We start from the raw sequence: 70599 nt of genomic DNA on the forward strand, positions 1-70599 counted from the left end.
GCATTAAAAATAAATAACCTCAGAATCCCTCACAGACGTCTAATATGATAACGAGTGCGGCGTACTGGACGATGGAGAAGTTGATATTTATCTTAAGCGAATCCGCTCGTCGGCCGCAATAGCAGCGACGGCCGGAAGCTTTAGAAGATGGCGGGAAACCACGAAGCAGAAGCAGCCCTAGAAGTGATTGGAGGAAATATTAGTAGCGGGAGAAGCTGCGATTGGTCGGAGTACGGAGTAGAGGTCGTTTCGTTGAGAGCCAAGGAGGCGCGTGACATGTTATAAGCGAATATTCATTGGCTTATAAAATAATTGGGCGGGAATTGTCCCGCTGAAGCGATGGTGATTGGTGAGGGTGGTTAGACGGTGTTCGGTTGAGCGTTTACCTCACGCTGTGCGCTCCCAAGAGCTACGTGTCTGCCATGTTTTCTGTTCGCGCTGGACTGGGGGAACTCCCGCTTACTGCTCTATTTCCCCGTCAGTTTCCGATATGAATTACTGCTGCGTGGTGATAATGAGTAGAGTGTCAGGAGTATAATTATCAGATCAGTTCTACCATTTATATCCGCTGTGCAAATATATTTTATTGTCAATTTATTTATAAGGGGAATTCCCATGGAAGTAATATTTTACTCCTTCAGCATAGTGCTCCAGTGCTGTATGTCAGAGTAATAACCCCCCCAGCACTGTATATCAGAGTAATAACCCCCCAGTGCTGTATATCAGAGTAATAACCCCCCAGTGCTGTATATTAGAGTAATAACCCCCCAGTGCTGTATATTAGAGTAATAACCCCCCAGCGCTGTATATCAGAGTAATAACCCCCCCAGCACTGTATATCAGAGTAATAACCCCCCAGTGCTGTATATCAGAGTAATAACCCCCCAGTGCTGTATATTAGAGTAATAACCCCCCAGCGCTGTATATCAGAGTAATAACCCCCCAGTGCTGTATATCAGAGTAATACCCCCCCAGCACTGTATATCAGAGTAATAACCCCCCCAGCACTGTATATCAGAGTAATAACCCCCCAGTGCTGTATATAAGAGTAATAACCCCCCAGTGCTGTATATTAGAGTAATAACCCCCAGCACTGTATATCAGAGTAATAACACCCCAGTGCTGTATATCAGAGTAATAACCCCCCAGTGCTGTATATCAGAGTAATAACCCCCAGTGCTGTATATCAGAGTAATAACCCCCCAGCGCTGTATATCAGAGTAATAACCCCCCAGTGCTGTATATCAGAGTAATACCCCCCAGCACTGTATATCAGAGTAATACCCCCCAGCACTGTATATCAGAGTAATAACCCCCCCAGCACTGTATATCAGAGTAATAACCCCCCAGTGCTGTATATAAGAGTAATAACCCCCCAGTGCTGTATATTAGAGTAATAACCCCCAGCACTGTATATCAGAGTAATAACCCCCCAGTGCTGTATATCAGAGTAATAACCCCCCAGTGCTGTATGTTAGAGTAATAATCCCCAGCACTGTATATCAGAGTAATAACCCCCCAGTGCTGTATATCAGAGTAATAACCACCTAGCACTGTATATCAGAGTAATAACCCCCCAGCGCTGTATATCAGAGTAATAACCCCCAGCACTGTATATCAGAGTAATAACCCCCAGCACTGTATATTACAGTAATAACCCCCCCAGTGCTGCATATAAGAGTAATAACCCCCAGCACTGTATGTTAAAGTAAAAATCCCCAGTGCTGTATATCAGAGTAATAACCCCCCAGCGCTGTATATCAGAGTAATAACCCCCAGCACTGTATATCAGAGTAATAACCCCCAGCACTGTATATTACAGTAATAACCCCCCCAGTGCTGCATATAAGAGTAATAACCCCCAGCACTGTATGTTAAAGTAAAAATCCCCAGCGCTGTATATTACTGTAATAAACCCCAGTGCTGTATATTACAGTAATAAGTTATAACCCCCCCTCGCTATGTACATTAGAGTAATAACCCCCAGCACTGTATATTAAATAACCCCCCCATGCTGTATATTAGAGTAATGACCCCCAGTCCTGCCCTCTGCAGGCAGTGCAGGCTGTTGATAGATCGAGATAATATCGCACTCTTTATTCTGGTTTTATACATTTAGGTTGGTTATTTTCTTTCCTTTCCAGTTTATTTCTGGGGGTAATGATCGGCAGAAACATTCGGCAGCCACATGTGGTGCAGATCCGATACACCCACTTCGGATTTAACAGGTAATTGTGTTTATTTTGATGTAAAAGTGCAAAAAATATTCACGCATAGGATTTTACAATGCTGTGATAATGCCACACTTTTTGGATACATCCTTCTTTAGTTCAATTCCAGAAAGATATTGCCGCACAATTCAGATTTATTATTTTTGTTTTCAATTAATTTCTGCATTAACTCATTATATTTTACCCACATTTCCTGGAAGTTGAACAGATTCTCAGCAGAAGTGGTAGAGGCTAATTCAGTGAGGTCAGGCATATGGCTCCTGAATGTAAGAATGAAAGTATCTCCTATTTGGTTGTTAAATCTTTAATTAATCCATTCATGAAAACACCCCAAAAAAAAAAAAAAAGCCAGTTCCACCCTGAGAAATGTAAGAAGCCAAGAAGAGCTGCCATTCTCTCGGATGATTCTGTCCCTTTTAATCTAGAGCTTTGTCACCCGGCACATGCCGACGACACGCTGCGGGGAGGAGATTCCTTTATTGAAAAATCCCTTGTTATCTTCATCCATGTGTTAATATCGCTTTGTAGTTTACGTGACTAGTGGGAGCAGACGGGTGATAGGGGAGACAGTATCTTGGCCTGCAGAGCTAACACTCTAAGCACTGCACACTAAAACAGAGAGGGGAATTTGCCCCATAGCCCCCTCCTGTCTGTGTGGCCCTGCGGTGGGAGGGACAGACTCCGTGCCCCATAGCCCCCTCCTGTCTGTGTGGCCCTGCGGTGGGAGGGACAGACCTTCACACGATGAAGAATGCATTTGGTTTTCAACTTATTTTTATAGACATTATTGTGACTAAACTCAATGAAACCTTGGATCTTATTAGTTATTGTATTTTTGCCACAATTGGGTTGATTTGGCTCGTAGAAGATGTTGGTAAATTACCCTGATATCTGTGATCATTTTCTTGCTGCAATTATTCTAGCTTTTGTGGTTAAACATGTATATTTTGCCATTAGGAGATGGACCTCATGCTGGCCCCACAGACACTAAACGCCACTTCCAACCAAACTCATGAAGTGTATCAGTTCTCCGTCTCTGACAGATATCCCACCTACGCTGACTACAAGCCTGTGGGGAGGGAACTCATACCTGTCCCCAAAGGAATCCTCTACCTCCTCATGGCTGCCTTGGCTGTAGTTGCTGCCGCATATGCCATAGTGGGACACCTCATCAAGGATTTGGCCCACGACATTGCAGGTGAAGGAGTTCTTGATGTGTAACATGAACTGAAGATGCATATGCAAGTTTCAAACATTAGATTAGGATGCTTGTAACCCCCCCCCCCCCCATGCAAATGTTCTGAAAAACCACAGCGCTGCAGGAGACCTGGATCCTGCTCTCTGGCAGCCGGTGAAAAAAGTTCACATGTGAAATAATTTACTAGTAAAATGTTTTCCCTATAGGAGAGTCTTTTATTCAGGCTTCTGCTTTTTAATATTCAAATTTTGGGGTGTCGTCTTATAATCAATCATTTTTGCGACTAGTTAACTACACCTTTAATGTAAATATTAGAAAATCCCCACAAAACTAAAGAAAAAATACATATATGAATAGTGAGTTTGTATGCATACATAAATATATACACATTATATAGATATATAATATCAACAACAAGGGACTTCTCAATTTCTTCTCAAAATCTTCTCAATTTCTAAGTATTGACTTTCTAGACCCAAGAATAACCGATTTACAAACATTGGGTCTATCCAAAATAGAAACAGGATAATTCCTGCGCACACAAGTCAAAAAGCAGGCTTGTCAGTATATTTAAAAATCTTTAATATTTATTCTTCTTCTAAAACACAGAAATGCAGCTCAACACACGATGCTAAGCAGAGAAAAGATCTCTTGCTATCCACGACTTAATCATAGTCTCTTTTAACTATACTGACCCGGCCTGCTTTTATTTTGTGTCTATCTTGTTTCTATTTTCTATTGGACTGATCTTATGGATTGAGAAGCCATTCCTACGATCCTGTATACTGGGGTGAGTCACATATACATTATACTTTTCTTGGAAATCACAAAAATTTCTGGCTGTAACATAATTTGCAGAAGGGTTTTCTAACGATTAATTAGCCTTTAAACTTGGATCAGCCATTGGAACATAGGAGTGATGGGAGTGATAAAGGGCCATTGGAACACAGGAGTGATGGGAGTGATAAAGGGCCATTGGAACACAGGAGTGATGGGAGTGATAAAGGGTCGTTGGAACACAGGAGTGATGGGAGTGATAAAGGGCCATTGGAACACAGGAGTGATGGGAGTGATAAAGGGCCATTGGAGCACAGGAGTGATGGGAGTGATTAAGGGCCATTGGAGCACAGGAGTGATGGGAGTGATTAAGGGCCATTGGAACACAGGAGTGATGGGAGTGATAAAGGGCCATTGGAACACAGGAGTGATAAAGGGCCATTGGAACACAAGAGTGATGGGAGTGATAAAGGGCCATTGGAACACAAGAGTGATGGGAGTGATAAAGGGCCATTGGAACACAGGAGTGATGGGAGTGATAAAAGGCCATTGGAACACAGGAGTGATGGGAGTGATAAAGGGCCATTGGAACACAGGAGTGATGGGAGTGATAAAAGGCCATTGGAACACAGGAGTGATGGGAGTGATAAAGAGCCTCTGTACGCCTATGAAGAGATTCCATTAAAAAATCATCCGTTTCCAGCTACAATAGTCATTTACAACTTTAACCCTGTCTGTGCTGGATTTTTGATCCATTTCATGTTATTTTTTGGACAAAATGTGCTTTTCTTTCAAAAACAAGGACATTTCTTATTGACCCTAAACTTTTGAACATAAGTGCATGCGTGAATGCATTATACTGATGATAATAATAATACTGATTATTAATAGTCTGGATTTTTGTTATTTTGCAAAATCAGAAAGTGCCAGCGTGGCAGGGGTTATTTGTGCTAAGAGACTTTCTCTATTGTCTTTGGGTTTTATGGCTGCAGAATTGTGTTGATCTTTTTGTTTCTAAACCTTATCTACAGTGAAGTAGGAATTCTGCATGTATGTATGTATAATATATAATAATATATAGTAAATATATATATAAATAATATGCTCCTCATAGCCTAACTCGTAGTGATTTTTGACACGTCGCAGACTGCATCCTGGGTCCGCAGAGAGAAGCAAAGCACCGCAGCGTTAACATATCCGAGGAAACTCTCCTTCCAGCTGCTGTTGATTAAAGGAACGTTCAGAGCCCAGGCGAGCGAAGCCAGGCGTACTTTCTGCCGTCATCGCACAACAGAGACGCAAAAAGCCCGCTGCCAGGGATGGGAGACGCTGCGGCCGCGTGTGATTTAAGAATTTGAAAATGTTTGAAAAGTACTTTCTTTATAAAAGGAGCCACATTTCAAAGGGACAGATTACTCGCCAGCAAAGAATGCATGTTAATTTACCCTGTAAGTCCTGGAGGAGACATGCACACGGGTAGTGTCCTTAGACCCCCTGCAACACACACGTGAGCCGGCTCTGTAGCACGCTGGTGGCGAGTATACTGCGCGCGCACGCTGTTCTGACACTTATTAAAGCGATAGCGCTTGTAAAGCCGCCACGTTTGCTGGTCTGTAAACAACGACCGTGGCTCACCCTGTAGTCTTGCAGTGGGAGTTATGACCAACCGGCGCAGCAGTATACATTTAACATACATGTACGAAAGGACACGCTAACACAGGCGGTACTGTACAGGCCGCACACTTCAACACGTGTGCCTTAGCAGTATTACAAACTAAAGAAACACCTATAATAAGGTTTATAAGATATTTTACAATCAAGTCTCCAAAAACTCTCTAACCAATCCAATAATTCTTTACACGCAGTAACGAGGCTCAGTATAACCATAAACATGAAATATGTTACCTGTCCTGATGCGTTACTCCCCGCTCTCTATGCACCCGCGGCATGTTTATCAAACTCTCTACATCCCGTTATTCCTACCAGTGAGTATTTAGTGAATTGTGGAAATCCTACATATAAAATAAACACTAGCACCCAGCTTTCTTTTTTTTCTCCCCAGCGTTGCCTTGTCTGGTAAAAGTATCCGTCGTACCAACTGCAGCGGACGCCAGTCACGGCGAGCATCAAGCCACAAGCTGCGTTACATTTTTTGTGACAATATGCAGCTTCTAATATGTAAATATTTCCGTGTTTCAGCTGCGTCACGTTTGACGCGATCGGTTCCGCGTTCCAGACTACAAGAGGTTCTAGATCACGGGAACTCGCTTAACAGATAGAGGATCGCAGGTCAGAACTCACATGAAAACACTTCTAAAAGGTACTGTTTGCGAGACTTTCTGTGACAAATACTACATTCCCTATAACCGCAGGAAAATAACAAAAGCATACAAAGCATGGGGGGGGGTTTGCTCTTTAATGTCCCGAGATGAAAATTTGCCACAGTTGGTTTGGCAGACATGCGCGGCATCACAGCCAGCGTAAAATAATTACAAAAAGGACATCCGCTTTATTTCACTCATGTAATAAATGCCTTTCCAAACTAAGAATAGAAATTTCCTTTTATAAAGCAGGAGAAACCTCATACAACCCCCCGCGCTGCAGCAGTGGACTACAACTCCCACAATGCTCAGCTGCTCCAGAGATTACGTGCCTGCCCCGGAGAACTAGGTTTTCCATTAAATATTCTGAAAGTTGTTCAGTAAACATTTTTTAAACGTTTTTTTTTGTTTTTTTTAAACCACGTGACAGTAGAGATTATCTGCCGCTCTCTGCCACGTGCGGATACTTCTGAGACTAAAAATAATTCCTTCTTTCCATAAATTTGGAACTTTTGATTTATCAAAAAAGCAACCATAAAAAAATATTTATACAGAGGGATAATCATACGGATCGCGAGAACAGGGAAGCCGCTGATTTTAATGTAGAAACAGGATTATATGAATTTTAATGCATTTAGTTGGGGGGGGGGGATTCTGCAGAAATAGAGAACAATCCTTTAAAGGGACAGCCATCATATGCATTAAAGTGGATTTGGTGGCCGTAGCATTGCTTTTAATCACTGAAGAAAGCTGCATAATTCTGAAGAGCCCCGACGACTTTTCATCACGCAGCTCACAATGCCGAGACACAGGAGAAAGAAGAAGAAAAAGATGATGACAGATCCTGTTTACAGTTTCTAAATTCTGGGTGTAAATAAATATTTAATGAACTCGCTGCTCGGCCAACGCGCTCCCACAAAGACGGAGAGACCGCAGTGGGCCACGTCTCTGCTCTCTAGGAATCCAGACGACAGACCGGGCTGTCATAAACCATCTGTAAATTCACTTTGTGGCCGACGAGCTCTCGGATGTTATTGATTCCGTATTTAATCATCGTCGGCCTTTAAAAGAGAAAAAAAAAAAATGCGCATGTATACATCAATACGTACTATTTACCCTCAGCAGTCATCTGTATAACAAAGAATCACATGCGTAGGTCGCCGCTACCAAACTAGAATGATTCCGCCCCGCATTCTATAATAAAATACTAACTTAATATATGAAAAGTACAGTTATAAAAACCTGACAAGCCAACGGGTCCGGACCATTCCCAAATATTACTATTACAGTGAAGTGAAAAGGGTTAAAATTACATCGACGACCACTTTTTGCCATCTTTAACGCATGGAATCTTGGGGACGAACCATCGCGCGTAACACAAACAGAGAGGAAGCGCTCACCTTTCTAATGAAAGCCCCCAGGCGATGACGGACACTCCCTCAGGGAGACCCATCGGTAACAACATCTCCGGGCGGAAAACTCCAGAATTACCCACTTCCACCCATTTCTTCAAACCTGGAAGAAATGTCAAATTCGGAATTACAGAGGTTAATCGGCAGCGGGCAGCCATCTTGGTTTTCCAGTCACCTTGTGCGAGGCGGCTTTTGCGATAGCAGTAACTGTGATGTCAACGAAACCTCATTATATTTGATTAATACCAACATAAAAAAAATGATTGAGTTAGAACAGACTGGATGCTTTAAAAGGAGAGCTTTGTGACCTATTTATATCTTATTTATTTTTTCCTGCAACCCCGAGGTGCCTCGTGCTTCCACTTGGTTGAAAATTGTGACCACGGTGCTCCAAAATGTAGGGCCACAGCGGGTACCATGTCCTCCATCTATGCCTTCCAGGGCCTGCAGCCCCCTACAAAGGGATATGCAGCCCTATCCTCCCATCCAAAGTCTTAGGAGGGCCGGATCGTACAGGGTCCCCCGCGAAGAGGTACCCAACACTGAAGTCTTTAAGGGAGGGATGGCGGCCGAGATGCTCAACCATCCCTCCCATCAAAAAAAGGGGTTCCACATGTACAAAAAAACAACCAAAAACATGAGTGCCAGTTCTGGCCCCAGCCCACGGCTGGCATCATAACAATTCTTCTCCAACCATCTGCCACAGGCTAGGGCAATTTAAGAGATGAGTGCACACAAAAGAAATGGTGCACTGGAGTGCTGTACAGCGCTCTCACCGGCACAGCATGCGGTGACCGCGCTCTCACCGGCACAGCATGCGGTGACCGCGCTCTCACCGGCACAGCATGCGGTGACCGCGCTCTCACCGGCACAGCATGCGGTGACCGCGCTCTCACCGGCACAGCATGCGGTGACCGCGCTCTCACCGGCACAGCATGCGGTGACCCCCGAAACACAACGGTGCTAGCGCCCTGGCGCACCAAACCAGGGGCTCTTCAAAGAAGAAGGGGGTAACTCTTTGTTACAGAGAAAGATGTCTGGTAGATGAGTAAACTCTTTGCACTTTCATTTATTAACCCATTTCCTGCCGCTTCTACGCACATCATTGTGACTTTTAGGGCTCTACAGCCCTGCGATATCCTCGTACCCAGCACATAGAAGATTCAGGGGAGGAAAAAAAGGAACAGAGCTAACCGAGTACAAAGGAGGCGCGCACAAAACAACGGCACTTGGGAGGTGTGGATGTCGAAATCACTGACCTTCGTGGTAGCTGAACACCTCCATGCTCGGTTCTGTGTACGGATTATACGCAGGTTTGAAACGGAGTTTAGTAATTCCTAGAAAACAATCACGAAGAGAACGTTTAGTTACGTGTCTGCAGAATATTTCAACACAAAGTGTGCGCCAGATCCTGGAACCCAAAAGGGGGACGGTTCCCATCGCGGCCTCCGCGTGCATTTATCAAACTATCTAGAGCCTGAGCTTTCCATCCTCATCACGCCGATCGCTTTGGAGAGACTTCGGATAAAACGAAGCCGGGATTGGTGACAGCCTGTGACCAAAGACACCCCTTCCATTCTCCTTAACCCCTTTACAAAAGCTGCCCGGACCAACAATAAGGTAGAGATAACTTAATGGGGAGGAAAAACCATGCAGATCCTGAGAAAGTTGTATCTTTTTATTTTTAATTTTTATTTTATTACATAGGTTTATTTAGTGTACAGAACCTTATTGTTGGTTGAGATTTGTTAGAAACGGATGTTGGTAGTGAGAAGGTTACAGAGGGCAGATATCATGCAAAGAAATCAATCTACAGACGGCTCAGGTTTCGGGGATGACTGAACACAACCATTTTATTTTGGAGTGAAGAAGAGAAAGGTGAATGTTTTACAGGACAGATGAAAGAAGAGTCTATGGGTGGAACTCACCAAGTTTTGTGAAAAATTCCTTAAGAACACCCATGAGGTTTCCGAGCGTTAACCCGTAATCCGCCACGACGCCTTCAATCTGATGGAACTCTGCTAAATGCGTAGCGTCCAGAGTCTCGTTTCTAAACACTCGGTCGATGGAGAAATACTTCACGGGGGTGAACTGCTCCTGCGGGACAGAGAACGAGAACAAAGCGACTTTTAGCTATAAAGTATGCAGGCTGCAGGCATGCGGGTAGAACATCGCAGTCATTTACCTGCTGGGCGAGTTTGTACAGCATCCGAGCGCTCACAGCCGTAGTGTGAGTCCGCAGGATATTCTTCTGGGCTTCAGTGATACTCCAATCATACTTATACCTGCGGAGCCAGCAACAGAGATAAAATTAACTAATAATACCAAGACGGGAGTCTGTCCCTCCCCCCACAGGGTGACACAGACAGGAGGGGGCTATGGGGCACGGAGTCTGTTCCTCCCACCACAGGGCGACAGACAGGAGGGGGCTATGGGGCACGGAGTCTGTTCCTCCCACCACAGGGCGACAGACAGGAGGGGGCTATGGGGCACGGAGTCTGTCCCTCCCACCGCAGGGTGACAGACAGGAGGGGGCTATGGGGCACGGAGTCTGCTCCTCCCACCACAGGGCGACAGACAGGAGGGGGCTATGGGGCACGGAGTCTGTCCCTCCCACCGCAGGGTGACAGACAGGAGGGGGCTATGGGGCACGGAGTCTGTCCCTCCCACCGCAGGGTGACACAGACAGGAGGGGGCTATGGGGCACGGAGTCTGTCCCTCCCACCGCAGGGTGACACAGACAGGAGGGGGCTATGGGGCACGGAGTCTGTCCCTCCCACAGCAGGGTGACAGACGGGAGGGGGCTATGGGACACGGAGTCTGTCCCTCCCACCGCAGGGTGACAGACGGGAGAGGGCTATGGGGCACGGAGTCTGTCCCTCCCACCGCAGGGTGACACAGACAGGAGGGGGCTATGGGGCACGGAGTCTGTCCCTCCCACCGCAGGGTGACAGACGGGAGGGGGCTATGGGGCACGGAGTCTGTCCCTCCCACAGCAGGGTGACAGACAGGAGGGGGCTATGGGGCACGAGTCTGTCCCTCCTCCCGCAGGGTGACACAGACAGGAGGGGGCTATGGGGCACGGAGTCTCCCGCAGAAAATACTTTACAGAAATCGTACCCTTGGGATCCGTATCCGCCTTCTGAATGAACCTTCTTCACTCTCTCTAGATAATCCATGGGGAATTCAGTAGCAAACTCTGGATCTGAAAGGCAAAACCACCTCTGCTATAAATACTAATAATGTTAGCGAAGGGTCACAAGTAATCCTGTTGAGGGGCTCTTTCACTGGATTTATCAGACGTTCGCTCTCTCTGCGGGGAGCAGGTAACGCGCAAGAGACTGACCCTGCAAGAAGAAGGTGTCGTGCTGATCTCTTGCTGGGTGCTGCTGGGGCTGAAATAAGGCATCGAAGTTCCAGAAGGAGCTCTCTATGAAGTTATTGGTCGGCATCTCGGTAAATCTGGCACACGGGGGATATTTATTATTATTATGTTAAGTAATAACCTCGTTTCACAGAGACCCAGCAGACACAGAATCGATCTGTTCACGTTTACTCACCCCATCTCCAGGAAAATCTGCCTGAACTGGGTTCGGACCTTCATGAGAGGGTGAAGGTGTCCACACTCCGGCATCACCCCCAAAGAGTTAAAATTATACGATTTAAACGTCTTCTCTCTCCAAGAACCACTGTAGCCATCAACAGAGAAAATGAGAAAAAAAACCCCAAAAAACAGATAAGGGAGAAATTCTGTTAATCGCGGGACGGGGCACGTCCAGGAGAGAGGTGTTGCTCTTAAAAGTGTTCAAAGGGGAGAGAACATTTATGGAACCTCCATTAAAGAGGTGGCTGGAAATCATGTGGACCACCCGATACAGAGATAACGTAGAGCAGTGCCCCCTGCTGGCTGCCAAGCAGAGGCCGCAGAATAAGGGAGACTCGGTCGAGGATTTACCCCCCCCACACCAACAGCGTCCCACGCACAGGCGGATACGATCAGAATGGTGACAGCCCGGCGGACATGCGCACCCCACCTTTACCTGGCAATCATCTCTGGGGTGAGATCGGTCTCCTGTTTGCTTACACTGGTGCTGAAACCGCTGCCCTTTCTCACCCAGTAGGTTTTAACCGTCCTGTAAGAGACAAAAAACCCAGAATCAGCTCTAGACAGCACAGACCCCAAAAGGGGAAGAATACGCATGATGGGAGTTAAAATTCAACAGCTGGAGCGGTACCAAAAAACTACTCTCTCCTATATACACAGCCATTTTAATAGAAAATAGATACGTCATCGTCACGTGGGCTACTGGCATTCCATCATGAGACTGAATTAACCCCCGTGTATGTATGTATGTATGTATGTATGTATGTATGTATGTATGTATGTATGTATGTATGTATATATATATATATATATATATATATATATATATATATATATATATATATATATAGTCACAGGTATACAGAGGAGTATAAATAGTCGTCACACACACACTGCCCTCTAGTGCAGAGATTGAGAAGTGCAGATATACTCAGCACTGTTACCGAAACTCCATCTGGTAACATTTTGTGTCGGTGCCTGAAGCGAGGTCCCGTTCTTGTAAGAGCTATAACATTATAATCATATCTTGCGCCATGTACGGGGGTTAAAGGTCACACTCCCCCGTTTCCAGGATAAGTGTGGTCGCCACTCACACTTCATTGAGAAGTTTCCTCTTTTTCAGCTCATTTTTGTCCTTTTCATTCACACTCTCAGCCTTTCCCTGGAGCACAAGCTGGAGCCGCTCCTTCACCGTGTCCTCGATCGAATCCACCTAAACACATGGATCAAGTAGAGAAAGCTGAAGTACTCAAGGGCATCCCCTGCTTTACAACAGGTAGGTTCGTCAAAAAGTCACCTGTGCTCATGCAAGAACACACCTAAAACATGACACAGGAGCATCCTGGCCCTGAATACTGCATGTCGTCACCCTTCTAATTTATATGTAGATCAGAGAGAACTGAGGTACCCGGGGAGAGGAAGAAGGAACGTGTGCACGTCAAGCAGGAGCGAAGGAGAAATGAAAAAGATGTGAAGACGTGCCATTTACTGGGCAGCAGAACTACAATCCCCACAATCCTCCAGGGGGGCGTAATAGCTGGAGGCTACCGATTGGCTGATTCTGGCTCAGAGAAGTTTGAGAGACAACGGAATATATCACAGACAGGAGAGAGTAGAGAGACTGGCGGCTATCTGGCGCTCACCGCTCGGAAGATGCGCGGACCCCCTTCTGCTGACTTGTCCAGCTTGATCCAGCGGTTGGACATCGCCTTGCTGAAGCCGACCTTGGCTATGGACAATTTCTGGAGAACAGAGCAGACATCAGGGTTACGTACGGTTCAAAGATAGAAAAAGCAATCACCATAGCAACAAACTGTCCGATCATACTTTACATTTGTTTGGGTCGTTCTGCCGTTACAAAAGTCCAAACATCAAAAAAACTACTACTTTAGTGAATAGACCCCGTCTGCACTTATTCACATATGTATAGAGGAGTGATAATAACATGACACTGGAGGGTTAAATGCGGTGAGGCCTCAGAGGTCTCCTGTGTTCAGATGCTGTCTTCGAGCTGTACGCGCCACCGTGTGCCATCAGCAGCTGCCGAGGAGTATCCGCGTCCTACGTTTCGATATAGGGTGTTGGAACGCCCATGTAATCGGCTGTGAGGTCGCGCTGTACCGGTTGCCCCCGTGACCATCCACGCACCGGCACAATTAATACGTTGGGGTAAAACATAACATAAAAGCCTAACCTTAAGTAGAAGCTGCAGCTATCCATCTTTGCTGTGGTCCTATGATTCTTGCCGCTGATTAGCCAGCATGACAAACAGCTGGAGGGCAGCAAAGGGCAGAATGCATACGGGGGTATTTTGCAGAGCCTTCTTATGCATTCGCAAAGGGGACCCCACATAGATGTAGACTGCATGACGACTGGAGGGTCCCTTTAAGGAGCCAAACGAACCACCCTCTGCCAGCGGCAAACCGGGGGAAGCCAGCCTGGCCCACATTCAGTAACCATCATTCCTACACACCGTTCATTCCTCGCTTAAGAAGCAATCATGGAGCAAACTTCTAAATGTGGAGCTGTTACTATAGAAACCAACAGAGCTGACATTTTCTTGCCCCCAGACTGACCATGAGCTCGCTCTGCGCCATCCCCTCCTCGGGCAGCTTGTGAAATACTCTGGCTTCATGACTCCCTTCCCGGGCGATCTCTTCCCCCTCCGACGTTAACTCCCAACGTTTGCTGGACCTCTGCTCGGCCTCGATGATCTAAATGGGGATAAACGAGAAGAAATGCAATAATCAGCAATATCACAAACTACGACTGGCAATCCCATCAATTCTGCACTACCTCTTCCTACATCTACAAAACCCACAACCAGCATTAAAACACATAATGGAAATACATTTTTATTTACTGAGAGGGTAGTAGATAACTGGAACAGCCTTCCGACTGTATCTATAACATACTGTCACTGACAGTGCCCTTATAACCTTTTATTCTCTGTAATGTTTTACACGGTGCCATCTCTACCGGCAGTCGCTGCGGGCAGACACGGTATTGCATCATTCTGAGCCCGTAAATCCTCTCACCTCTCCCAGGGACTGCAAGCTCTTGACGGCGCCCACCACCTGCTGGTGATCCACCCCCAGGCCGGCCGCCAGCTCCAGGCTGTCCAGGCCCCCGCACTCCGCATCCTGCAGCTTCTGTAGCAGTAACTCTGACACCGGGTTATCCGCCATGCTGCCGGCTTCCGTAACGCGCATGCGCCAGCCTCCTTGCGTTTACCGTTTAGACGCAGTCGGGAGGAGCCGGACTACAGCTACTATGATGCCCTACTGTGCCAAAGATAGGCCGAGAATCTTGGGAATTGTAGTTTAAGTGGAAATCTGAAACTACGGTGTCTCGCAGGGTCAGGCTGCCCTATTGCTTGCGTCAAACCATGTGAGTCTTCCATCTGTGCGGTTTATCGGAGGGCTGTGGTTTAAAAACGATTTTTCGTCTTGCACGTTTCTGCCCTTTTATGTGTTTTAGTAAAGATCTGAGAGGAGGGATGTGAGAACAGGAGCTCATCATCTAAAACTACAGTCAGAGTCTCAGATGTCAGGATTTGTCACTTTACTGAGAGGGCGGTAGATGAGTGGAGCGGCTTACCAGTAGAAGCGGTAGAGGCTAATACGGTGAGGGATATTAAACATGCATGGGACAGGCGTACGGCTCCTGAATCTAAGACTGATTAAGGATTTACAGCAGTTGAAACAGGCGACTAGACGGCTGAATGGGGCCGATCAGCCGGAGAATTCTGTTTCTATATGGCTTTGTTAAAAAAAAAATAACACATATGGGATAAAAAAACCAAACAGGGCAGGTTCTGATCTTGCAGGTTCTGATCTTGCAGGTTCTGATGCCAACTCCACCAAAAGGTCATCCAGCTCTATAAATATCAAGATGGCTACATGCGTCCTTAATAAAGACTGTGTGGTTCTGCGCGCCCCTCTCCCTTTTTTGGCGTCTCTGAGATCCGAATGTTGATTTGTGATGAAAGTTTTTCTGTGTTTGATTGAGAATGGGGGTGGCCATCTTTGTGTTTTCTATTCGTGGTATTTTCTATATTTACCAACCTGTCTGGCCTTTTATAGATTTTTCTTTTTACTGAGCGGGTGGTAGATAAATGGAACGGCCTCCCAGCAGAAGCGGTAGAGTTGAGACCTCAAACTGATTAAGGTCTGAGCATTTAGAGCAGGAATAACGGGCGATTACACGGCCGAATGCGTCTGATCTGCCGGCAGATTCCATGTTTCTGTATCATGTTAACATACGTGATCTAATATGGCAGTGGGGGAGGGGGCTTCTTGCTGCCGTACGGTTTTCAGGTCAATTATAACTCTATGGATGCTGTTCTGAAGCAAACTTTCCAGTATCCATACTTGCCAACAGTTCTAAATGGATTGGGACTGAAGATGGATTAACATACCTGGGGGGGTTATTAAGGGGGCAACTGCCCCTGGGTTGCTCTTATTTAAAGGTCTGGGTTTGACTTGCAGTTCCGCATACATCCACCAGGGTGTCGGACTCTATTGGACTCTATTGGACTTTTACTGTATCCCTGTCCACTCGGCCCGCGCCCCCCTTCGGTGTTATTCCTGCCCCCCCCCCCCCCCCCAGGATTCTATGTATTCTGTGTTATATGTTATACAGATGCTGCCGCTGTGTGTGCTCGCTGAAGCTGCTGATGTGTTCTGCGCTGCGTCGTGATGTATGTCTGGCATTTAAGTAAACTCAACCCAAACGTCAGCCGTGAACGCTCCTGCCAGCTACTGGTTAAACTCCATTGCCATCAGCAGGCGTCCCCCATAGACAGGCGTTTAATGGGGTCCCGTGAGAGAAGCCCCCCCCTCAGGCCACGACAGGCAGCTTTATAAACTCTGAGAACTCATAATACTCATCTCATGCGCGATCACCGCATCAGATCACTAATACCGAGTGGAAACGCATCCGCGCCGCCATTGGCTGATCTCAGATCCGCATCGCTGCACCCGCAAAGAATAGATATATATATTATTTATTTATTTTTCTGTCCGTGACGCCCAGGGTGCTCGTGCTTCTCAGCTCCGGCGTGCGAAGATTAGGGGTTGGTTCTCCAAAAGTGTTGGGGTCCTCCGTCTTCCTGTTCCGGGGTCCCTCTCCAAAGGAGAACCCACTGAAGCCCCCCCCATCCCGAATCTTCCCAGGTATGCATCGCTGGAGGTCAGAAAAATTGCCCCGGCAGCGGCTGCCATAGGAGGGGGGTCCTAATGTGCTATAGTGTGTGAAGCAAGCTATTGCCAGGCGGTGGTCAGCGGGGCCGGACGGACCGGGAAGACCCCCTGTAAGGGATTTGACATTTCTGTATCACGATACAGAGCTGATTGATGAATGGGGCAACGTGTTATGTCCGTGGGGGGTTAGTGGGGTAATAGTTTAGGGTCTGTTAGGATTTGGGGGGGTAGTGGGGTAATAGTTTAGGGTCTGTTAGGATTTGGGGGGGTAGTGGGGTAATAGTTTAGGGTCTGTTAGGATTTGGGGGGGTAGTGGGGTAATAGTTTAGGGTCTGTTAGGATTTGGGGGGGGGTAGAGGGGTAATAGTTCAGGGTCTATTAGGATTTCGTGAGGCTTTCTAACAGTTTCCGGCCTCCTTATCTCTCCGTTTCCTGACCCCTCGCTTTCTGTCTCTTGCAGACCCCGCGGTTTCAGTTGCAAAACTTCAGCAGTTAAGACACCGGCCGCTTGGCTTCAGTTTCACAACACGAGCTGTTAATGAGGGGGCCGGAATCCCACCCAACGCCGGGGCGCGTCTTGCGTCAGACACAGGGGCCCCCGCGTGTGGATTACACGTCTTCACACGCTACAAAACACGCTCGCCATTTACGCAACACGTTAACAATTTGAGACAATAGCGATATTAACTATTTATTGAGATAAGAATCACGTAAAAAATACACGCGAACTCGGCTGTAAGGCTGCCGTTCCACTTACTCTCCTAAATGTATCGCTTCTGTTGTGAAATTAAATGACCAAATAATATTAAATATCCAAACCCATCCCAGAAATAATTCTGGGAATAAGGGGATAAAATGACGGAGCTTCTCCCCATTCATGGAATTAATGTTTTGTTTAAGTGGAACAGCAGCTTTAAAGGGACAGTCGCACCCAAACTTTGCCGCCTCGCTGCAGTGCCAAGATCATGTTTAACGTTCCATTCTCCGGGGTTTACGTATCTGATGGTCCGAACCTGTTACACACAAAGGGTCCGACAGAACCAGAACGGACAGACTAAGACCACCCGATACATTACACGGGGAGGGTCCCTCTCACAAGCTTGTGAATATTTTTACAAATTAAATTGAATGTAAAAAATGGCGCGCTGTCCCTTTAAATATAGGCTTTAACGCATTGGAGAGCTGAGCGTAACCTGCCGGTGTTTTATTTTGTGACGCTTGGATCGGAGTCCGGCTGCCGCGTTATTCATTTACGTTTACGCGGATATTTAACTTTTAGTAGCTTGTCTCCTCTAGATTGTAAGCCTCTGAGTCCGGCCCTCTTTAACTAATGTATCGGGTGGCTTCACCCACCATTACAGTCAAGTGGAATATATATATATATGGTGTATATATATATATACTGTATAGATCATGGAGTGTAAGTCAATATAAATCTGATTATATAGAGCCCAAGGCTCCTAAGCCGTGGTCTTCTTTTTGAGGTAGTAGTGGGATCACGCGGGGGGTTACCAGATGGTGCCGCGGCCGTGGGCCGTTCATATCGCTTCCTGGCACATACTGCAGGGCTATGATAAGAGCCCGGCCTGAAGATTGTAACGAGCAGCCACTAAAACTCAAGAGGAAGCTCGAAAACTGTAATAAAAACTCCATCAAACCGCAGAATAAAAGATGGCGAGGATCGTTCAAAACGAAAACCCGCGGCTCCCCGAGATCCAAACTCAGAAACTCTCAGCCGACGGCTCTTCTCCTGGACGGTCGCTCTCAGATGGTCCCGTGCGGACACGGCGGCTTCCATTGCCCATTATAGTTCACCTTTCTCTTTGGATCTCATCTGCTTCAGGAATCGGCTTTTTTTTAAGGTTATTTTTCCAACGTCCCAAAAGTTTGAGAAAACAGCTTGTATTTGACAACGAGCTGCTTCCTTGGGGCGAGCGGCACTGCTTGCTCGCTCGCCAATGGACAGTGATTCTTATCTTCTATCGGTAGAGGGGATCTTAAGTAGGTCCTTCAACCAGAACCTGGTGAACCATAAAAAAGTGATCCTCGGTGCAGGAGCAGTGAGAGTCTCCACTGATTGGCTGAGAAGAGAGCTCATGATGATGTCAGCAGCCTATCAGCAGCTACAGAAAATGAGATCAAATCAACTTGGGCTTGGTGGGATCCGTCTCCGTTGATAGAACGTATCTGATACGGTGAAGCCCAGAGAGAAATTGTTACATTAGATAAAGTAACAGCCCCCGGCCCTCTGGCTACAGTAATGAATAGGATTTGTGGGAAACGTTCGGTCCTCTGGCCAGTTGGCTTGGGTGCCTTTTGTGTTTGGTGGAGGTTCTGGGCCGCTGGCAGGAAGGCCCCACCGGTGGAGACGAAGACCTTCTGGCCAAAGATGGGTAGAGCGGGATGTTTCTCAGGGCGTAATCTGCACCAGGACGGGCCCTGGGAGGGTTCTGGCTGGGGGGGTGGCGTCCAACGAGACCCCCGTGCCTATGTGCAGAAACCGTTCCCATTGATTTTTGACAGGATCGTTTTCCTGTTAAGCAATGGCTTCCAGCGGTCACTAAGTGGCTCTGGGGCTGCAGCTTCTCCCAAAGGTAAGAGTTGAGCTTGTAGCGTGGGAACTGGAAGACACGAAGCCCACTAATGAACCCAGCTGGCCAACCTTCATTCAGTACTAGCCACTGCAATAAATCCATGATAAACAAACAAAAACTAGACTTTCTGCAGCTATAGGACACCAAAAACTAGAAAAATATCCCCGAAATATGATTAATCTCTATTTATTAAGCGTCGCACCGTCCAATGATATTTGGGCCGGGTAACATATACATAAAGATACGATCGCGCGTCCTCATACACCTGCCGGCGAGCTAACGATCTAGCCGTGTGGCACAAAGTTTCTGGCCGGGGTGCTGCACTTCTGAGAGCCCTGGCTCGTGAGCTTACAATCTAAAAACATCACAATGCACAGACAGGCAGCAGAAGTCCCTCCAGCTCTCCTCGTAAAGATTGCTAAATAGTAGATACACCCAGCTGAGACAATACGTCTACGTGTGTACATGCCCTGTGGACATGCAGGGCACGCTCCATGGAGCAGCCAATCAGAAGCGGACACCTCGACGCAAGCTGTTGCAAAACATCAGATACCGGACAGCTTCCTTTTCACCGCAATTTGTTTCCTTGAGGAAAAAACAAACAAACAAAAAAAACATGGAGAAAAAAATGCAAATAAAAAACAAAAAAAAATGGAACGTTAAACTTACTATTTTTTGGAACTCCAGAAATTAGAATCTCGCAGGTTTTTTTTTAAATAATTATTCTAGCGACGGGGATTACGCCAAATAATTACTAGAACGTTTATTTAGGATAACAAGCTTTTTGCTTTGCCACGTATTTGGCTTTATGTTCTTAAAGGCAGATGCCGGCCCTCGTAAGCACCGGCGGCCCTCGTACGCACCGGCGGCCCTCGTAAGCACCGGTGGCCCTCGTACGCACCGGCGGCCCTCGTAAGCACCGGCGGCCCTCGTACGCACCGGCGGCCCTCATATGCACCAACGGCACGTGGTGGCGGAGAGTTCCAGTTTAAGGGCCCTTTTGCTTTGCGGGAGATGCGTTTATTGGTAGACAAGTCCTGTGCGGCCACCGAACCGCTGCTCCCATCTCCATCTCTGTATCTACAAGCGTAGTGCTGGATTTGCCCCACGAGCCTGGTTGTCAGGGCTGCGACCGCAAGTATGGGACTGTTGGCTGCTATGGAATTTTATTGGGTGTCCTGATTTGATGTCTGTGCCAGCGTCGGCTCCCGCTGTTACCCATCCTCTGTCTGGGGGATTAAGCCGCACGATCTATAGATATATTATATATTCATCCCTATACAGGAGAGCTCGCGGTACTAAACGTCGTCTTATCAACCCTTGGTTGAGCCGTACCTGGCAGCTCTCCGGGCGAAGCTCCAGCACTGGAGCTGACTGGCGCTAAGTAAATGGCGTGCGGTGACAGATGTTTGGCCACGGAAAATTAACTTGGAGGTGGAAGCAAGGGGCAAATGGGGGACCTCCCCCCCCAATGCAAAAGGGACCCCACAAAAAATGAAAGGGGCCGATAATAATTTGATGGTAGAATTCCAAATAAATTATTGAGAGGCATCTGTGTATACATGTGCGTGTGTTTTTGTATTACATAGGTGTGTGTATGTGTAGACGTGTGTGTGTCTGTGTAGACGTGTGTGTGTGTGTAGACGTGTGTGTGTGTGTGTAGACGTGTGTGTGTGTGTATGTGTGTAGACGTGTGTGTGTGTATGTGTGTAGACGTGTGTGTGTGTATGTGTGTAGACGTGTGTGTGTGTGTATGTGTGTAGACGTGTGTGTGTGTGTATGTGTGTAGACGTGTGTGTGATTGGAGGGGTGCTGGTTGTTTGGTTTGTGCACCGAAGGAGGATTGGAGAAGAAGGAATTGGATTATAATATGGAGCGTCCGGCCGGGAAGCACATTGCGTACACGCAGGGAAGTATGTGTAATGTGTGCAGAACCAGGAACAGCACGCTTACACAGTCATATAAACGGGAGCGTGTTACATATAAACTGCAGCTCATTGCAGAGCGTGTGACATATAAGCTGGCAGAGAGCGTGTCACAGACGTGCTCTGGGCTGCTGTCGGCCATTTCCGCCGGCTCGGATACCGTCTAGCTCCACACGAATGCTTCTCGCAGTTATTATGAGGGAGGAAGCGCTGGTTCTGGTTTCATATTTGTGTAAATTTCCGTGTATAACTCGCGTGTACTTTGCGTGGCCGCACTCGCAGTCTATAAGCAGCATTTACAGAAAGTACTCGCAGAGCACGCTAACGTGTGTGTCTAGGAGAAGCTGCAGCCCCAGAGCTGTCACTGTGGTCCCGTAAGACCCCCAGGAACTGCCGTGAGGGCCAGCGCTGGACGTGTGCTTTGGGGGGGTAGATTCTGCAGACTATCTCAGTGCATCAGCGAAGGGATTATACGCATGGAGGCGCCTGCGATGAGGCAGCGGCTGGTATCCAATGCACAGTAAGGAGGACGTCGGGCTGGATCTGCGGAGTCTTCCTGATGCAAAGCTGGAAAAGTGGTCTTATCGCCATAGCAACCATTGGACGCTTAGCTCCCACGTTTAATAATAACGAGGGCAAAACAGGTATTGCAGCTATTACTTTACACATAAACCACCAGAGCGACAACTCCCACTATCCTCAGACGGGACGTTTATTTCAAAGGAAGAGAAATGTTACAACAAGAGGCCGTAATCTAACGCTAGGGTCAGAGGACTAGATGGAATGTAATGAGGGTGGTAGATAAATGGAAAGGCCTCCCAGCAGAAGTGGTAAAGGTTAATACAGTGACCAACGACTGATTAAGGTCTGAGTGCTTACAGCAAGAGAAACGTGCGGTTAGACGGGGGCCGAATGGGGCCGATCTGATGGCAGGTTCTGTGTTTCTATGTCTGGCACTGAGTAACGATCTCATTTATAGCATCAACACAAATAAAACAATCATTTCAGTAAATCCTCCAGAGGGACCACAACCGCTGGGTACCGGATCACCCTCCGGGAGGATATTACTGAAGGTAAACACTGTAAACAGACATTAATTAGAGGTTTGGCGCATAAAAGAAGCTTGGAACAGCGACAGAGTGAAATAATGCAAAAAAAAATCCCACCGGCCTCCTTCCCAAGATAATCAGGACTGTCGGTGAGAAGCAGTCCCAGGTTTTGAGAAACAGTCCTGCTTTTGCGAGCAGTGGGGGGGTTTGGAGATGTTGGATCCCCCCTGACCAGCCCAGAAAGTCCCACAGAGGTCTCCGGTGCCGGCTATAAACCAGAATCAACTTTTTTAGCTTATAAAAAGAAATTACATAGAAATGTAACCAGTATGGAGCATCTGTGAACTCCCTCTGCCCTAAGGGGTTGGTGAAAACCTGAAGCTGCCTTCCAGCAGAAGTGGTAGACGACGCTGGAGACAGTGTTTGAGGGTTTGCTGGCAAAGCTCGTGTATCTAGATTAATGCGATGTGCAGTGTGAGGATGGGGTGTCCCATCACGTTCTAGAATAGTGGGTGGAGTGCAGCCCAGATCATGAGTGGGCCTGACATTGGTGGGTGTTGTGTAGCGGAGGCTGTTTGGGGCAGAATGCGGTTTATTTCGTGTGTGAATTCTGGTCAATGTTCCCGTTAATGCCCGGTCACATTACTGTACAGCGCCGTGTGCATCGTAACCGCCTGCCGTACCCAACGCAGTCCCTATATCATAAAACGCTGCACCTGCAATCATCTACTCCAGACCTTAATCCGTCGTTGGTCTCGTCTTTCAGGAGCCGTATGTCTGTCCTATGCATGTTTATATCCCCTCGCTTTATTACCCTCTAACACTTCTGCTGGGAGACTGTTCCACTTATCTACCACCCTCTCAGTAAAGTGAATATATCTATAGCCCAAGTGACGTGTATCCGCAGTGACGCTGCCGGTAGTGTACACCGTTGTACGTTGGTTCACAATGTCGTTTCATCAAAGAACTGCTGTGATCAGCAAAATAAATGGCATTTTTTTTTTATATGTAAAAAGGACTCTTTTGCTCCGACAGATCTGGTTATTTTGACACATGGCCCTCCGCGGGGTTTATATTAATAACTGCCCCTGAAAACAAGGCTCCAAGCCAGATTGATATAAGGGGCATCTGGTCATTCAAGGGGGGGGGGGGGGCAGAAAGAATGGGGGCTCTCATTGACCTGCTGCACGTACTGGCCCCACATGGCCTCTTTCTGGGGACTGGGGGCTTGTGGCCCCGGTGTGAGCGGAGAGATGGGCGGGGCCCCGAATTTCTGGTGGCTGCCCTGCTTGCACGACCGGCGATCTCCGTATTGATCAGACCGGGATTTGCTGTATTCCGTCGATAGGGACGGGTCCGGATCCTATAACATATCACTAAATGCTGCTAATGATTCCATGTAATTGTGCAGCATTCGGGGCCACGCCCCTCATCCGGAAGAGATCCTGCGGAACGCTTCACTCGCCACCGGCCACGTGATTTGACATCTCACAACCCCCCCTCTTCCAACAGCCAACCAAGAGACGACTAGTAGGAGGCCCCTGCGTGGTGTTCTTTGATTGGACGCCTACACGACCAATCCGAAGCAGCCATCTGGGTGCCTTGAGTGGCAAGAATGTCTTACCAATGAAAAGCAGACACCGGTGTTCTGACAGCCAATGGAACCCCGAGGGAAGGGTGGGAGCGGCGCAGGCATATAAGAGCCACCGAGAGCCCACTGCAGGCGCTCACAGGTTTCTAGACGCTGTTAGTGACAGGTGACTTAGGGCTCAAACATGGCCCGTGCTGCCGTCCTCATCCTACCGCTCCTTGCGGCTCTCTGCACCGCCGAACCCACCGTCTACTTCAAGGAGGAGTTTAATGATGGAGGTATTATCCCGGGGCCGTTATAATGATTGACACGCTAAGTGTCCGTAGCTGGTGATGAGGGAAGGGGCATTAGGGGTCATCCGGGCTAATGGGGCTTCTGTGTTCTGCATGCAGCGTGTGGGGCTTTGGCTGCTTCTCACGGGGTATGGCGGGGTGATTGTGGCTTTTGTTATGCATGTGGCTGATGCTGTTTGCCTTTAAACTGACCTTAAGTTCTGTATCCCATTCCCACATCCATGTCTTAATGAAAAGAGAAATTAAGTGCCTATTGTGGTGCAGTCACTATGGAAACCAAGGCAAATATCTCTGCTGGTGTCTCCATTTCTAGCCCTTGGCTGTATGCTTGCACCAGTTTCGCCTGGGTCAGTACCAGGGCATTGTGTGCGGATAGTTCTAGAAAGTTCTAGCCCCTCTGCATATGGGGTTATTGGAAGGATTGAGGGCAGCCCTCTGATCAGACAGTTGCTTGTGGGCGGGTGTCCTTTTCCAGGAGTCGGGTTTAATAGTAATTAGCCATTGGCCTGTATCCTGTAGTAATGACCCGTAAGCCTGGGGATGGGGCTGTATATACATTATTGTGTAGGTTCCTGTAGTAGAATGCTGTGGGTGTAAGAGACCCTGTGGACTGATCTTTAATAACCGTTGGTGTGATGGGCGATATAAGCTTCCCCCATCTGCAGTAGTAGGGGCCATGTCTTAGATTTCCTTGTGTACTAAGTATGGTCCCCTATTTGGCTCTTTATACAATATACCCCTGTGGGGGCAGGAGGTCGTGCTGTAAGCCCTCCTACAGCTAAGCCTCAGAGGTGGCTTTACAACCTTCCAGCTGCCTCAGCCCACAGTCCTTCCTACCCAGGTGAACGGCTTCCTCGGCACAAAATATTAATGTAATAAATGATGCCATAAGCCGTGTATTAACAGACCTTTAACTGCTGGCTGTTTAATAGCCCCGGATTCTGCTGATGGGTGCAGGGAGGGTGCAGGTAGCTGGATCCTCAGACACAAAGGGTTAAAAACAGCTCCTATTGGCTTCATCTACGTATCCTGATCCTTCTTTCCTCCCCATTCTTGACTCATCCTCCTCTTACTTCCTCCCGGTCCCCATGCAGATGCATAGAGGCTGCTGAATGTTCTGGAAGCCGGCGGGGGGAGCCCCGACGCATCAATGTCCTCCCAACCCCCCTTCCGTGTGTCGAAAGAGAAAGAGTCAGGCCTACGGAGCCGCACTCGGCACATTAAACGTTACGCCGCGGGCCGATGCCGGCTGGGGTTACCGATAGACGCAGCCTTATTTTATGAATGACTCTTGTGCCGTTCCGTACGCACTTAGTAGTAACTTCCTTTTTTAATTAGTGTCTGTGTTAAATTACCTGCTAGTTAATTAACACTTGGATGTTAGGGCATGTGTTTTTCCCCCTGGGGGTAGCTGAGTGTCTATTCCGTGTGGGGGGGGGGGGGGGGCGTTGCAGGAGGTTTAATTACGGTGAACAGATAAATGGCTGAACCCTTTGTGTCATCGTGGCTAAAATGACGTTGTCCCAAGTGACTTCGGAATGTTCTGGTTATTGGCCCTTGCACTGTATACACAGAGGTGGAATCAAACATGGCTTCATTATTGCACAATGCTTCTAGATCAGTAAAGATTACCGCGGGCACTCTTTAAATAGATCATCTTGGGAAGTTTAGGATTTAATATTTTTTTTTTTTTCCTCCCCAGATGGGTGGACGCAGCGCTGGGTGGAATCGAAACATAAAACGGACTACGGAAGGTTCAAGGTGACTGCCGGGAAGTTCTATGGCGATGCAGAGAAAGACAAAGGTGAGTCCCCTTGCCGTGTCCCTGGCGGGGGGGGGGGGTTATGCCAAAGGAGTCCCCAGACCCCGTCATGCTGTCCTCAGGTGGCCAGGCTTTCTATGCTCCTCGTCGTGTAAATCCCGTCACTGATGGGTAGGACAGCCATGTTTTCCTGTCGGCTTTAATAGGAGGGACATCCGTCGCTTTCATGTCTTGGTGTCGCTGTTGTGGGAGCGGTCGGATCTAGAACCGGTTCCAGTCTAGGTGTAACCCTGACGGTGACAGACGCTTTGAAGATGTTTGTTTGTTGGGGAGGCCACGCTTTACTGCTGTAGCATTTACGATCTCCTTATATTCCAGGTCTCCAAACCAGCCAGGACGCCCGCTTCTACGCCCAGTCTGCCGGCTTCGACTCCTTCTCCAATAAAGACAAGACGCTGGTGGTGCAGTTTAGCGTGAAGCACGAGCAGAACATCGACTGCGGAGGGGGATACGTCAAGCTCTTCCCCTCCAGTCTGGACCAGAAAGAAATGCATGGAGACTCCGAGTACAACATCATGTTTGGTGCGTGTCTGAGCTGCAACATACATATTAATAATAAAACCGGTGTTTAGAGCGGTGCTGCGCTGGGCTATTCTGTGCTGTAGTGGAGGCCATATTGCTTGGAAAGCGTTATTACTTTAGGGCTTCTCGGGTATCGTTCTGTTTTATACTAATTAACAAAAGATAAAACATAACTGGTCGTTTGCCTTTAATTATCTTACACGTATATCTGCTGTCTGGGTCTCTATGGGCGCGTTTATTAAATAGTTGCTGCTCTTCCAGGTCCTGATATCTGTGGTCCACCTACTAAGAAGGTCCATGTGATCTTCAACTACAAGGGCAAGAACCTCCAGATTAACAAAGACATCCGTTGTAAGGTAAGATGATCGGGGGGGGGGGGGGCTATTGTATTGAAGACTGTAAATGAAATGAATGGCTTTGTTAGCCGGGCTTCTCTTGCGCATGTTTCTAAATCCTCGTCCTTTCCCAAGGATGATGTGTACACCCACCTGTACACTCTGATTGTGAGGCCAGACAATACCTACGAAGTCAAGATCGACAACAGCAAGGTGGAGTCTGGAAGCCTGGAAGACGACTGGGACTTCCTGCCACCCAAGAAAATCAAAGATCCCGAGGCAAAGAAGCCAGACGACTGGGACGAGCGCCCAAAGATCGACGACCCAGAGGACAAGAAGCCAGACGTGAGTGCCTGGGCCGCGTGGCCCCTTGGATGTTTAGTGTTATATGGTTAATGCCCCTTTAATACAGTCTGATGGCCAATACAGTACATCGGGCATAAGCGTTTCAGTGTAGTGCATATAGATGGAACGTCGCCTTTAATATTGCGCATTGTCCGCAGGACTGGGACAAGGCAGAGCACATCCCTGACCCCGATGCTGTGAAGCCAGAAGACTGGGACGAGGAGATGGATGGAGAGTGGGAGCCACCTGTGATCCAGAACCCGGAATACAAGGTCAGTATCTTCTGCTGCACTTTAGGGGAGTGTTGGGTTAAACACATACCGGAGTCACGCCAGCCCTGGGAATGTATGAAACATAACGAGAGCGATGCGTCTGACTGGCGTGAAGCTGGTTTCATTGGATGCCTGATCGCTGGACGGTTAATGCTGTCATTGAAGGGTTCTTACTCTTAATTTGTAGGGAGACTGGAAACCTCGTCAGATCGACAACCCAGACTACAAAGGAAAGTGGGTGCACCCAGAGATCGATAACCCCGAATACACCCCGGATCCCACCATCTACCAGTACGACAGCTTCGCGTATGTTGGCCTCGACTTGTGGCAGGTAAAGACCGTGAATGGACGCTTGTCTCTATCGCAAACACGACGGCCTCTTACCCGTCTTATCTTTCAGGTGAAATCCGGCACCATTTTTGACAACTTCCTGCTGACCGATGACGAGAAATTCGCCGAGGAGTACGGCAACGAGACCTGGGGTGCCACGAAGGTAGGTGGAAGCGGAGATCTATTCTACACAATGCAAAATTAACCACGGCAACCTATAGAATAGCGATAACTGCAGGTGTATTCCGCCTGTTATAGAGACAGCCTCTGAATGCTGTACAGTAATACAGAACCATCGATACTCCCTCCGCCAGCCTCTATTGTACTGCGAGCCGCGGCACCGATGCGCTTTACAAGCAGAATACCCGTGTTCTGTAACGGCGACATAAATGGCTAATGTGTAATAAGATTTAATGCATCTTCTCTGGCCAGTGATGGATTATAAATCTTAATCCCCTCTTTAGGAACTTCCTGCGTCTGTAATTTGGTTGTAAGGGGTTAATTATCTTGTATCGGAATTAACGTTTTTACTGCTCTCTCATCCCAATAGGAAGCAGAAAAGAAAATGAAGGAGCAACAGGATGAGGAGGAGCGCAAGAAACACGAGGAGGAAGAGAAGAAAAGAAAGGAGGAAGAGCCCCAGGAGGAGGAGCCAGAGGAGGAAGAGGAGGATGAAGATGAGGCAGAGGAGAAAGATAAAGAGGAGGATGAGGAAGATGATGATGATGATGATGATGCCGCCTCACCAAAAGACGAGCTTTAAACAATGGCGGCTTTCTGCTGCCCCTCCCAACCTGGCGCTCTCCCCTTCCCTGGGCTTTCATGTCTTAGATAGGAGAGGGGAAATGGGATCGTTCTGTCTCTATGAGACTCTAAATTTATATATATTTTTTACAGTTTTTGTTTTAACCCTTAAGAGGAAGACATCGGTCTTCCCTGCCCGCCCCATCTCCTCTCTCCTCGGCTTCCTGTTTCAGTCTCGTATTCTCTGAACATCCCTCCAAACTCTCCCCATCTTCACGCACCTTGCCTCTTAGAGTAGGCTTTAGCCGATGACCACCTCTGCGAGCCTGTGCAGGAGGATCATGGGAGATTTCCAAGGTTATAAGCCACAGGCTCCCTACTCGATTGCAGTAACTATTCCGACTGCCGGGACGCGCTGCCCACTGCGATAGCTTCTGGGGCAAGAACGGACCGCTCTGGATCCAAAAACTACTTTTATTAGTATATTAAAATTCTCTAAAACCACTTTATTCACAGTTTAACCCTTATTCCACCAGAGGGCTGAGCAAATGTGTTGCCATGCAATAGGTTTCTTATCACTTGTGTTCTAAGGGTTAAAATGTGATTTTGCTGGCATCACTTGCCAAACCGTGACACTTACTTCCCAAAAATGCAGTGTCAAAAAGTGAAAAAGCAGTATTCGGCCCCCTTTCACATGAATGTAACCAGTTAAATCCCCCGCGGGTTCGGTGTTTTAATATTGCAGGTTCAGGGCACTGAAGAGCCGGGACGTGCGGATGGGTCATCACCTTAAACACCGCGCTTCACTTTAATTATGGGCTTAGTAAGAGTGGACCACTAGTGTCCCCAAAGCTTAAGGGGGGGGCAATCTGGAGTATTGAGATTATGCTGTAAGAAAAGTACCATCTTTGTTTGTAATTTGAACTGTTTGATCCATTCCCAAAATTTCATTCTTGCCCCCACCTGCTGAAGGTGAATGAATGAATACCCAGCCTGGCTTCACAACATCTCAAGTGTTAATCAACATGCCAACGTTGCCCATCTCTGTCCATTGTTTCAGGGGCAATGAAGTATCTTTTGTCTACAAGGATCACCCACTTTGATTTGTCTATTAATTTATATTGTAGCAGAGGACTCCTCACCGGGATGTACGAATGGGTGTTTGTTTTTCTTTTGGAATGTACAGATGTCGGTTCAATTTCTAATTAAATATGTTTGTGTCCACATCGTGTCCTGTACTGTAATTGGGCTCAGATATTTATTGCATTGGTGTCACTCGGGTATATGATTTGATTGGTAAAGGCGTGGTGGTCGATTAGTGGATGTTATGTTAATGGACTGTATATACATTCTGTGTGATTAGTATCAATGGGGGTATTTAAGTAATGGGTTAGATATGTCTGGTCCTCTAGGAAGGGTTTGTAACTAACGAGATTCATCTATACAGAAACCGAAAGGGAAATGACATGGAGGACAGGGCTTTCTGCTCATGGGCCAGCTCCTAGCTCTTAATACCCCCTCCTCTAATACAATTACTATCTGCCCCCTACTAATGCGTTTACAGGCAACAGATCTATAATATCCTTCACGGTCAATACGGAGCCTGACAGCCGTAGCAATCCACGCCAAAGCTTTTCACCGGGGGGTGTACGATCTGGCTGCGTAGGACCGTCCGTGGAATGGGGGGTGGCAGCGGATGTGATGCAGAGGTGGGAATGGGGTGTTAAAGATATTGCGTGTGTTTCATACCCGTCAACAAGTGGGTTAATAAACTCACACAGACCGCTTCCATTCAATAAGTGATCTGAGTAATGTCAATGGCTACACCTGTTCTGCATCCTAACTTTACTTTCACAAGGTTGTCTATTACAACTTGTCAGAAGGTAAAAGTATTCTGAATGAGGTCACCTGTGTTCAAGCAGGTGTTTCCGCTGAGATGGAGCAGTAAGAAAAGCACCGTTTGGTCCTGGTTAGATATTGTGAGCAATGCTGCCACCTAGTGGTGAAGCTAAGGATACTTCTCAGTGCAAATGGCTGAATATTGAGAGCAGTGGCCTGTCTGTACATTTTATGGGTCTCTTCAGCAGGGGGCACTCGCTTCATGGTGTTCTAGTGTGGAGCAGGGGTGGATGAACTGTATGGCTAAAGGTGCAGTTGCCTCAGTAGCCCATGTAGCTGTCGCTTCCATATTTTCCAAGAATACCCATGGGGACTGTCCATTATCCCTCTGCCCCACTTCTTCCTCCCCTGCTGCCCCTCTTTTCTAGGAGCTCAGAATGTTTGCTGGGTATGAGGGGATCGCAGGGTTCTGCAGGTCACAATAATGATAGATTACGTTATTCTCCTAAATGAAATATTTTGTTTTACTGTATGATGGGATGACTGTCGTCTGTACTTCACGTGACTCTGTTTCAGGTATACTGTTGCTTTGTGACAGGCAGTAGGACAGTCCCATGAAAAGTGGGACTGTTGGGAGTTATGCTTCTAACATGCCCTCGAACAAAAGTGCCCCGAATAAGACCACAGTTAGGAGCTTCTGCCAGCGCAGGTTCCTCGCGCAACGACTTTGCGGTTCACTGATACAGAGAGCCAGGGTGTGCACCATAGGCCACATGCAATGGCTTATTGCTGGCTTATGACATCATAGCATGACACTTCCTGTGTCTGTACAACTGGGGAGCAGGAGAAAAGCGATCTGTACGGACCTGGGAGCCATCGCTGTACCGTCTATAGTCCCACAGACTAACGAGATCTTCTGCTGCGACCTACCCCTTCCTCCACATCTTTGCCCCTCCGTGTCAGAGAGAGTTAAAGGGACGGTTTATTGGCACCCCAGCTAAAGAAGAAGGCAGATGTGTACTTTAAGAATGAATAAAAAAGCACTTAGTGGTAGAAGCTGCAGCCGTACAGATGCAGCTGCCCTTCTCCTCTATGGTCCAAAGATTCTCGCCACTAATTGGGAGCTTGAAGCCTTCCATTCATGCGCACAGGTGTCTGGAAAATAGCTGGGGGCAGGCAAAGGGGCAACTAGTATGCATTTGCAAGCGGGTGGGAAAACACCACAAAGATTTAAAGGGACCGCATCCTACCATGTGCATTAAAGTGCATGCGATGGCTGCGGCGTCCCTATAAATGGAATTTAACTCTTTCTATGTCTATGAGAGAAATAAGCCAGGTTGGGGGGATTTGGTACATTGTAGTCTCCTCACCATAGCAACCGATGGACTAATACTGCCGACTGGACTGGCTCACTGGTTGCTATGGCAATATGGAGACCACTTTGCACTCTTTAATTATAGCCCCCTGTGTATCTTTTGCTCTAGAAGCGTATTCTAAACAGGATAACCGGCGCTTTAAACAGCCACCCAATAAAACAATGAGAACCGGCCGTAACCCCCAAAGGGTTAACGCAGCCGCACGTTCCCTCCTGGAGAAGCCGGTTCGGGGAGTTTTTATGGTTTAGGTGTGAGATACGAGGAAACGTCTGCCACAACAATGCTGAGTCGAGACGGCATGGCTGAGCATGCTGAGAGTTGTGGATCATGTGACGCGCACGCCTGAGCCTTGGTTCCGGTTGTAATGATATCCAATGTTGTATAAAGGAGGTTATTCGTTGGGGTAAAACGCGCTTGCCTCGTGCCCCAAATCTCACACCAGAGAGGGGTTACCCAAACATATACCTCCCAATAGTCCCGGTTTTAAGGGCCACTCCCTCTTTGGGACCCTCTTTGTTTGTCGTCCCCTGATGTCTGTTTTCTGGGTGCTCGGAATGTTTTCTGTACCGTATAGTGGTAATGTGTATATATTACCAAGCGGCCCAGTATAATAATCGTTAGAGCCCAACGTGGAACACCCAGTCCTCCCAGAGGGATCGAATCAAATACCCTAAATGCAGCACAGGCAGCCTCCCCTGACCGTACTGGTTATCTGCACATCCCCGGCCACCGCACAGCTACTCTCATCACAGAACCTGCCGGCAGATCAGCCCCGTTCCCTCCATCTAGTTGCCCATTTTTCCTGCTATAAACACATTTCGTCTTAGATGTATAAGCCCCTACCACTTCTGCTGGGAGGCTGTTTCATTTATCCACCACCCTCTTGGTAAAGTAAAACTTTCTTACATTCCATATAAGCCTCTGACCCTCGGCCTCTTGTTCTAACATTCCCCCTCCTGTGAAATAAACTTCCCTTCTGTATTTTGTTAGCCCCTAAACTCCACCAGTGTCACCAGATTCCCATTTCAGGCCCCAGGTGGTCCTCTATGCAGCCCCCTAGACAGACTACAACTCCAACGGCCCTCAGCCAGGTCTTGCCGCAGAAGTGGAACACTAGGCACCCAAACGCGTCACGGTTTTAACTCATTCATGGATTACAAAAGAAAGTTCTAATGGACCAAAACATTACGCTTACAAGCTGGCTGAGCCTGATGGGACGTGCAGCAGAACCATTAAAGTGTGAAAAGGAATAGGAGGCATCGCAGTGTCTGCACACTATAACTCCCATCATGCGCAGCCACACAAATCATCAGCGCGGAAAGACTAAAGCATTCCTCTCAGCCCAATAAAAGACAACGATCCGTCGCTGGGCGTGGTTATTTGAAAACCCTCCCCGAAAAGGGCGTGTCCACAAAATTCCAGAGGACTCCACGTGTCAGAGGGCGTGGTCAGAGGAGTCAGGGCTCTGACAGGTAGACATGAGCTAGGTGAGGTATAGCCCTCCCCCAGACAGGTGTCAGTGGGCGTGGCTTCACAATCAGCCTGTGCAGGAGCAACATGAGCAGCCAGCCTGGATCAGGGGACACGTAAGTGGGGTTCACACACCTGTACTGGGGGCCACTTACTGCAACCCCCAGGGGGCCACACTGTGAACTCATCAAATGGAGACATAACTGCCCGTGCGACACACCTGCATTATTACCCCAGGGGGCAATGCATGCCCGCACATCACTCACAGCAGGTGGGTGGGAGTTAGGATTGGGCTCCCAGGTACATTTCATACACAATATTTACTTCAGGGAACCCACTGATTATATCACTGTCTGCTTTCAGATCCATTTACAATAATGTTTGCTCTGACACTCCAGCTGTCTAACCTCTTATTACAGTAACCCGGCCCCTGAGTGCCTTATTACCCCAGTAACATCTTATTACAGTAACCTGGCCCCTGAGTGCCTTATTACCCCTGTAACACCTTATTACAGTAACCCGGCCCCTGAGTGCCTTATTACCCCTGTAACATCTTATTACAGTAACCCAGCCCCTGAGTGCCTTATTACCCCTGTAACAGCTTATTACAGTAACCCGGCCCCTGAGTGCCTTATTACCCCAGTAACATCTTATTACAGTAACCCGGCCCATGACACCTATTGTCATAGCTCATTATTAATAGCTCATCCATTCTATTGTACCGATACATTCATAGAATAAACCACCTTCAGCAAATACGTTACTCCAAAGTACAGGGAGGCACCCACCATACTACTTCCTAATGATTAAAAGAATGGTTTACACACTAAACACACCTTTCCACACCAGAAAGGAAAGTCTTACACAAAGCAATAAGGCACTCAGGATCCGGGTTACTGTAATAAGATGTTACAGGGGTAATAAGGCACTTGGGGGCCGGGTTACTGTAATAAGATGTTACAGGGGTAATAAGGCACTCAGGAGCCGGGTTACTGTAATAAGATGTTACAGGGGTAATAAGGCACTCAGGGGCCGGGTTACTGTAATAAGATGTTACAGGGGTAATAAGGCCCTCAGGAGCCGGGTTACTGTAATAATATTTTATAGGGGGTAATAAGGCACTCAGGGTGGGGCAGTCAGGGTAGGGATACTGCTGTATCATGCTATTAGGTACGTGTGTCCAATCTAAGTTTTCGTTGCAGGTCCGGTGTGGATCTCTCCCGGGATCTGAATGAATGCATGGAAGCTCTGAATCTGTTTTTGGATAACCAGTTTAATGAAAGTCTGGATCTTCTGCAGCCGAAGTAAGAATAAATCGGGGGGGATTTTCTAAATGAGTGGACCGCGGGGCTCTACAGATATAAACCCTTTAACGACCCATCGCGGAGATTTCCAGGAATTCTACCAACGGCCCTGATGAAAATAATGTATTGGAAAAATATTCTGAATTGAGTCACCTGTGTACAAGCAGGGATGTCAGCTGTGATGTAGCAGTACGAAAGGCATTAGTCTGGATGCTCAGATATCATTAAATCAGAATAGAATATAAGTCGGCCACAGTGTGTAGAACCCTGAAAATCTCACCATTCACCCCGAGATTGGCGTAAAAGCCCAGAGACTCAGGGCAAACCCTGACTGTTCCCAGGTAGGCTTCTTCTATACAGGACAGGAGGGAGTGGGTGACTTGTTTGCCTGTTCATGTTTACCCCAGGGCTAAAGACAGCATGTACCACGGCCTTGTATATGGAACCATACTGGAAATGAAAGCAATGATGACGTTTGAGCCAGAAGACATTATCAACGCCGGACAGAACATGAAACGGGCGCAAGAGATCTGCCAGAGGTAAGGGTGCTGCGTTGGCTGTGAATGATGCTTATAATCGTTGTCGGAGGGGGGGGGCAGATGGTCCCATTAACTAGGGGCACTCATAGGAGATGTGTGTGGCAAATAATGTCCTTGGTTGCCATCGGGTCACTCTGGGGTATAATTTTCTGTCTCATCGATGGAAATGTTTAACTTTTGGGGGGATGCAAATGACTGTGACCGCCTCTCTATATATTAATGGATGAATGAATGAATGTATTTCGGAATACGATATTGAGTATGAATGAAATCTGTGTTCTATTTGAGGTTCATGAGTTCCATACAAAAGGGTCCACTTACGAATGCGGTTGTACCCCTGTGCTAAGCAGGCCGTAGCTCACCGGTAAGGGTGAAATGTAATATGCAAAAGTTCTATGTCAACATTTTCTTAGTAGACCCCAAGGTTCCATTTTGTAACTGGAGGCCACAAGGACATGTCAGTGGTCCCTATAAATGTTTATTTTTAACTTAAATCTTCTTTATATATATATAATTTACTTGAATTAGGTGTATCCAGAGACATAGGAACGGCACCGCTATGTGACATGGCGACACCACTCTGCCCCATCGCTGTTATGAAAGCACGTCTCCGAAAACCTGCTCCAGACTGAAGCCACTAAGGGGTTAATTAGGGGAATATCGGAATTATAAACTTTGCAGCTAAAGTCAACAAAGACAGTCAACAAATGTCACCAGAAACAACAGGAAAAACCAGCAGTACCAGAATAGGCGCCCATCATAATCAGGATGCGGCAAAAGGGGGTAGTTACTGGTGCTGGGGTGGGGAAGGAGACCTTACCAGACCAGCAGATTGGGGCACGGTTTTGGATATAGATAGATATATATATATATCTATATACAGTAGTGTGAAAAAGAAAGTGCACCCTCTTTGAATTCTGTGGTTTTAAATATCAGGACATGACAATCATCTGTTCATTAGCAGGTCTAAAACATAGGTAAATAGAACGTGAGATGAACAACAACACATGACATATTACACCGCGTCATGGTTTACTTAACAAAAATAAAGCCAAAATGGAGAAGCCATGTGTGAAAAACGTAACAGTTCAATAACTTGTAGAGCCACCTTTAGCAGCAATAACTTGAAGTAATCATTTCCTGAATGGCTTTATCAGTCTCTCACATCGTTGTGGAGGAATTTTGGGCCATTCTTCTTTGCAGCGTTGCTTCCGTTCATTGAGGTTTGTGGCATTTGTTTATGCGCAGCTCTCTTAAGGTCCCGCCAAACCGTTTCGATGTGGTTGCGGTCTGGACTTTGGGCCGTCGCAGCACCTCGATGCCTTTCTTTTTCAGCCATTCTGTTGTGTATTTGCTGGTGTGTTGGGGTCGTTGTCCTGTTGCGTATCCCAATTTAAGCCAAGCTTTAGCTGTTGGACAGATGGCCTCACATTAGACTCTAGGATACAGAGGAGTTTTGGTTGTTGCAAAACAAGCCCAAATCATCACCCCTCCGCCGCCGTGCCTGACAGTTGGTACGAGGTGTTTGTGCTGATATGCTGTGTTTGGTTTCCTCCAAACGGCGCTGCGCATTACGGCCAAACATCTCCACTTTGGTCTCATCTGTACAAAGGACATCGCTCCAGAAGTCTTGAGGTTTGTTGAGATGCAACTTTCCAAACCTAACATGTTCTTTTTAGAGAGAAGAGCCTTTCTCCTGGCAACTCTTCCAAACAAACCATACTCGTTCAGTATGTAATTGTAATGTGATGAAACGATAGTTGAAAGGGACCCTCCAGCCGTTATATGCACTTTAATGCCTATAATAACTGCATGGCCTCCTTTCACAAGACCTGAATTGGCTTTTTCAAGCAGCCAATCGGTGCCAAGAATTGTCAGACCACAGAGGAGAATGAAGATGCAGCTTCTACCCTGGGTCCCCCCTTAGCAGTCCTAATTGTAGTGGTTTGCAAAATTATATAGATTATATACATAATTATATACATTATTTAATCTTATTTTAGGTAAGTTTTCTAGGATATATATATATATATTGCATTCTATAATTACTATCATGTATCAGCGATGAATTAAATCAGAATATATTCGGGATTTATTAATATGATATATTTAGATAATAACAGGGCTCAGAGATGATTAAATATAGAATCTTATGAATTATTTTTAGTATGTTTGTTCTTCTCCCGGGTGTTTGTATATCGCCGGGTGTGAGGCTTTTAAACCTTGCAGCGATTATATCTTTCCTTCTTTTCTCTCCGTCCTTCTTCCCCACCTAGTAGTAACCCTGGCTTTCTTGTAAGAGCTGCACCCATTTCTAATAAACGTTTTTATATTTGGATTTAGAGATTGCACCCCCAAATATACACAGGTTTTGGGGTATTTGTGGGATCTTCTAATAAGCTCCCTCTATTCAATCCCTTTGGAAGTTGCTAACATTGGTATCTTTTGTTTATTGGTTGGTTACGATGTAACTTGAGTTCAGGTCCAAAATGGAGGCGTGATATAAGTGAGTTGCTGTAAGTTGGGTACTGAATGCGAGAATCACAACCACCTGTCCTTTACCCACCAGATTCAGGAAGAAGACATCGCTTATCAACAAGTCAGGAGCAGATTCCTATACAGAAGGTGAGCCGCTCCGCACAGCGCTGTGTATATCAGTAATGAGTATCTATACATTGTATAGCTGTATAGTGATGCCGAGTATCTATACACTGATAATGAACGCCCCGCGCTGTATAATAATACCGAGTATCTATACACTGATAATGAACACCCCGCGCTGTATAATAATACCGAGTATCTATACACTGATAATGAACCCCCGCGCTGTATAATAATACCGAGTATCTATACACCGATAATGAACGCCCCGCGCTGTATAATAATACCGAGTATCTATACACTGATAATGAACGCCCCGCGCTGTGTAATAATACCGAGTATCTATACACTGATAATGAACGCCCCGCGCTATATAATAATACCGAGTATCTATACACTGATAATGACCCCCCCGCGCTGTATAATAATACCGAGTATCTATACACTGATAATGGCTGCGCTGTATAGTGATGCCGAGTATCTATACAGTGATAATGGCTGCGCTGTATAGTGATGCCGAGTATCTATACGCTGCTATGTCTCGTTGCAGTTGAATTGCACGCCGAGGTGTGTTACGCTGAGTGTCTCCTGCAGAGAGCGGCTCTCACATTCCTGCAGGTACTGTGTGTTATTGTGTGTTAATGATGTGCGGATCCCACGCGGTGTAGTTTGGGGTGTTGTTGGCCGGTGAACATACTCGGTACTCGGTGTGACTATATGACAGCAGAGGACGCGGCGCGGTATCTTCATCCAACGTCTGCACAGCACACGCGTGGGGAGTGGGGGGGCCGGGGCTTTGAGACGTATTGATGGCTATTTGTGTAAGATATATATATATAATTTTAATGTTTTACACATTATCGGGGCTTTTAGGTCTGTAGAACCCTGCGATCCCCTCATACCCAGCAAGCTCCTAGCAAAGAGGGGCATCGGGAGGAATTGAGTGCTTTGGTTTATATAAATGCCCCCCTTTTGCCGTGGGACTGATCCACGTGGCTGAGGTTTGGGGGAGCGTCGCAGGCTTCTGTCGCTCATTGTTGTCTTGTGTTTTTACCGTACCCAGGATGAGAATATGATCAACTTTATCAAAGGTGGAATGAAGGTTCGGAACAGCTACGTGATTTATCGGTGAGAACTGGGTGTTCGGGTCACTGGGCGCTACATACGTTATTTGGCCGTAATGTATATTTTTTTGGCTTTAAATAAAGCCGTTAGGGGGTAGTAAAAAGTGGCCGGATCTCTGTCTAGCCAATGGCCGATGGGATCCCTAGCATGCCTGTCTTCCATTGGCTGGGCAGATTTCTGATTTAGAACCCTGACATGCAGGTATAGAAGACGCCACGCTCTGTAGCTCTAGAAGGTCAGACTGACCCTGCTGCCGTCCAGAGAGGCAGCCGGTAACGTGGCTCACCTGGGAATGGCCCGGCTAGAACGATAACACCTATAACGCTCAGCCAGGCCAGGCAATGACTATTCCTGATGGGAAGGCTAGAACCTGGCCTGCCTTCCCAAGGCACCACCTGTTTGGGACGTGATCCAGATAACCTTCCAGATCTCCTGTCTGTATCGCTGTTTCGTTCCAGAGATCTGAACGGGCTCATGCAGTCTAATAACTTCCAGAAGGGGGAGTCGCAGGTGCACCTCGAGGGCGGAGTCTCACTAGGGATTGGAGCATTCAACCTGGTGAGCTAATTTACATATCCCTGCTGAGACGCAGTGGGAGGAGTCAGAATTTGGGGTGCTTAGGTGATAGAGCTCCTGTAGGGAAGATTTATTAAGGGCTTGCTAACTGTAGCAAGGAAATTGTTCTTACGTTACATGAAAACCAAAGAGGTAAAGATATTTTAAATTGGAGTCACCTGTATTCAAGCAGGGATTTCCGCTTCAGTATACATGTAGCCAGTTTAATCGGAACGCTGAATGTTTAGTTTAACTCCTTCTCAGAAGCGATAGATTTGGTTGCAATTATAAGCAGGACTTTCATTACTTGCCTTCTGTTTGTCTCAGACTTTATCCCTCTTCCCACCCCGGATCCTGAGGTTGCTGGAGTTTGCCGGGTTTTCGGGGGATAAGGTATGTCTGATATCGCTGACCTTCCGTTTAAAGTGTAATTAAAGTATTAATATCCATTTCTTTATAATGAACTTTTCTCCAAGTATTTCTGTTACAAATTAGAAAACCATCAAGTTCAAGAAGATAATAAGTCGATAATCCTGGATCATTCACATTAAAAAAATCCCTTTCATTCCTTTTTTTAAACATTTTTTTCATATATTTGAGAGGAGAATTATTATCAGAAACGTTACAAAAAGTACTAAAAGTAAATGATTTCCTAAAGTCTTCTGGATTAACCCTTTCATCCGGAAAGACTCCCCATAAGTGTAATACCCGGAAAAACACGATAATACTCGTGGTCGCCACGTCCATGGGAATTCCTTTTCTTGTGTTTCTCCTCAGGAGTTTGGTCTGTCTCAGCTCAACGAATGCGCCATGTCTCACAACCTACGCTCTCTGCTGTGCACAATGTTACTGCTCTGCTACCACACCTTCCTCAGCTTCATTTTGGGTGAGACATTGTGATTTCCTCCTGTCTGTGTCACCCTGCGGTGGGAGGGACAGACTCTGTGCCCCCATAGCCCCCTCCTGTCTGTGTCACCCAGCGGTGGGAGGGACAGACTCTGTGCCCCCATAGCCCCCTCCTGTCTGTGTCACCCAGCGGTGGGAGGGACAGACTCTGTGCCCCATAGCCCCCTCCTGTCTGTGTCACCCTGCGGTGGGAGGGACAGACTCTGTGCCCCCATAGCCCCCTCCTGTCTGTCACCCTGCGGTGGGAGGGACAGACTCTGTGCCCCCATAGCCCCCTCCTGTCTGTCACCCTGCGGTGGGAGGGACAGACTCTGTGCCCCCATAGCCCCCTCCTGTCTGTGTCACCCCGCGGTGGGAGGGACAGACTCCGTGCCCCATAGCCCCCTCCTGTCTGTGTCACCCTGCGGTGGGAGGGACAGACTCCGTGCCCCATAGCCCCCTCCTGTCTGTGTCGCCCAGCGGTGGGAGGGGCAGATTCTTTATCTCTGTGTCACAATTACAGGGACTGGCGAGGATAACTTTTTGGAAGCAGAATCCATCCTTCAGCCTTACCAGACCCGCTATCCCAAGGTGAGGAGGGACTTCTATAGAGGAGCTCGAGCTATTACTGTATTAGTACTGTTAGCTAAATTAATATATTTAGAACTTAATGCCCAGTGTGATATTTGGCTTATTGGACGTTCCAAATAGTGACTGTTCTTTTTGAGCATGTGACCATTTCTCTTTCCGTGATTGGCTGATTCTTCACCCTCTCAGAGTGCCATCTTCCTGTTCTTTGCCGGGCGGATTGAAGAAATTAAAGGCAATATCGATGAGGTGAGCGTTTGCGAGAAGCCATGTTTGCCGTTCCCATTCTCGTCCAGTTTCCACCTCTCGCTCTATGTCCTCCTTTTCCAGGCCGTGCGTTGGTTTGAGGTGGGATGTTCGGCTCAACAGACTTGGAAGCAGTTCCATCACATGTGTTACTGGGAGCTCATGTGGTGCTTTGCCTATAAAGGGATGTGGAAGGTGGCGTATTTCTACACGGATCTCCTGTTTAAAGAGAATCGGTGGTCTAAGGTATTCTGTCATCCCATTTAATTCTCCTAACCCTCGTATTTCCTTATCCGCCCCCCCCAGCCTGACTCATTTCTCGTTTCCATTTCCAATCTCGCTCTGATGTTTTTTCCTCTTTTTCACTTCCTTTTCTTTCCCTTCTTCTAATATTTAAATTATCAGGGTCTGTGGGGTGAATTCACAAGTCTCTGGGTTTTGGCCTGATTACAACTTGCTGGAACTTTGAGAGAAGAGACATTCCAAAAAAAGATGGGATATTCAACAAATTCATGGTCTTTGAAGCATCTCCAGGTTTTGTTGGGTTGTCTTCCTTCTAACCCCAGGTCTGACTCCACTCAGGAGCTCAGTTTAGGGGTAACTGGTTTTACCCGAGTGACAACTCTGGAACATTTTCCATGCGATGTGTATAGGACCCGCTGAGGAACTCAACCAGCTTTAACTCTAGTTTCATTAACACACAGAGCTCTTCATTTTGCCATCCTTCTTACTGCACCATTTTTATATGACCTTTGTCTTACCCCTCATCTCTCTCTACATCTATCTATCCATCCAAACACCATCCCTCTTTCTGGGACCACCTCCATCATTTAGTCTTCCCTCTGGTCCATGTGTGTCTCTCCTGCAGGCCATGTATGTGTACATGAAAGCTGCCTTCTTAAGTATGTTACCTGCAGAGGAAGCACGGCCCTTTGGTGAAAATGAAGTAGATTTATTCAGGTAAGGAGGAGCCAGACTATCGGGACGGTTTTCATTATTTTTACACATAAAGCAGCAACAGGTTGCCTATTGATTAGTGAAGCAGGTGATATTGTAGCTGAATGTAAATGCAGATAGTACATTTAGAAGTACCTTTTATTAAGAAACTATGTAGCTGCGTGCATACCTGCAAACTGTCCCGATTTCAGAGGGAGGCCCTCTATATCAGGACGTATTACTGGTCCTCCTGGTCATTGTTTCCTCTCTGAGCAGGGGACTGGCCTTTCCTCCCATCCAGGTCCTATTTGCTCCCTGCACCTTTCAAGGCTTTATGTGGCTAGCCCCACCCATGAGGAACAGGAATGGAAGAGCTCTGAACTAGTACTGTCTCCCTACTATGAATCCCCATTCAGAGGGGTAACATGCCACAGGAGGGAACAGAGGGGACAGCAGTGAGATTCACAGCACTGAATTAACTCTCTTTTCTCCACAGGCTGGTGCCTTCATTAAAACAGAAAATAGCTGGAAAATCTCAACCTACTGAAAAATATGTAATCAGGAAAGCCAGGCGATACCAAGCCAAAGAGCCAGCCCCCCTGCCTGTGCCGGCTCTGGTAGGTACCAAATATACCATCAGGTGCCCTCTGACCTAAGACTCTTAAAATATAAATATATTTCCCTTTTAATCATACTTACATAAGAGCCACACCATAAAATGGGCTGAACCCTCAGAGGAGAGCCTATAGTGACATGTTTAATAGCCAATGTTAGTCCAGAAGAGTGATGAATTAATGTAGACCCCCCCCCACACACAATCAAGCGCATCTGGTACTCCTATTGATATTTTCATGCCTAGCATGTCGTGGGGTTACATGAGGTTAGAAAGCGATCAAGGATCTCTTTCTTCGCTCAGCCAGTGTTGCTGCAGTGCTTGATATGGAGGCATTTATCAACACGCAAAAAAGTTTGCAGGGGCCCCGTGCGATCTGTCTCCGGTGCGATCATATCTGCCATATTAAAAAGGCTGAATGCCTTTTAAATATGGCGGCGCCTTGCTGCTGCAAAGAGCTTCGCTCAGCGAGCGTTGCTGAAATGCCTGTATATGAAGGCATTCAGCAACACCAGAAAAAAAAAAACCCAGGTTGCTGCGTGATCGCTCTCCAGAGCGATCACAAGCGCCACACTAGAAGGCAGCATGATCATAGGTACTGCAATCAGCAATGCAGGGTATTTGAGCCTGTAAATATTAAATATAAAACTCCAAAAATATTTAAAAGAATATGAAAGATTTAAAAATTGTTAAAGAATAAATAAAAATATATTAAAATGTGAAAATATTTTTTAGTAGGGTTTTCCATTAGTTTTTGTAGCATTTTTTTTAATAGTAAATTAGATGATATGATGAATGTAATGGTATCTAAATAAAAACATTCTTGTCCTGCCCCCCCCCCCATATATAACTTGTGTAAATGAGAGAGAAGAAAATCACTGCGAAAACACAAACACAGCAGAAATGTTAAAACAGCCTCGTCACGGAGGGTCCAACATTTGAAAAACAGTCCGTTCATGAAGGGGTTAACATGCATTTCTGTTTGATGAGGCTGTTTGGGGCAATGTAAAATTTTGAGCTCCTGTAACATGTATGATACATGTATGAAGCGCACGAAGCGTCGTTTCTATTCGGTAGCACTTTAGATCACAGAGCAGCGAAGCGGATTATACTTATTAGAGTTTTTTAAACTTTCTCTGGCCCTTCTCTCTACCCCTCTGCCCTCCCTTCTCTCTACCCCTCTGCCCTCCCTTCTCTCGCTCCCAGGAGATAATGTATTTATGGAATGGGTTTTCTATTCTTGGCAAAGACCCCCAACTGACAGAAAATGCCCTGAATACCCTGCGATGCGCTGAGAGTCGCCTGCACGAGGAGCCAGGTACCTTTTTAATGGGGGGGGGCGATGTCAAGGTATGTGGCTGCCTGGTGCCATGTGCTGGAATGGGGCCCTATCATGTTAACAAGCAAGTGCATGCAGCCCCGGGCCACACAGAATGATTCTCTACCCAATGTAGTCTGATATAAATATAAAATACAATGTTTTTTGTGTGTTGGTGCTAATATTTAACTCCTCGCAGCAAATGAATATCTGGATGACGATCTCTGCTCCATTCTGCTTATGAAGGGTTTGTGTTTGAGGCATCAGGGACGGTTGACGCACGCCGAGGAGTGTTTTATACGGATATGCCAAAGGTGAGGCCACCGCGACGCAACCTGACTTAATGACAGCGACATGTTACATAGGTTAAAGCCAGCAGCTCCATGACGTGATGACTGGGATATGTTTGGTGGGTTAGAGGGTTGGTACATGTATGATTAGAGGAGGGCGATCCAGCTGGTGGCATGAAAATTTGGCTCAGACTCGTATTCCTCCTGTCCTGACCAGCTGGGTCGAGCCAGGCTTGAGTTGATGCGAGCTCACCCGGTTTTAAATGTCCAGTCCCAGTGCGTAGCAGAGTGACCTAGTGACAGTGATGTGTTTTGTGGGTTAAAGGGCCGGTCCCAGTGCTTAGCAGAGTGACCTAGTGACGGTCATGTATTTAATGTGTTAAAGGGCGAGTTCCGGTGCCAGGCCCGTTTCATTGATTTTATGTCATCCTTGCAGTGAGAAGAGGATAAAATTTGATCATCACTTGATCCCCAACGCATTGCTGGAGCTCGGCCTTCTGTATATGCAGCAGCGTAGGGGAGAGGATGCTGTTCCCATTCTTCGTCGTGCTAAGTACGTGCCGTGTGCGGGTCTAGCTGCGCCTAATGCTCTGTGCCCGACGTATAGCCAGGCTGATATATGCTGACATGTCTGTAGAGCACAGTTTGCATGGATGATACGTTCCATATTATTCCCGGTGTAAAATCTTATTCCTATACACAATAAATATCGGCAAAGGTTTTATTTTTCCTTCCCCAAACCATAGAATTTGCCGACAGATAAGACCCGTTCGGCCCAACTAGTCTGACCTTTTTATCCTGATGTAAAGACTCGGACCTTAATCAGTCGTTGGACTCGTCTGAGATTCACAAGCCATTCATCCATGCCAATGTCACACTGTATTAGCCTTTACCACTTCTGCTGGAAGGCTCTTCCACTTACCTAGTACCCTCTACCAGCAGCCACTATAATAGGATGAAATTGCTTTCTCTTCCAGGAACAGTTATAAAAATTATTCCATGGAATCGCGCACTCTGTTTAGGATTCACGCCGCGCTGTCTAAACTCAAGGCCCCGGACTCTGAGGAGAACAGTGTAGATGGAGCAACTCTGCCCTGATGTGTCCTCAGCCGCCTATAAACATAGTTAATGAAGATGTCGCGCTGTGAAATGATTCCCGCCATCTCGATACCGATTACACGGAAGCAAAAATCAACACGCAGTGCTGTATAGCGGTGCCGAGTATCCCATCCATGTCCCAGAAATCGATTGATCTGGAAACGTAACCACAGCATCTGCTTTATTAGTTTGTAGCGGAATCGTCCGTTGGCTTAATGAAGGAACGTATCGCCTTAACGAATGCTAATGATTGTAAATGTAATAAATTGTACAGTTTTCATTAAATGGCGTTTGGTTTATTTATACTGCGGGGAAGTTTCATCAGGAACAGAAAGGGGGTTGTTTGTTAGTGGAAAGTGTTACAGATTCTAGTAAAGAAAACCCTTTCTCATATACAGACGCTCGCGATGAGTGATCAAAAGCCTGCTTCATGCCAGGACTGGAAAGGCCAGTTACGTGATAGCGTGTTCGCTCCCGCAGCACCTTCCTCCTGGCAGACTTTTTTCTGCCTTCTCATCCTTCGAGCGGCCGTGGGCTCTGCCGCTGGCGTCCAAAATAATACACTAGTGGGAACGCCTCTTGGTGGATCTGTCCGCTAGGTAAATCGGTGTGTTGAGACAGCATCTTATATGTATGGGACATTTACACGGTTGATTCTCCTTGTCGATCTATACAGTGCCGCTACCGAGTTTCCCAGGAAAGCTTGGCTGCTCCCACAGCGTATAGACATACAGAGCCTTTCTGATGACGAGAGTAACATCTAAGGAGGGAAATCGTTTGTGTTTTGGACGTACACACGGGGCAGTCAATGAAAACGCTTTATTGAAGAGAGTGAGTACGTTAGCAGTTGAGCTTTCATTGGCTGCGGTATTTTCTTGCTGGATGTAGATAGTATTTTGGCTGTAAGAGCTCAAACGTTTGTACATCACCAACTTTTAGCAACGACCCACTGCATAGATTTCTAAAATCATTTTATATATTGTATATATCTATACGATCTCTTGGCTGGCAACAGATCCCTGCCAAATAAACGATCCTGAACAAACAGTACGCCACTGAACCGAGCAGGGCTTAACGACTGCAGTATTCTTACTGATAGCGGTCGGCGAGAGAAATCTTTCCACAATAACCAATTTTTAAGCAACTAGCCCTCATTTTTAGTCCCTCGAGGCTGACCTTCGCACCATTACTGGGAGTTGACTTCCAGCCACTCTCTCCCCTTTTCTGTAGGGGAGTTGCGTCTATAGGTTGGACCCAGCATTTGAGGTTCACTGGTCGAGTCATTTATTTATGATTATTGGTGGTAGCCATATTCCGTATACCTTACAACTGTTTCTTTTTTTTAATCTTTAGACATTTTAACTATTTTGTACCAGTGTGGTTTTATTTATTCAGTGTGGCATTGGTTTATTATGGTGGTTATACATTTTTTTAATAAATATATTGATTTAATGTAATGTCTTTTCTAATGATGTAATTAAAAGTTTATTTTTATCTATACCGGATATTTTATAGGGACTCAACACTTTGTTTTTGATTTGTGAGAAATACGCCGTGTTTGTTGCATGTAAATGAAAAGCAGACCACAAAAAAGCGATAATCTCTCTTATCCTCTTTGTTTCATTAATAAGCATGTGAAGAAAAATACCCCGGATCTGTTGGCCATTCCAGACACAGAACCTCTGCAGCGTCATTTCCTATAGTCACCGGGGGCCTTACACATACGCACATTTACTTTACGTAGCAAAATATCACCTGCGGCAAAGAAAAAAAACATTTTTTTTTCAAGATCTGGACCCCGTCGTAAGTACGCGTGTCATGCATCAGGAAGCCATGAGTGACCCCAAGTTTGTAAGTCCAAGAGCCCATCAGACAGAAGCTTCACTGGTAGGAATCTAGTAACTCCTGTGTTTAATCAATTAAAGCCATTAAACACATTATCTGGCAGAACAGGGACTACACGAGTGACAAGAGGTTACTGTCTGTATGGATGGGCACGCTGTGTTTTTTCGCCCCTGCAGCCAATGGGGTGTAGCGGCTGATTTGTTACAGTGAAAGTATTAGGATGCTCCTGCTGTGGTTGGCCCAGATGCTGCGGCAGAAACTCCTGCTGCAGCTTCCTCCCTCAGCTGTCTCTTTAGCAACTTCTTCCTCTTTTTTTCTTGTTTCTCGAGCTCTTTCACCATCTCCTGGAATTTTGGACTTCGATAATCCACATGGAGACCAAATTTCTCCCGGGCTTGAGCCAAAAGCCTTTCTCTCCGTTCCTTCTCTTCTCGCTGCTTCATCCTCAGCTCCCTCTTTTCCCTGCGCCAGTCTGCTACCATTTGTGGCATCTTGGCCAAGTTTGCAGCGATGATTCGCTCCCTAAGGCATGGAAAAGGGAAGAGTGTTTTATACTTTCTACATTATCAGGGTCACTTCTATTAGAGCCAGTTGCCTCACACCCCATGCTCATACAGCTCCTTGCATCTCATTACCTTCCTTCAAGGTTGGTCCTAAACCAAATAGCACCCCAGCCAAGAATAGTTTTGGCGACCCCCCTGACTACCCGTTTTTTTTTACCATTTTAGATAGCAATGTATTTTTACACAGTATAACGTATAATTATATCTGTTTTATCTAAGCATTACCGGCCTGTATTTACAGCTGTAGAGCCCCGTGACAAACTTATAAGCAGCACACATTCGGAGCACCTAGAAATCCAGGAAATCCAAGGAGAAAATAGGGGCAGATTGGATTTTGGTCCAAATGAGCAATCCGCCCCCGAAAAAGCAGTCTAGGGTTTGCCACAACTTTGGACCCGTCTCCCTAGGAAGGAAAAAGCTGCTGCCTGGGCCAATGTTTTTTAGGTTTAAATAGACATATTTTAAAAATATATTCAGCTACACTTTACGTAAAGACTCTGACAATGAATAACGTTATATCTTGGAACCCAGACAACTTTGATGTCCTACTATTTGGTAGGAAAAGTGCAATCTACATAAACCTTAAAGCAAACAGGCCACAGGCAGCGGGAGCCGCACGGTGTCTGACAGCTGCCATTATTTGAGTTTCGGTTGGCCACTTCACAGGACATGGGTCTGACTTTCAGGACAGGGCAGGTGGGACACCAGCAGGAGAAAAAACAAAACACTAATTCAGATCACCAGTGTCTACAGCCACGAAACATGGGTTATGTTTTGAACGTCAGCTGTAAAGCCCCTGTCGTGATCCTGCCAGCTATGACCCCAGTATGACCAAAAGAAACTCTGTTCTGCTTCTTATAGACTCCGAATAGGGATCTTGGCGACCTGCTGAGTTTAATTATCTCACCTATGGTGGATCCTGCTTCACTCCACTCACAACCAGCGTGGGGAAGAGGCCCGTGCTTATTAAAGGGCAATTAAAATAATTCTTCAAGCTGAAATGTGACATTTAGGTGCCTGGGCACCCTACATATACAAGCATTGAGCTCACAGCATGCGTATAATACGCGAACCCATATTGTATTACTTTCCAATAGGTCTCAGTGACACCTGCACTGATAACTGAGACATAATCCCATGTAATAACCCTATCTGGGTGGATCATGCATCTTCATACTGACTTCTCTTCCTTCGCCTTCTGTAGCTCCCTCTCCTTGGCCTCCACTCTGTCCAGCATCTCCTGGAGGCTCGGGTACCATTCCTTTTCCTCCGCCTCCAACTCCTGGAGACGCTCGGGACTCGGCCACAGCTGTGCTGGGTTCACTCCAGAGGCAGCGCCATGCCGACCGTACAGCTTAGCTTCATACGCTGGGCCTTTTTGCCACTCTTTTGTTTTGGGGTCGTTAGGGTCTGGCTTGTAAACCCCTCCCACACCCCAAACCCGTGGCCTGGCATGATAACCGGCGGCTGGCCACGCCAAGGTCAGGGACCGCAACCGCGTCCAGCAACGGTGCAGGGGCGCCGCCATCTTGGATTACCCCTACGAGGCTCCTGACGGGGCCCTTAGTGTGTGGCGGAAAAGCAAAAACCCTGCGCTGTACTCCTACATGGGGCCTCAGCAGGCTTTTGAGGTGCCCTTGTCGGTGCCTGTCTCGTTGTCATAAACCGCCTGTTGTACCTGACTTAAGTTGCGTTAACCGTTTCAGCACCAAGCTTTGGAATACATAGGAAATTAAATGCACTTGCTCGCCCCGGCTGTCACGTGGTTAATTATCGTAATTAATCAGGGGATAAATTAGGCAGAGTAGGGAGGGCAGTGATAGGTGAGGCGGTAAAGGTGAGGCGCCTGCAGGTGATGTTAGTGGTGCAGAGTACACTATGTGGGTTAGGAATGTCTTTGTTAGGCATGCGGGTTTCTTGTATATGGTTGGTGTGACTTCTAGATTAAGTTCACTTTTAACAATTTTAGTGTAATAAATATTCACTAATCCCCTTCCAAGCAGCCCGCTACATACTCTGGAATACCATGAAACTGAAGCGGCTGGAGTCAAAAGGGTTCTGCAGAGGGTTTCATTTAAAGCCAGTCTGTGGAATAACCCAGCAGCGGGGGCTTCTAGGGTAATCCTGCAATAAATGCCCCATTTAACAAAAGCATTGGTGGTCCTCTTGCTGTAATTATTGTGCTGCTCCTAGGCTGAGCTGTCTGAATGCCAGGCTTTGGGCAGTAATGGATGATGATGATAGAGGCCGTGTCCATCCTTTTCTCTGTAGCATCCATACGTGGTGCCTGCGCTGAGCTGTTTCCATGCAGACACCGTGTCACCTGTCTGCATGAAACTCAAACACCCCAGATACTGGGCTTCCACTGAAACCAATTCAGAGCCTTCTGGGTTTTTACATTGAAACGGAACTCGTTTGGCTGCCTGGCAGCTGTGGAAAGGTGCCGGATTTCTCGCGGCATCAGATTTTCCTGATTTATCTATTCCTTATGCCTCCTCTTCCTGGGTATTTAAAGCCATGTCTCTCTTTCTTTGCCAGCAGATTATATAGCGACTTACTGACAGAAGGTCTTTTGACCTTTGAACTTGCCAAAACGAAAGGGGATATACCCCAGACCTGAACCCCCAAAAAGATCAACCCTTTGATAGAAAGATGCTGGTTCTTGTGGTGCTTGGCTTCCTCCATTCTCTGCGGTTTTTGGTGTTGGCTGCTCCCAATGGGGATGAAGAGGGATCGGCTGCTTCTACCCGAGACGAGCATAGGATCCCCCCAGAGTCATTCCTGAATGCTCTGCTCTTTAGGAGGCATAGAAGTGACGACAGTGCCCTCAACAGAATCCCAGAGTCTTCTGCTTTGGACCATATGGGCGACGAAGCCCTGAGAAGGAAGCTGTTTTGGGAGAGGACTATTCACAAGGACAGAGCCAAGCCTTATCCTGACCAGATCCTGCCGATTGCACAAGAAGCCCTCAGACGGTCAAAGTGCGAAGCGTTGCCGTTCATACAGGTGAGATCTATGGAACCTGTGCTAGGGGTATTCCCTTCTGATGATCCGGGGTGGGCTTGAAAACCCTCTGTTAGAATGAAAATGTAATACATTTCATTGGGTAACAGGAGTTAACTACTAAAGATCTGTATTAATGGGGGGGTTAGAGATCCCTGTGTTTGGATCAAGGTTATTAACAGCAGACTAATGAACATTAGTGGGTTAACGTTTGGCACCATGTTTAGCTCTCCCAGTTAGTGGGAAATGGGTTTTGGATTTTGCTGCATCACCAAATCCAGACTGCAGGCTCTCTAAAGGTGTGTATGTGTGTCACGGTCATCCTTGGATAAACTGATCAAACATTGTGCTAGCCAAAGGTCTGAGATGGATGGATAGATAGATAGATAGATACGTGTATGTATATATATGTGGATGGAGTGCGTTCACCTGTTAGAAATAAGCAGTTACAACCGACTGAAAGTTAACAGAAGCTTTAGTGTAACGGCGAGACTCCACCTGTTGGGTTAAACCTACAACTCACTGCTCAGAACCTGTAGTTACATGTCTGACCATTAAATGTCAATTTAATGCTGTATGTAGGATGTATTTGTGTCCCCCATGGTTGGAGCTCTACCTTCGGTATGTTGCGTTCCTATGTAATCTACACCAATCTCTCCTGTTGCAGAATATCTACAAAAAACACTGCGTTCCTGTGCGCCTTCCTAACAAATTCTGCTTCGGTCAATGCAATTCCTTCTATGTGCCCGGCAATCCAACAGGCTCTCTCCAGCCTTGTACGTCCTGCGTCCCGGTTCTCTCCAGGCGTATCTCCGTGGCTCTCCAGTGTCGTGGTGGCCGTGTCTCCTGGCAGGAGGTCCAGCTGGTGGAAGAATGTGACTGTGTGACTCGGTTCGATAGGGTATCACAACCTGGCAGTGGTGAGACCCAGTAGCGGCAGATGGCTAAACGAACCGAACGTCTGACATGGGGCCTTTATAATGGCCACTTGAATCCCAGGACTCTTTGCCCCAGAGACTTGAATAGTTGTTTTTTTTTTTTTGTTTGTTTTTTTTCTCCCCCGAGGGAACTTGCACTAATTACTCTTTAAACAAAGATTCCGCCCGACAGAGGACATGCTATGTGAATATGTCCCCAAAATACTTTTCTTGACGACAACCCTGTTAATTGGGGGAAATGTTAAACGGCAGAATGTTTTGATGTTCTGTATCTGGTTGATTTGCTTGACCTGTAGCAAACTACCCTTTTCAGAGGGAATATGAAACTGACTTGACTGCCCTCTGGTGCTTGTGGAGGGTAATGCACCTTGGAGCTGCAGTATCGCTGCTGTGCATAGCCCTAATGTTGCATTAACTTTAGGAATTTTATTGAAACTTTTTTTTTTTTTTTTATTTATCCCTAGATGACTATACAATTTAGTATCATTGTGGGGCAACTTTATTATGCTTAGGTTTAGTCTACTTTTACCTGTGCTTAAACCGCTGGAGAGGAGGGTACCTGTGATGACTATGAATTGTTGGGGGGGGGGGGGGGGGGCGGAAATGGTGGATGATCTAGCTGCATCTGGAAACTAGTGGGGCTTATACTCGACCCCCAGTGTGACCTCTTATTTCATCTGTTAATTTAACTCTTGTACAGATCCCTGCTGGCTCCCTCTAGTGGCTATATAGTGCCTGAGGGTCTTGTTAAATTTGTCAACTTTTTTTTTTCCTTTATGAACTTCTAGCTTGTTGGGCATGTGTAAAATGTTGGCTTTTTCAGAGAGCCAACGTATAATCCAAACATTCATTGGCGGTCTCATGCTACGGCTAGATAGAGGACACTTTTGTATCGGATCAAGAAAGTCAAAGTGCTTATTGCTGGCAAGACCTGCTCTCTGGTACTTGACCTATAGGCGAAATCACTAAACGGAGTCTGCAGGAGAGCTGCAGTTTTTAGAATTGAACTTGTGTTTTTTTTTTTTTTTTTTTGTTTGTTCCCCCCCCCTGTCATTTAATTATGCATTATACAGGGCCACCTCAGCCCTTCTTGAAACGGAAGCTTATTGGGTTTGGTTCTTCGTGATGTATAGTAAAGCCAGGAAGCGTAAACGTTCAGCGTTCCTTCAAACTCTCCGGCTGGTGGATACTTGGTTTTTAAGCTGCTGCGTATTTCCTGATCTTCTAACGGTTCCGTGTAGAATGCATTCCATGTACAGCTTGTTATATTTTCCAATGTGCTAATTTTCACCTGATTGAATATCTTGTTCATACATCAAATAAACAGATTTTATTGACCAACTTACTCATTTTTAATCTTAATATAGGACAGGGTCACTCTGAATATTCAGTAATGTGGCGCCAGCATCTCCTCTCGCACTAAAGCAATGAACGTATAGCCTGGCTACTCTGCTGTCTGTCTGTGGTCTGTGTCTGCCAGGACTATATAGACTTTCCTGCCATATATCACAGCTGGAGAATCCGTAACCGGGTAGCTTTAGACTCGCAATGCGGAAGGGGAGATCTGTGACTCCAGCTCCTTGACTTTGCTATACGTTAAGAACACCCAACACCAACGTGCTTCTGTTGCAGGGAGAGCTTGTGACAATTTAATGTCCCTAAAAAGAAGCCTCCCCAAAGAAGAATGCATGTTAAAGTACCATAACGGCTTACAAATTAAAAAAAGAAAAATAACTTAAAAAAAACAAACAAACAAAAAAACCTGATTAGAGGCACTGATCGCCTGGTTGATCCCATTAAAGCTCATATGTTGGACCCTCCGATATGCCGGGGCTGATGGCAGTAAGTAAATGACGTCTCCTGTAAAAAAACAAACAAACAAAAAAATAAACCCTTATGCCATGTAAAGGGGCCTCTCGGCGGTCGTGTGCATTTAATGGCAGGAGTGTCCCTTTAATTAAATTGCGCTATGAAGCAGACTGCTCCCCTTTAACGGGGAAACTCTCATCAGTCCTGGGATTCTGGGGCGGATTTCTCATGGAATGGAATGACTGAGGGGTTTACTACGCGCAAAGATCAGACGCGGGACAGGGGCCCGTTAATAGGCATATGTCCGCTGCGGGGGAGCGCGTGTAAAGTGATATCCTAACTGTAAAGACGAAGGTATTTACAAGCAGTGGCGAGAATCCATATCTCTCCCTGTAACCCAGCGGAAGAATTCCAGCTTCACGAACCCAACGACACAATTAGAGTGCAAGCAAAACGCTTTATTTCATTAACACCTTAAGGACAACGGGCGCTCCCTAAACCCATTGAAAACAATGCATTTTGTCATTAAGGGGTTAGAAACCCTTCTCTGGCTAGTGTTATCTCCGTGTGTGTTTTATGCGTTCATCTTCGAGGTATATTCGCTATCGCTTGTATCGCTGATAAGTGTTGGTGCCGCCACCAGCTTTTTTTCCTAGAAATAAACTGATTTAGTGAAACTAGCCGTAGCTCGCGCTTCTTTTCTTCTCTTTCCCCCCCCAATCGCTGAAACTGTCGGCGATAATTAGTTTAGAAATTAGGGGGAAAATGAGTATCGGTAATACTCTCCTGGTTTGATGTTCTCTCCTCCAGTGTTTGCAGAGACTGCCAATTAACTTCCCCAAAAGGGGAGGAAAAATAAATAAATCAGGGGAGACTAAGGGTTCTCGATATGTCCGGCTTGGAAGGGAGATGGGAAACATCTAAATATATAGAGATTTAATAAAGTACAGAAGTGACGTTTATGTCAATGGTGGAGAGCATGAGGCCAAAATCCCAAACCAGAGACTCCGATGGAACGAAGCGACGTTTTATTTTATGGAGGGGTGGAAGAAAAAAAGGGCAGACGAGATGGGCCGAACGGGCCGGTGATTCTGTGAATAATCACCCAGGTCGCAGGGTGTCACGGCAGGGGCTCTCGTGGTTTGTCATACATGAGCTTATGAAGTGTATGAAGCGTGATGCGTACACGCAGCAGACAATGAGAACCCCGCTTGTGTCCGCTGCTAATCCATAACATGTAATCACAGCGTGTAGCCTCCACATCATTAACACGTATACAACCCTGTAACATGTACGCGCACAGCAGGTGGAGGCAGCGCAGGCCAATGACACACGCACTGCTGCACGCCGACTTGTATGCACGGCGCAGGTATATGGCGGCCGGCGCCACTGCCAGCCTCACCCCCTTTCCATATCTGAAGATGCTTCGGGGAGTCCTGACAGCCATTAAATATTTACTGAACCAAATGGAAGTTTTGGCAGGGAAGCAGAGCGCGCTCTCCCTTATAACTCCATCGAGGCGGAGCGCCCGCAGAGCATCGCTAAGCAGGGATATTCGCAAGCCAGAGAACATTAACCCTTTGGTGTGTTCGATGTGCTGCCGTACCCTGCTTAACGTTTCGGCGATAGGACCTTATGAGATGCTCTCGCCGGTTGGAGTGACCTGGTTTGCCCTTTAGCCGGGGTCGCTGATATAGGAAGCATTCTGGGTTATAATCGGTTGTTGCCCTGCGTGGGGCAGTTTGTTTGTGCGCCCCTTGTTATACATGTGTACGTTTATTATTGGCGTAGCTGGCTCTTCACAATGGGACTCCGTTCAGAGAGATTTTGCGGAGCGAGTGATTGACACGACAAAGTGAAGATGGTGGGAGAGAGATTGAGAAGTCGAAAGGGGTGTTTAAGAGCGTTGGGGATAATGAAAGGGATGACTGGGAAGAGGAAGACAGGCACGGAAAGAAAGGGAGAGAGAATGAAAGGGGAGAAAGTTAAAGGCTGCGTGGCGAGAGGCCACTGCTTGTATAAAAAATATTCTGCAATGTGCCACCTGCCCTCCACAGAAAGCCCTCCCTAGAGGCTGTCGGGGGTCTCTCGCTGCCAGCTGGTGGCACACAGGTGCGAAGTCTGCGTGGAGGTGGAAGGGTTAAGTGCTGGCTTGGTAATGAGCACTTTGTGGAGACAGGGAAGGAGAGAGGAGAGGAAGGGAGGGTGGGTGCAGGTGGCATGGAAGGCTGGCATGAAGGCAGTGTATGGGGAATGCCAGCACCATCTGTTAGAAGGAGCGCATCTGGGTCTCTCAGTGCCCCCGTCACCCTGCCTTACAATTAGGATCCTGGCATCTCTATTAGGGAGGCAAGCAGGGAATCCTGACGCACAGACTGGCACACACCCCTAGGAGCATGGCACGCACACTGTGCCAACCTTATTACCTTGTGCAGAGCATCACAAGTATTACGCCAGCCTCGCACGCTCAAGTAGAGCAACACACACGGTGTGACAACCTTATTACCTTTTGCAGAGCTTCCTAAATAGTGTGTTAAACACTGCCGTGTGCAGAGCAATCCGCGCACAATATGCCAAACGTATTACTTTATGCAGAGCATCTCAGCGCATGCCAGCCTTACCACTCAGCGCCAGCTTTATTACCTTCTGAAGAGCACAGAACAGCATGCCAACCTTATTATCATATGCAGAGCATGGAGCAGTGTGCCAGCCTCCTACAGAACATTGCGCACAGTCTGCCAACGTGATTGCATTCTGCAGAGTATTGCACACACTGTGCTAACCTTGTTTACGTGTGCAGATCATTCTGTGCTCTGGCTTGCAGGAAAGCAATAATGTGGGCACATTGGGTGCGATGCACTGCACAATTTATTGCATTTGGCAAACAAGAGAGCACGCACTGAGCGCCAACCTTATTACCTTGTGCAGAGTATTGCTCTCGCATCATGCCAAGCAATGTACCTCAGGCAAAATTTGATATATAAGCACCGTGCCATCAGGTCTCTGCATGGCATTGTGCATGGAGTGTACCAGCATTGCACAAGGTTGGCATACACACAAAGTCCTGCCAGCGTGCATAGAATAAAAATTAATATCTGACCTGCATTTCTGACATGTGGCCACTGTGTGGCAGCACCGCACACTACATTCACAAGGAAATACTCACTCGGGCTGTACACCTGGATAGAACAGCACTGAGCACACAGCACCCCGGGAATGTACACCTCCAGACACTGCATTTCACCTCTCACATACACCATCATTTCAAGATGAAATAAAATTGGAAGGTAATAAGATGTTACAGGGGTAATAAGGCACTCAGGGGCCGGGTTACTATAATAAGCTGTTACAGGGGTAATAAGGCACTCAGGGGCCGGGTTACTGTAATAAGATGTTACAGGGGTAATAAGGCACTCAGGGGCCGGGTTACTGTAATAAGATGTTACAGGGGTAATAAGGCAGTCAGGGCCGGGTTACTGCAATAAGATGTTACAGGGGTAATAAGGCACTCAGGAGCTGGGTTACTGTAATAAGATGTTACAGGGGTAATAAGGCACTCAGGAGCCGGGTTACTGTAATAAGGTGTTACAGGGGTAATAAGGCACTCAGGAGCCGGGTTACTGTAATAAGGTGTTACAGGGGTAATAAGGCACTCAGGGGCCGGGTTACTGCAATAAGATGTTACAGGGGTAATAAGGCACTCAGGGGCCGGGTTACTGTAATAACATGTATTTGAGGGGTATCTGATAAAGGAAGACATTTTAGATTACACAGGCACATGGAGGGTTAAACGAGGCTCATATGCCTGGCATCCTCTCAGGGAGGGGGGGATGCCCGGGAGCTGGTTACCAAAATCTCAGTCCAGATGGTGACCAGCAACTGTATTTGCAGAAGGAACAGATGTGGGAGCAGCACAAGAGACGGCAAACAGCTGGCAGGGAGAGAAGGTGTTAAAGCTGAGAGGGGGACTCCCTGCCACACCATGGCGTAGACAGACACTACTCAGAATGACACTTACACTGCTACACTACGGCACACAATGACATACAAAGGTAACTTACACTGCTTAGTGACATTTGTATACACACAACCCTACAACTTAATACCAAAACTGCCACCCGGCATATGACATTTATACATACATCAGCACAGTAATACAGATAGACTTTCCCTCAAGTGATGGCCAGAAGATTCAGAATGGGCAACAGATACCCGGAAGGGGGGTGGGGGTGGCACACATATGCCTTTGGACATGCAGTAGTGGTTTCCAGTATAACATGCAGGACTATGATGGGGACCCAGCTGTGGAAGTGGTAATGATAATATACATTTACTTGTGTACATGGTCAGTCTGTACAGCTTGGTTCTTTCCATCTCCATCTCCTCTAGGAATCCAGAAAAGGTCCTCTCTTTCCTGGGCTGGCCAATTCCATGTAAAGTGTGTACATTGTAAAGAGCAGAGGAGGGAGAAGTCAGATTCCCCCAAGTACTGGACATAAACACCTCTGTCTCCTTACTAGGCGAGGGGTGTTTTAGGGGCCGATAACACAGTGGTAGCTGCTCACGTGTCTCAGTACAATGGAGATTTAACAACTAAACGTTCTCTCCTACCATTAACTGTCCCCAAGACCAACAATGATGTCAGAGATGGGGCAGGTCACTGACATATTCCGCCTGTTTATGACATCATGTCCCAACGCACATAGCGAGCAAGTGACACTGCTGGGGGGATTTGCACAGCTCCCCCTCACAAATACACCACTGTATAGGGTATGTTTCACCATCACTGCGAAAGGGCATCATGCCTATAAAACGCCTATGAGTCAAAGTAAAACAACACGACACAATCTGCCGGCAGATCAGACCCCGTCGCCCGTCTAGTCGTCCGTTTCTCCTGCTGTAAAGACTCCGACCTTAATCAGTCGTTGGTCTCGTCTTAGATTCAGGCGCCGTATGTCTGTCCCCTGTATTTTTAAATTCCCTCGCTGTATTAACTTCCATTCCCATGACAATGGCTTACACACACCCTTCAATAAACTGCGATATTATACAATATACACAGAATTACACAATTACATTAATATGTAGAGAAGCCAATGTTTGAATGAACACACTAATACATCATGACGTGTCTACATGACATCATGAGTTCTTGATACACGCTGACGTATATTAACACGCCATGTCGTGTATACACATTAACACACTGTGTCATATGTCCACTATTGTGCCATGACAAATGCCAATCCGTGACACGCTGTGACAGGTACGCATGGAATTGTAATGAAATGACGCTGTCTCGGTGAAGGGGGGGCTGCGGGGGCCTCAAAACGTGGATTACCAAGGATGAGCACATAACGTGTGGCCTCAGAAGGCTGGTCTACAGGTGCTTTACTTATTATCTCTTTGCTTCTCTTAAAAGGTCCATGAAAACCACCGATCCAAGTCACACGAGTTCTGCTTATAGAGCCGCTGCTTGTTTTAACTCAGTGATCCGGAACCAGTCTTTGGGGAGAACTAACCGTCATTCTTAACTGAATCATCTGTCACCAAACAGGGATTTTACCTCTAATACCGTGGTCTGGAGGCAGTAAATTCGGATGCCATTTGGAAGTATTGGTTGGTGTGGACAGCGCGACTGAAATAGGAGTTAATACGGTAAATTTCAGAACTTTCAATCGGATTTGGGACCCTCTAAAGCCTGCAATGAAATAGTCTGTATCCCCCAACCAGATGATCTAGAACTTTAACTAGAGTTACATGTTCCAATGCCTGCAATAAAATAGCCTGTATCCCCGAACTATATGATCTAGAACTTTAACAGGAGTTATATGTTCCAATGCCTGCAATAAAATAGCCTGTATCCCCGAACTATATGATCTAGAACTTTAACAGGAGTTATATGTTCTAAAGCCTGCAATGAAATAGTCTGTATCCCCCAACCAGATGATCTAGAACTTTAACGGGTGTTCTAAAGCAGGCTTGAAAGACATCCAAAAGATGTGCAAATGAAAAAATACTGCAAAATAATTTTTTCTAGCATTTTATCCCCAAAATCAATTTCTTTTCCACAGTAAGCAATCTAATGTCGCTTACCCAAACACCACGCGGCAAACGCTCTTACATCATTTAAAAAAAACCCAATGGTTCTGAGCGGACCGAAGGTAGCCTCTTCCCACCTCTTCCATGTACTGCAAATGCTTTTTTTTCTCATTAACCAAACTAATTAAGAAGTTAAACAGTGGTGTCTTTGAACGGGATTCCCGGCCTCCGGCAATAAACTGTTTTTTTTTTCTGTTCATGCTGTATTTCCACTCCTAATGTTATTTTAGTTATGATAATAAGAACGGATTCTCGCGGTGGCCCGGATACTGGGTGGGATGGATACGGGGCGCTGAAAGGTATCTATTGTTAACGTACAAGAAAAAGCCTTTTTTCTGTCCTGGAAAACGAGACAAAGGCTTTCTTATGAAGATGTGCAGACAGGCCTGGGGTCGAATTCTGCACCTCCCTGCTGTTCCTGTTTCGAAGTGTTGCCAAACGCGACCGATCGTACACCAACATTCTGAATTCCAGACCGGAGTGTGGAACGTAGAGCAATCTATGAGAGAACACCGGCCTATACAATAAACAGGTGGGGGGAAAAAAACTGTTCTATTGTATTATTTATTTGGGGGCAGAAGGCTTTATTTCAGTGGTTTGAAAACCACTGACCCTCTGGACGTTTACGCCGACCCTTGGGGGGATACATGGTTTGTGTGATGTAACTAAAAAAACCAATAAACATTCTTAACGTTAAAAACGTGTGTCTGTGCATACAAAAGCTGGAACATGATTATCGGGAACAAGGAAGCACTCGGTCCAATTTCATAAATGAACATTTACAGCATGCTGGTTTCCCTCATCTTGGCAATGGCATGTACTTTCTGCGCATTGGGGGTCTGAAGAGACCCCCGTCTGCAGCGTCTGACCCGGCAATGCCGGTAATGGCACATGAGAGCGAAAATCCCAGGTAAGGACGCATGAGTCAGTTAACCTCACACCTATTTAATATGGTATTTCCCCCAAAGCAGCTATCGTATGAGTTATAGCGCACACAACGGCTGGAGTGTCCCTTTACTCTGTCACTCGGATAAAGTAGATTTCTAAAATATTTATATTTGGTTGCACGCGTCTATAAACTCTATCACCCGGTTTTATTAATTACACGGAGCAGTACATTTTAGGATTAGGGAAGAGTGATCTGTCCTCTTTGACTGATTGTTTTATGTCTGTTTGGGTTTTTTAAGTAGGGAAGGTGGTCCCATGGGCCTATAACATCTTTAAAGTGGCTAAAAAACACGAAACCACTGCTTTATTTACACGGAATAAGTTACACGGCTGTTCAGGTTTAGCATAGAGTGAGGAGTTATACTGTGATAACACCAAACACTGTACACAATCCCAGAAACATTGACAGTGCGGTAAAACAGCGAGATAGAAGAGTAAGGCCAACGGTTTGGAGGGTGTTCTTTCCCAAAGCTCGTGAGTTGATAGTTATGACCTCTGACCACTAAGGGGCAGTAGAGACACTGGTTCATTGTATGAAGTTTCCTCTGGACATGAAGATGCTTTATAGGGGTAAGTTGTAAAGGTACGACGTAGCCAAACTTTGCATTTAGAAATAATATAAAGCCTGGTAGGTCCAGATGTGCACATTTTGCCGGTATGGGATTATTAGATGTAAACTGTGCTAAATAAATAAAAGTAGTTATACATTATCAGAAACGCTTGTATATAGTAGGGCAACTAGCAACTAACCCTCCTGACCGCCATTATTATGTCCCAATCAGCCAGGGACGCCTTCACCTGCTCAGACAAAACTGTCATTTCTCTCTCTGCTACGCTAAGCAAATATGCCTTAGGAGATCTGTCATTTTACTTATTTATTGTATGTCTGAAGGTTTATTGACATAAAAGCAACATACAAACCTTTAAAGGGGAAGTTTAATGTATTGGGGAGCAGAAAATAAAGTAAAATATATATAATGTAAATAATAGTAAAGTGTAATAAATAATTAAAGTACTTTCTGGGTGCTTTAATGTACATTTAAGTTTATTTGAAAAAGTTCTTACCAGCAAGCTTCGCCAAGCCATAACTGGAGCCGACAGGTGGCTTAGGAGCGGCAAAGGAATTTGAGGGGATTCTGCAGACCCCCCCTCACATTTGCGAGTCGGACACCATGTAAATTTAAAGGGACCTCTCAGTCATCATATGCATTAAACTGCATATCATGGTTGGACTAACAAGTCTTTGTCTGTTTTATGGGAATGACCTATCAGTGCCTGCTTTCGTGTCACATGATAATTAACTTTTCCTGTCGAATATTATTATTGAGGCAAAATTTCAGGCAATTACTTTTGGGAAGGGTTTTGGGCATTCAGTAGAACTAAGAATGGTGTTATTTAATTACAAAAGTGCAACTTCAGCAGAGTAGGTGGAGCAGCATCTTTAGCATAGGCTCTTGCCCAAGGGTGGTGACAATGTGTGCAGACATAAATCATACTGAGTACCAGAATCACAAGCCATGGCCTTCTCCAGACACGGTCAGACTTGCATATTAGGTGTTGCCAGAAGAGGACTTGCAAGGGTGAGGGCAAAGAGACATCCCCCCCCAGGGCTGTTCTGGTTTAAGAAGTTTAGACCACTACCAGTAAGCTATTATTGGGTGCTCCACATAATGCCCCATGCATCAAGTGTTACAAAGACTGAAGACAGCAATTAACCGATGACTGGATCCTTGTTGTGCTCCCTGCATATATTTGCTGTGCCCTTTAGATGGTATATGTGCAGGAGAGGCCCGGATAGAGTCTGATGAGCATATTGTCTGCCAAGTATTTCCTAGTAGCCTAGAAAGCAAACAGTCAAGAAAGCACATGTTCTAAAGTCATGCAATCCACATAGGAATAACGGGGCTCCATGCAGCCCCGTACCGTGCATTGTGATAAGGAGTCTTCTTTTAAATGCTTCCATGCTAGAGTTCTGAGATGGAACATGGCTTCTAAAAAAGCAATATGGCTGCTCCGTAGCATTTAGTTGTGAATTATGCTAGAATATCTAGGCTAGGATTATACCGTTTATAGGAAACTATTCTGTTTACTTCATTTTATGCTTTAATTAACCAAAAATAAAATGCATCCTACTTGCAGAACCACATCAATAAACGAGCAAATAAATAAACCTCCTTTGTTGCAGCTGTAATCACTCAGAAGTAGCACATGGACCAACCGTGACCCAGTTGGACCAGTCCCTAAACCCTCTTTGCGTAATGTCAGGCCGGTGGGCAGGCGCTCTCCCCTGGAAGAGCTAGGGTTAACTCTTGCAGTGCTCAAGGACTGAGTCACACTCAACTGTACACAGGATGCACAGATCACCACTGCGGCTCTGACACAACCAGGGAAATACCAAGACACTCATTCTTAATGTCCCCAAAGTCCAAGTCTGAGGTTTATTCAACAAAAGGGGAGTTGGCAGGAGAGTTGGGATTTCTTAAACATCATAAATGTCCAACCCCAATGAGCTTCTGGTTCAGAAAGAGCTTGGCCGACCCCGTGTAATGTGTAGTTAAATTAGAAAGAATTCCTTCCTTACACATTGAGTTATGCATTATACATGTTGGCGTTACATAATGAATACCTGGGATCTCTTTCAGTTTGACCCGGGATCTCCGGGTGAGGCACTGCTCCCATGGGTCTCTGGGCAGGACGGATGGTGTTTAGCCCTGCTCACACCCGCCCATTTCCCTGCCTCCTCAATAGGGCTAGCCCTATCTCTATGTGCGGCTAGACCTGGCCCGTGCAGGGCTAGCCACACCCCCTGCATTGATAGTGCCGCCCACATGGGCAGCTAGCTCCACCCCTCACAAAGCCACTGCCTTAGGGGGAAAGCTCCAGGTAGCCTGCCCTGGGAAGTTCCCTGGTATGATGAATAGGGAAGTGAGGGAGTTGAGATCACAATTTTCCTGCTAACTCTTCCTTTAGTGAATAAACCACTTCAGCTGCTTAGGAATCTGTTATCATGCACAGAGACAACCCATAAATACATGCAATGAATGCAGACTATACAGGAAACCCATAGAAGGAGCTCATAAAGGACTCAGTCGGCTTGGGACGGCATTTTATTATTAGTCACCATACGTGGAATCAAGGCGGTCCAGGGGGCTCTTCCTCTCTCTGACAAGCCGACCCTATATGCTCTCTCTGTCCAGGGTGGGGTTTCCCATTAGACCATGTGTGTCCAACCTGCGGCCCTCCAGCTGCTGCAGGACTACATCTCCCATACTCCTCAGCCAGCCTTTTTGCCTGAAAGAGCATTATGGGAGATATAGTCCTGCAGCAGCTGGAGGGCCGCAGGTTGGACACCCCTGCATTAGACTACATTTGTCTCCAACATGTATTTGTATAGGGTCTGGCCCCGCCCACTCCTGTCTATTCTTGACCAAGACCAGCCCACTTTCCATTCTTCTTCCCTGCCCATGTCCCGCCCACTTCATGCCCAGGCATCACATATATGTGTTATTTGTATGTACGGACCCGTATTAATGAAGCTCCTTTGTCCTCTTTATTATGGATAATTCCACCTCTCTCCAAATGTTAATATATTCCGAATTCTCGCGGTGATCTTTTTCATGTTTACCAAATTACTTTCTCCATTCTCCTGAATAAAAGGCTGTCCTCTACACAACAGAACAAATGGCCAACCTACATTACCTTTCTAATTGATATTCCTATCTGCGTGTCGCAGTGCATTCTGGGCCCGGCACTCCTGATTATAACATCCATCTATGTCTGGCTCAGTCATTGCAATGCACCATAGGCCACGCATTCTGAGTTAAAAAGTACTCATAATCTCACATCTTGTTTATTAAAAAAATCCTTTTTTAAACAAATTTATTGTGTAATTTTGTTATGGGGGAAAAAAAATTAGGGGATAAATGAATTTGATGTTTAAAACGTTCTGGCTTAACCCCTTCTAAATTATTGCACCATCTTTCCTTGTGTTCAACCCTTAACACCCCCTTCCCTCGTGTAACAATGAGCCAATTCAGCCTGGCATAGAATGCCATAGCAACACTCACATCGCTGTGCCAGTGTATGCCAACAGAGAGGGCATTGTTACTGTGGAATTATTGGGGTGGGGGAGGTATTCTGTATGCCGAGTAAAGGAAGAGGAATCGCTTTTCACTCAAAGATCCCTTCAAAATGTTCTGATCCTCTGCACCTTCTGCCCATATGTCACCCCGAAACCCAACCAGGCATATATTATGTGTGGGATGTGCTAAATATGGCGTCTCCGAGGTATACACATGATTAACGTGCGCGTACAGCTGCATGATGCATACCGTGTCAGCATATAGATACTCAGCATCATTATACAGTGACGTGCATTATCGGTGTATAGATACTCGGTATTATTATACAGCGCGGGGCGTTCATTATCGGTGTATAGATACTCTGTATTATTATACAGCGCGGGGGTCATTATCAGTGTATAGATACTCAGTATTATTATACAGCGCGGGGCGTTCATTATCGGTGTATAGATACTCGGTATTATTATACAGCGCGGGGGTTCATTATCGGTGTATAGATACTCGGTATTATTATACAGCGCGGGGCGTTCATTATCAGTGTATAGATACTCGGTATTATTATACAGCGCGGGGCGTTCATTATCAGTGTATAGATACTCGGTATTATTATACAGCGCGGGGCGTTCATTATCAGTGTATAGATACTCGGTATTATTATACAGCGCGGGGTTCATTATCAGTGTATAGATACTCGGTATTATTATACAGCGCGGGGGTCATTATCGGTGTATAGATACTCGGTATTATTATACAGCGCGGGGTTCATTATCAGTGTATAGATACTCGGTATTATTATACAGCGCGGGGTTCATTATCGGTGTATAGATACTCGGTATTATTATACAGCGCGGGGTTCATTATCGGTGTATAGATACTCGGTATTATTATACAGCGCGGGGCGTTCATTATCAGTGTATAGATACTCGGTATTATTATACAGCGCGGGGCGTTCATTATCAGTGTATAGATACTCGGTATTATTATACAGCGCGGGGCGTTCATTATCGGTGTATAGATACTCGGTATTATCATACAGCGCGGGGGTTCATTATCAGTGTATAGATACTCGGTATTATTATACAGCGTGGGGCGTTCATTATCGGTGTATAGATACTCGGTATTATTATACAGCGAGGGGTTCATTATCAGTGTATAGATACTCGGTATTATTATACAGCGTGGGGCGTTCATTATCGGTGTATAGATACTCGGTATTATTATACAGCGAGGGGTTCATTATCGGTGTATAGATACTCGGTATTATTATACAGCGCAGGGTATTACGGTTGTGTGATACTTAGCTGGTGTATGAGGGTCACGCAAGGCGTTGTGAATCCAGTCTGTTGGGGTGGGCAGTATAGGATGTAGGTTACTGTGCGACCGGCCTATGGGGAGGCAGATAAGGAGTTAAAAAGGAGCAGACAGCACGCCAGAGTAGTTGGCATATAGTACCTGATGCTGCCAACCTTGCAGTGCCCAGCGAATCAGAACAAAACATGGTGGGGGGTTGATGCCAGCTGTCTTTTCAGGGCTGTGGGAACTTCAGACTGGCAAGAAGAGACATTTCATGGGAGGGGAGGGCTGGCTGGGAAAGGGGTCAGGGGTCAGGTGAGGATTGCCCATGGGCACTGCCCCAGCCAACCTCAGAGGGGCAGTGGTATCCCAAAAATGTAGTTGGTTGCTTGCACTCCATGTGTCTGTAACACTCTCTCTCGCTCAGTGTGCATATGTCTCTTTCTCTCTATTCTTTCAGTGTTTGAGGGTCTCCTCTGCTGTTGCACTCGCTGTCCTCGTGTCTCGTTGTCTGTCTGTATTATTTCCTTCCTGACTTTGTTTCCCCCTTTTCTCTCTTTTGATCTCGTCTTCCCCTCTGTACATTCATCCTGCCATTAGCATCCCTCGGGACAAATCCACTCTACCAGCCCTGTATACCTTCTCCAACCTCTGTGTCACGCGAGACGTAAAGCATGGCAGCACTACACCGTGACATGCATACAGGTACAGCGTGTTACACCGTGACATGCATACAGGTACAGCGTGTTACACCGTGACATGCATACAGGTACAGCGTGCTACACCGTGACATGCATACAGGTACAGCGTGCTACACCGTGACATGCATACAGGTACAGCGTGCTACACCGTGACATGCATACAGGTACAGCGTGTTACACCGTGACATGCATACAGGTACAGCGTGCTACACCGTGACATGCATACAGGTACAGCGTGCTACACCGTGACATGCACACAGGTACAGCGTGCTACACCGTGACATGCACACAGGTACAGCGTGCTACACCGTGACATGCATACAGGTACAGCGTGCTACACCGTGACATGCATACAGGTACAGCGTGCTACACCGTGACATGCACACAGGTACAGCGTGCTACACCGTGACATGCATACAGGTACAGCGTGCTACACCGTGACATGCATACAGGTACAGCGTGCTACACCGTGACATGCACACAGGTACAGCGTGCTACACCGTGACATGCATACAGGTACAGCGTGCTACACCGTGACATGCATACAGGTACAGCGCAGACAGCATCAGTGCCGGCCTCCCCCCGTGACATGTATAGGCAGTGTAGGGACAGCACGTATTGGGAAGCACCGGGTCTGATGCACAGCTGCTCAGTGATTCCCCCTCTCTCTCTGCACCAGATGTGCTGAAACATACACCCTTGCAGAGCGACCTTCATGAATATGCATGACCAAAGAGAGTGCTGCACATGTTAGCGGCAGCTGGAACACACAAACACACATGTGCTCCTTTTTTAACTTGATAAATCACGGTTCAGTGCCACATCTCATGCGAAATTCATTCATCAGCCTGCAGTTTAACTGCGTGCAACAAAGAAAGGCTTCGATCTCTCAAAAAACAGGGAGGAAAAACTTTATCGAAAAGATTCTTCTAGGATAGAAGGCCAACAAAACAGAGACAGCGAGAAATGACGGCCTAGGAATAGACTGAGGAAGGCGGAAAAAGCCTTTTTAAGAGAGGCGTTGAGTGTTAGCGGATGATTCAAAGCCAGATAAATAGAGTTCATTCCTATTGAGAGGGAGAATTTTCAGTGATAAGCGAGAAGGCTTTTTAGAGAATGCTTCAGATTCCCTGCAAGATTAAGAGAGATCCTCCTAGTGATAGAGGAATAAAAAGTTCTGCTGTCAATGAGGTTTAGTGATTTCAGAGAAAGTGATCGGGAGAGTAAAAGGCCTGGTCAGGGAAGGAGTCAGGGGGTCGGCGTGAGCGATTTAATGGTTATATAATATATATATATATTATATATGAGAGATAATAGAGAGATTTTGGGACATATAGAGGTCTGTTCATAAATAAAATCCTTACAAGTTGTGTCAGTTGACTGAATCTTTCTAAAGTATTCACTAAAATGAACTCGGCTGCCAAGCCACTTTGAGTTGCTATGAAAAGTTTGACTACTCACAAGAATTGAGTAGACGGTCACGTTGAGGAGCTCCAGCTTGAGAGAATTCACCCCACTCCACGGGAGGTGAGCTGACCCAGAGCTCCACTACAGCCAGCAGCCAAAGGCAGCGACCAAGTTGTCAGCTTGACTGCTGATCCGACTGACTTTACGATGACTAAATCTGTGATCAACTCAAAGGCTGTCAAGTGTGACTCGACACCATTAGGGCAGCTTTGACCTGAGTTTGAAAGGTCACTCTCGATGTCCAACTCCAGAGCACTCGACTCAGATCAACAGCTACTTGACCTTTTGTGAACAGATGACCTTCCGTTGGCTTAGTCAAGTGCTGTTGACATGAGTCAGTCAACACGACTCTTTAACCTGAACTGACAACATGGTGTTTGGTGAATAGCCCACCTCAGGGTGATCAGCAAGCAAAGTCAAATACACTTATCCCAATAGGAGCATGTAGAAGACGCCATATGCTTGTCGATTTAGACCCAGCTTTTGAGCGCAGGGTATGGTTGGAATACATGAGCCTGTGTGTTCCACCGACAGACAGGTGTTTGGACCTATGCTGTGCTTTAAAGCCGGGAACCATGGCAAAGGAACCAAAAAGGAACATGCGCTTGTTTGCATGCCTCGGCCTTAGACTTGTCCATATGGGTAGAAGTATATTTTGTTTTGCTTGCTATATAGTGGGAGCTTTGGTACCTTTTAATCCGCCTTAGGTAAACGGAATCGTTCGGAAGATCCGGAGATCCAATGTCTGAGGGATCAGAAGTGTCAGTGCGGCTTCTCTATGGCCCCCCCTGACTTATTTATGTGCCTATGGATTTTTTTTTACTTTTTTCATTGAAAAATGATTCATTCTGAGATTTAGCTTTTTTTTGCTCCTACATCCCCTTAAAGACTCTGGTGGCTCTCCTCCTTGGAGACGGACTAATAAAATCACGGCCTCACTTAATATTGAAGACCAGGTCTTTTTAGGGGGTGGCGATTTTTTTTGGGGGGGGGCAGTGAAGGAAATTAGTTTTCTAACAAAGTCTCTATCCATGCGCATGCACAGGGCTAAGGCACTGGTCACATGCTATTCCCCCCTAGGATAACCCATTGACGTGCCATTGACTTGCTAGCTTGCTAATGTTTGTATAAAATACAATACACCCTATAGAACAGAATTCTATAGTGCATACATTTCCGGTTTAATAATGCCCCCCCCCCCCCCCCGAAGGGCAGGTCTGTTTCTAACAACTGAATGTAACACTTTTAGAACTAAATGTAGCATTAGAAACATTATTCCTACTACAGCTGAATTCCCCTTCCTGGAAACAATTCTTCAATCGTGTAAGATGATGCCTCCTTCATAATTGTTCAGGGAACGCTTAATTGTCATGTGATAGGCTATAAAAAAAAAAAAACTGAAAAAAAAACTGAAAAAAAAGTATTTATTTTTTAAATATTTTACTTTCATTTTGAGTAAATTACCAATATTTATACAAGCGTCAAATGATAAAAATGGACATATTTGGTGAGAATAATATTTAAATGTATTTATTTAAAAATAATAAAAAAACAGGTTCCATACAGAACCTAAATCCTGCGGGCCAATAGTGTTTAAAGCGTATGGGTCAGTTTGTAGAGCCCCGCACGGGGGGGGGATGGGGGATGGCGCGCTCACATTCTTCTCCCGGTGTTCTATGGGTTCTAATATTTGCGGCCAGTTGTTCTAATAAGTGAAAACGTTGAAGTTCCAGCGAGGGGCAGGTCCTTTGCAGATGGCCGGTTCCCTCAGCGCAGGCCCGGACAGAGCAGGGCTGGTGGCTATAGTCACCCTGTGAGTGCAGCTCAGCAGAGTTTGGCACAGACAGGACTGATGAGTGTGAGTATGTGAGATATTAATAGCAATATCAGGCTCCCTGCTTCTCTGTGCCGAATAAGTCTCCATTTTCTTGCGTATGTTGATTTTGGCTGGGAGTGTGCAGCAGGGCAGCACTGCCAGAATCCACAAAGCTCTTCCTCACTCCCCCATCCACCCTAACATCTTTAACCTTTTAAAACCAGAACCTCTATAAATAGTAAATATTTCAGATTTTTATAACTTTCAAATGAAAATTGTGTATTATGATCTTACTCCTGAGTGCCTTATTACCCCTGTAACGTCTTATTACAGTAACCCGGCCCCCGAGTGCCTTATTACCCCTGTAACATCCTATTACAGTAACCCGGCCCCTGAGTGCCTTATTACCCCTGTAACGTCTTATTTCAGTAACCCGGCTCCCGAGTGCCTTATTACCCCTGTAACATCTTATTACAGTAACCCGGCCCCTGACTGCCTTATTACCCCTGTAACATCTTATTACAGTACCCGGCCCCTGACTGCCTTATTACCCCTGTAACATCTTATTACAGTAACCCGGCCCCTGAGTGCCTTATTACCCCTGTAACGTCTTATTTCAGTAACCCGGCTCCCGAGTGCCTTATTACCCCTGTAACATCTTATTACAGTAACCCGGCCCC

General features: G+C 46.5%; 5 protein-coding genes across 5 annotated transcripts; 3 read left to right on the forward strand and 2 right to left on the reverse strand.

The window, feature by feature from the left end:
- Nucleotides 1–7482: 7482 nt before the first annotated feature.
- LOC149277939 (phenylalanine--tRNA ligase alpha subunit A) lies at nt 7483–14731 on the reverse strand. The gene is made up of 13 exons (XM_089502586.1): nt 14582–14731; nt 14120–14257; nt 13187–13285; nt 12638–12756; nt 11980–12072; nt 11500–11628; nt 11286–11401; nt 11060–11144; nt 10125–10224; nt 9868–10036; nt 9199–9276; nt 7928–8042; nt 7483–7588 (listed from the first exon to the last, which is right to left on the reverse strand). Exons 1-13 carry the CDS (start codon nt 14729–14731, stop codon nt 7483–7485), a joined length of 1497 nt encoding a protein of 498 aa, XP_089358712.1.
- Nucleotides 14732–24090: 9359 nt separating this feature from the next.
- Nucleotides 24091–28588, forward strand: LOC149277940 (calreticulin-like). The gene is made up of 9 exons (XM_089502552.1): nt 24091–24184; nt 25902–26003; nt 26340–26543; nt 26805–26899; nt 27014–27223; nt 27382–27495; nt 27683–27826; nt 27896–27988; nt 28376–28588. The coding sequence occupies exons 1-9, from the start codon at nt 24091–24093 to the stop codon at nt 28586–28588; spliced, it is 1269 nt and encodes a 422-aa protein (XP_089358678.1).
- Nucleotides 28589–33341: 4753 nt separating this feature from the next.
- Nucleotides 33342–45352, forward strand: LOC149277941 (tetratricopeptide repeat protein 39A-like). The gene is made up of 18 exons (XM_089502570.1): nt 33342–33370; nt 34457–34558; nt 34966–35097; nt 37667–37722; nt 38249–38316; nt 38762–38826; nt 39282–39381; nt 39706–39771; nt 40156–40264; nt 40787–40854; nt 41041–41100; nt 41182–41343; nt 41966–42057; nt 42530–42650; nt 43853–43964; nt 44164–44278; nt 44691–44807; nt 45232–45352. The coding sequence occupies exons 1-18, from the start codon at nt 33342–33344 to the stop codon at nt 45350–45352; spliced, it is 1695 nt and encodes a 564-aa protein (XP_089358696.1).
- A 2060-nt stretch (nt 45353–47412) lies between these two features.
- Nucleotides 47413–49288, reverse strand: LOC149277942 (large ribosomal subunit protein mL64-like). The gene is made up of 2 exons (XM_089502571.1): nt 48942–49288; nt 47413–47719 (listed from the first exon to the last, which is right to left on the reverse strand). The coding sequence occupies exons 1-2, from the start codon at nt 49286–49288 to the stop codon at nt 47413–47415; spliced, it is 654 nt and encodes a 217-aa protein (XP_089358697.1).
- A 1124-nt stretch (nt 49289–50412) lies between these two features.
- Nucleotides 50413–51697, forward strand: LOC149277943 (DAN domain family member 5-like). The gene is made up of 2 exons (XM_089502572.1): nt 50413–50766; nt 51431–51697. The coding sequence occupies exons 1-2, from the start codon at nt 50413–50415 to the stop codon at nt 51695–51697; spliced, it is 621 nt and encodes a 206-aa protein (XP_089358698.1).
- The last annotated feature ends 18902 nt before the right edge of the window (nt 51698–70599 follow it).

The sequence above is a fragment of the Sceloporus occidentalis genome, unplaced genomic scaffold, assembly GCF_023333645.1.
Source record: "Sceloporus occidentalis isolate IW3139 unplaced genomic scaffold, rSceOcc1.0.p SCAF_205, whole genome shotgun sequence".
Classification (NCBI taxonomy): Eukaryota; Metazoa; Chordata; class Lepidosauria; order Squamata; family Phrynosomatidae; genus Sceloporus; species Sceloporus occidentalis.

Excerpts from the sequence above, each read along its gene's own strand:
- LOC149277939 (XM_089502586.1), bottom strand. The coding sequence starts at position 14,731 with ATGGCGGATAACCCGGTGTCAGAGTTACTGCTACAGAAGCTGCAGGAT. Across the intron at positions 13,286-14,119 it reads TGGCGCAGAGCGAGCTCATG|AAATTGTCCATAGCCAAGGT; the intron begins GTCAGTCTGGGG and ends TCTGTTCTCCAG. Across the intron at positions 11,145-11,285 it reads CGACACCTTCTTCTTGCAGG|ATCCAGAGTTTGCTACTGAA; the intron begins GTCAGTCTCTTG and ends TTTGCCTTTCAG.
- LOC149277940 (XM_089502552.1), top strand. The coding sequence starts at position 24,091 with ATGGCCCGTGCTGCCGTCCTCATCCTACCGCTCCTTGCGGCTCTCTGC. Across the intron at positions 24,185-25,901 it reads GGAGGAGTTTAATGATGGAG|ATGGGTGGACGCAGCGCTGG; the intron begins GTATTATCCCGG and ends TTTCCTCCCCAG. Across the intron at positions 27,989-28,375 it reads AGACCTGGGGTGCCACGAAG|GAAGCAGAAAAGAAAATGAA; the intron begins GTAGGTGGAAGC and ends TCATCCCAATAG.
- LOC149277941 (XM_089502570.1), top strand. The coding sequence starts at position 33,342 with ATGAGCAGCCAGCCTGGATCAGGGGACAC. Across the intron at positions 37,723-38,248 it reads AGCAGATTCCTATACAGAAG|TTGAATTGCACGCCGAGGTG; the intron begins GTGAGCCGCTCC and ends GTCTCGTTGCAG. Across the intron at positions 38,827-39,281 it reads AACAGCTACGTGATTTATCG|AGATCTGAACGGGCTCATGC; the intron begins GTGAGAACTGGG and ends GTTTCGTTCCAG.
- LOC149277942 (XM_089502571.1), bottom strand. The coding sequence starts at position 49,288 with ATGGCGGCGCCCCTGCACCGTTGCTGGACGCGGTTGCGGTCCCTGACC. Across the intron at positions 47,720-48,941 it reads CAGAAGGCGAAGGAAGAGAA|GGAGCGAATCATCGCTGCAA; the intron begins GTCAGTATGAAG and ends TCCATGCCTTAG.
- LOC149277943 (XM_089502572.1), top strand. The coding sequence starts at position 50,413 with ATGCTGGTTCTTGTGGTGCTTGGCTTCCTCCATTCTCTGCGGTTTTTG. Across the intron at positions 50,767-51,430 it reads AAGCGTTGCCGTTCATACAG|AATATCTACAAAAAACACTG; the intron begins GTGAGATCTATG and ends CTCCTGTTGCAG.